This window comes from Canis lupus, chromosome 15 (assembly GCF_003254725.2).
Source record: "Canis lupus dingo isolate Sandy chromosome 15, ASM325472v2, whole genome shotgun sequence".
In the NCBI taxonomy this organism is placed as follows: domain Eukaryota; kingdom Metazoa; phylum Chordata; class Mammalia; order Carnivora; family Canidae; genus Canis; species Canis lupus.
This window is the reverse complement of record NC_064257.1, coordinates 43,283,720-43,355,808: the sequence shown is the minus strand read 5'-3', so window position 1 is coordinate 43,355,808 and position 72,089 is coordinate 43,283,720. Positions and strand designations below refer to the sequence as shown.

Genomic DNA, 72,089 nt, shown 5'->3' with positions numbered 1-72,089 from the left:
TTCAATTGTCCCTCCAACCCCACCTGACCACTACAAGCTTTGCTGATTTCATATTCTCCCAGTGAAGTGCCTCTGTGCAGGCCACGCCCAGTCATCAGCCGATGTCTTCATAGGCAAATTCTCCATAAAAAATGGGCAGTGAGAGGCTGCTGAACTGTTTAATACTCCTTGATTCCTTAACTTCTCTCTCTCTCTCTCTCTCTCTCTCTCTATATATATATATATATATATTACAATGTAACCAGTTTTTAAAAGTTATTATAGTAGAAATAGTTGTCCTTGTTACCTACTCTTTTCCTACTTAGAATTAGAAGACTAAATAAATAAATTTGAAAGAATGAATGCATTTCTCAAAAGGTTGTTATGAGAATGCAATGCTATAATATATGTAAAATTACGCAGCATGCTCACCCTTATTGATAAATTTATATTAGTTATTGTTATAATTGGCTCATGGTCTTCAGCTTTCCAGCCTATTGTCCTAATTTTCATTTTAAGTACATTTTTCTCCTTAGGCCTAAAAAAATATCCCACTCTGCTTATATCTCATGTTTTTGTGGGTCAAAGTAAGTCTGTATACTTGCTTAACATTTGCACAATTTGCACATGTTTTGCTTCCTTGACTGTTCTTTTTTCCTTTCTCTTTGCATCTTGCTATAGAGTTAAGATCATATCTGCCATGATATGGTCTCCACATAATGCAATGCCAGAGAAATGTTAGAAATATGAGAGTTGTGCATCATAGTTGTACTTGGATCTTAAATCTGACTACTGCACTTTCAGGCAAATGCAATCTGGAGTTTTTCCTTAAAATATGATTTTGAGAGTTCATTGATTTTTTTTTAAATGTACATTGAGCTTCTTCTGAATTTTAACATTATCATAAATAGGTCACAGTAGCCCAACCAGGAAGGAGAACAGAGGGCCCTCACAATTTCAAGTTCAGTGATGAGTATAGAACCCCTCCAACTCAAATGCCAGTTTTGATTTGCCCAAGCAAAAGCCTGTTGTTTTGGCCAGCCTTTCAAGCAAAACCCAGAAACCCATTTACTCATTAACAAATGTGCCAAGCCCAGTGCTGGGTCCTAGAGAAACAATTCTTAAGTAAAGGATGGTTATAAACAAATAAAATAATGTTCAAAGTGTTTTAAACAATTCATGTTGTGTAAGCACATAAGCTACTTGGCCTGTAATCAGTGGTTTCCTTACTTGTTGCGTGTGCCATGCCCGTTCTGGCCTCAATGCGGCAAAGAATCCTGTGATTAACTGGCTACAGGAAAGGCAGCAACAGCAACCAACCTAATTTTAAATCCTTTAAATGGCAGCTTGACATTGAAACACAGCGAATACAACTGATCAGAGGGTTTTTTTTTATTAACCACTCTTGATGGAAGGAAATGGTAACTCTTAAGAAAGAATAGAAACCTCTTTGGCCTAAAGCAGTTATTCTGCTGTAGATCCCAAGGCCGGGAGGGATGGCCACACAAGAGGAGGACAGGCAATTCAAAATGTGACTCTCTGTGGAAGTGAATCATGCTCAGAGTAACAAGCATTTTTTTTCTGCTTTATTGTGTGGGTGCTCTCCAGCCAAATAGCAGAGGGGAATGAGTGAGCAGAGAGGGGGGTAGGAGTCAAGGCAGTTTTCCAAGATGGTGCCAATGAGAGTGACTTGGGGGAGTTTTAGAAAGGGTAATATTATGGCTGGTTTTTCTGACTAACTGCCTCAACTCAATTTTACTAAAAGACATCACTGGCAATTCTGTGTTTGCATCCAAAAGAATGTGAAAAACAACTACAAAATAAGCCAGTTGCCCCATTTCCTCTCCTTTTCTGAGTAATAATAGCTTTCTATCTTTTGATGTGCTGATTTTTAAAAAAACCTTTTTATAACTCATGTTTTGCTGCTAGCAGCAATTGATTGCAAGAAAGACCAGATGCATTCAAACATACACACAGAGGCTCAAACACAGCAGTTTTGAAACATGAGGTCATTTTAATGTTAATTTTCAAATTATGAAGACTTTTACCTGCTTTTTAATGAAATTGGACTGGTTTCTCAACTGGATTCTTTTCTGTTTGAAATAATCTGTAAGAAAATACGGTGGGTAGGTAGAGACAATCCATATTTCTTTCTCTCTTATGCTATTTAAGCATAAGATCTCTCTTATGCCCTGTCCTGAGACAATACCAGCCCAGAAGTCTGCACTAAACATCCAATTGCCTGAAAGTTTCCTCATTCCTTTCAGAAACCTAGAAAGAAAGAAGACAATTTGGACAAATAGCAATGGCCTTTATGTTGTTAGTCTGCTGGAGTTGGCCAATGCTCTTAGTCTTAAGGAAGAGCTGTTTGACACTGTCTTCCTCCTATTTGGTCTTCTTCTCCAGGAGTCTCATGGGAAATTTCTACCCTGTAGAGCCAACTAGCTATAATGCATTGGTTCATCTCCTTCCCTTCTTCTTTGCCTTATTAAGATCATGGTAGTAAGGATCCAGCACTCATCACTTTGCATTTGACTTTTCTGAAGTGGTAACACTATATAGCTAACCCCTTTCTCAGACCATCAGGCACCTTGGAAAAGGATCCCTGACATTTGCCTAAAAACTACAGTGGGTTATCAGAGCCATGTTTGGACTTTCTCTCTGATAGATGGTGTGACATTCATACATCAGAACACATTGTGGATGTTAAACTTTTACTGTATAGTTATATCTATTTACATAATAGAGGTCTGTGATATATTAAGTGGAAAAGACAGATTGTAAAACAGTGCATGAATAGTTTGATTTCACTTTATAATTGTATATGCATATTAGAAAGCCTGGACTTATATATAAGACTGTATCAGTAAAATATCTTTGAGGAACAAATTTTGTATTCCCTTTTCTCTTATCACTATTTAAAAAATGTTTTAAAATATACATATACAATACATACATATATAAGAATGTCATATAATAATGTTTTTATTATTTCAAAGTATGTTGTAGTGATAGACAAGTTTTAGTAGCAAAGAAGGAGAGAAATTTGTCAAGAAAGTGACAAATGTCAAAAAGTGCATTGTTCAGTGGCCAAGAAGAAAATGTAGCGTCAGTGTAACACTTCCCAGATGAATAATAATAATAATAATAATAATAATAATAATACAGCCTTATGTCAGCTACTCTATTAATATTATCACTAATCTTCACAATAGTTCTGCAAAAGGAATATTATTCTTATTATTCTTTCCATTTTACAATAAACTGAAGCTCACAGAGTCTATGTGACTTGTTCAAGTTACAGCTAAGGAGTTGTGAAGCTGAATTTAATTTGCTAGTTCATGGAAATGCCTGATTGTACTTAAGATGAGGAGATGGTAACTGACACTTATTTCACAAATAGGTCTATTGTCATTGCTGAGAAGGATTGCAGTGAATGGCTAGTAAGGTTTATTATTGATTGCTCTCTTACAGCCAATCCATTGTATTATAGTTTTGTCCCTGCAAGAAATTTCCTAGATGAGGTGTGGATACATATAAATGTGGGTACACATAAAATATAAAGCAGACAGAAGTACATTTTTTCATTTACTTGTAATTCCCCCAAATACTTTATAGATACTGACTATGTGCATGAAAATGAAAAGGACTTGACATATGTTTCTATTTGGATATCTAATTTGCTGCTAGTTTTAGGGGAAAGGCTCAGAGACTAGGAGAGTTTAGTTGGAGAATAATTTATAGAACGGGGAAAGGTGGGTATTATGACAGTTTAGAAAAAATGGAAAATAAAAGGGAAAGACAAGATTCATGGAAAGCAAAAATGAGTCAGTTTGTTTCTAGACAAATCTTTGAACTCAATTAATTTATGAAACAGAACCTTTAACCTTTAAGTTATTTTAGTGATTAAAAGAAGACTCAGAAGTGTTTGTGGAAGAGGAGATTGCAGACATACAGGAATTAAACAGCTTGATGTGAGGAAAATCATAAAACAGTGGTATTCTGCTAAATGTTTAACAACTGGCTCTCACGGGAAAGCAAACCCTCAATTGTTCCCTTACCCATTTGTATGGTGAAAATACTCCTACCAATGCTGATTTCAAATGGCCAATGTTGATGAAAATGGAATTGAAAAGATAATGCACGACATTGACTCTTGAGAGTCCGAGGTAAGTGGCTTAAGTACACCACTGAATTATGCTGTTGAAGAATGAAGTCAGAATAAGACTGCTCATTTCATACTGTAGGTTTAGAACTTATTATCTCTAGAGACAGGTGATAGGCTTAACATATCCTTTAGCACATGCTTTCTTCATAGAAAGTATATGACAATAATTTAAACAAGATTGTTGAGGGGAAAATATATTGGGATTTGGCAAAGGACTTGGATTAATTGTTGGAGAGTATGTTCACACTGGCTTATTGTGGCATATAATAAATGCTCAATAAATGATGGTGCCTCTCATTTCTATTCCTTCAATACATGCACACACATACACAAACACACACACATCTGCTTCTTCCCACTAGACTCATATCTTCTTCAAACAGCTCTGTTGTTATGGCCCAGACTAGACATACTTATGCCTGCTCTGGCAGCAGCTGCTATTGCCCTCCTTCTAAGAACATATTCATTCTAACAACATGTGAATTTATATAAGTTCTATAAATAAAATAGAATAATAGCTCATTACTTTTGTATAGAGGTTTACAGTATTCCAGCTCTTTTGTGTATCTTATCTCATCCTCTGACGGTGAACTGGTAAGGCATATATTTAATACAGGAATGATTTATCTCCATTTTACAAATGAGAAAAAAATGAGACTGACAAAGATAATGTGATTTATTCAAGTGGTCACATGTGGAATGACCAAAATCTGGGTCTTCAAATTTCTAACTCTAATGCTTTTTCCACCACACCTTTATTTTTATGATAAAATTGAAAAGCAGAACATTTGTGGCTCCACAGGCAACTGACTGTCTGCAAAAGAGTAGCTGGAAGTGGTGTGTTCCAGAAATGTGGCAGAGATGAGTTTTCCTTCTTTTTTTTTTTTTTATGATGGCTTAAGTTTGCCTCAGTCTTTTATATGTTGAAATAAGGATGGAATAAGAATAAATAGGTTTTTTGAAGGCCTTACTATTGGTCTTTCACCATATTGGGGGTGCATGTGGGTTATACTTTCATTACATTTATTTTGTTTGTTCTAATATTTCTTAAGATCCCATTATGTGCCATGCCCTGGGCTGGGAGCTGGGATGCAAGTTTGTATAGGAGGATCATAGTTCTTGCCTTTATGGAACAAACTATAGTTAGAACATTAGTTCATGGAAGTGATAAATGCACTATGGGAGGTACCTGAGAAGATTCCTGGGCAAAGTGGTCACATGCTAGGAGGTGATCATTTTTAGATTTCTTAATAAGTTTTTTTTTTTTAATTTATTTATGATAGTCACAGAGAGAGAGAGAGAGAGACAGAGACACAGGCAGAGGGAGAAGCAGGCTCCATGCACCGGGAGCCCGACGTGGGATTCGATCCCGGGTCTCCAGGATCGCGCCCTGGGCCAAAGGCAGGCGCCAAACCGCTGCGCCACCCAGGGATCCCTCTTAATAAGTTTTGATTAGTAAGTGGAGGGGGAGGCAAGCATTAACTGGATGCCTACTAAGTGCTACTGCCCCACTCGCTTCCTACAAAGACCCCATCAACTCTATATTAAAGAAGAGGAAATTTGTTGCTAAGAGAAACAACTTGACTTGCTCAAGTGTGCACCTCTATTATATGGTAAAAGTGAAACCTGAGTATGCTTGCCTTTCCCACTACACTGTGCTGCCTCCTTTGACCAAGTCTTAGTCTTTGGGATTTTAATTCTCTCTTATTTCATTAACATGGGCATTTAGAATTCTCTAGCCAGATAGATTTCAGCATGTGCATTACTTGCCCTACCCACCCCTACTGCACACACACATAATGGATTAATGGGTGGGATACACAAACGTAAAATAATCCTCCTGTTAGGAGCTTCCACTAGAAGTTTGCCCATTCTTTCTATTTTAATCATCAAGACAGGTGGCAACTGAACCAACCCCTTACACTGTTATGAACACCAACTTCTCCTTTGTATATACTGTGTTACTTAAGTGTTTCTGGCTTGAGTTGAGGTCAATGGCAAGATACACTTTATCAGAAACAAGACAGAAGGATTGATTTCAGAATAAACTAAACATTTACAAGAAATAAAACCTCTTTACTCGTGTACTAGCTTGTAGAATTAAAACTATCTTTCTCCTCCCTACCTCCCAAGGTTTGGAGACTTTAGGAAATTATAGCTCTGACCTCTCTAGGATGCTGTTGCATGCGCAGTCCCTATCGTATTTCCCCTGGATATGGTCCACTCATAGCATTACCACCCTGTCACAAGGGGAAGTGGTTCCCAGCAATACTGCCCTGTATCCTATAAATACTCTACTGACCCCACCTGAATATGTACACAAAGGTTATACATGAATGTTAAGTGTAGGGAATGCTTCTGTAATTGGTGATATTTAAATATATGTTTTGGACACTTAATGGGTGTTCTCTCTCCCTCTCTGTCAAGTATACACACACACACACACACACACACACACGCCCTTCTTAAATTCACAAGACTTCTTTCAAAACAGAAACAGAAAAGACTATCTGTTCTGGGAAAAACTGTACATTTTTTCTTAAAGCATCTTTCACAAATTCTTGATAAGGTTTTAATCAGTATATTCAAATTTCTAAGGCAACTCAGTTGTAAGCTAAGACTAGAATAATTTTTTGTAATTTACAGGTGTAATTAAAATATACTTTAATTTGAAAAAATGTTTTTGAGTTGGCTTTGAATGTGCTATTTGAAGAGTTGAATTTTGGGTTGTTTGGAAAAGACCTTTTTTTTTTTTTACAGATTTTTGTTTGTTTCTTTTTCACATAGAGAAGAACTATTGAAAAAAGTAATTTGACTTATTATTATATAAGAATTCTTCAAGAGAAATGTATGAAACTTGTCTATAAACAGATTACATGAAAAGTTTAAGTGGTTGATGTTTCTAGCTAACTAGATTTAATGGTCCAAAGGTTAATTTTAAATGAAAACGTATTCCCAAAACAAAGTATAGCTACATAGGTGAGATATGTGGCCTAAAAATGTATCTGAAACCAGTCATTTCATTATAGAATGGAAAATGTCATCATCTAGACTGAGTTAAGGTGTGCCAGGTCGAGATCATCTCAAATTCTACAAAATTGCCAGCACTGCAATTGTTAAGTCCCATGGGGAAAAAGTATGTGTGGGCTCAAACTTTGGACTTAAAAACATACTTAAGTGTCTGATAAAAATGGTTTACTAGAATAATTTGTTAATTAAAATTATTTTATTATTTACCTAAGATAGCTTTGGACAATTGCATAAAGTAGAGTTTATGTTCATTCTTTTCTTTTCAAAATAAGAGAATGTTTTGCTTTGTGTACTTTGTGCTTCAGCATCAGGATATTGAGGTTGTATAAATTAATTGTATCTTTGCAGCCTGACATGAATAGACTCTTTAGGAATTACATGTTGAAGTAAGGATGGCTTTTTTCTTTTACCACCCACATTATGTTATGAGTAGCACAGGGCATTTAAATGCTTTGGCACAGAACATGAATAAAGAGCTGATATTGAAAATACCATTATCATTATTTATTTTGAAATTGACACTTTGCTCTATTTTAAGGCTTACACCCAGTTTTATCTGCGTAGTTCAGATAATCCAACACATACATAAAACCAGACCCAAGTGTCTTTCTTTCTTCACCCCATCCATGGGTCTTTCCATTTAATTTTTTGAGGAAAAAATAAAAGGTGAAGAAAACATGGGTCCAGAAAAAGACATCAACTGAGGAATTTTGTTTATTATAATTGGACAGCTGCTGTTGGCCTAGTAAGGATCATTTTATGTTTTATTTTGATTGAAGAGATATCACTTTGCCAACCATAATTTTTACAATTCAGCTTTTGAGTGGAAATGAGATGACCTTTAGATTTTCTTTTTCTTTTTTTTCCCCAGCAGATGGTTGTTCCCTAAAAGTGTCATTGTCTGGCAGATGATTATGCCAGTACCTTAAAAGTGACTGATTTGATGTTATATTTAAGAGATTCTTCTTTTAATCTTCCCTTGGCTGAAATCCATGTATTGGCTACATATGTTTACTCTAGTAGTATGAAAATGTCCAGTGAGGATTCTAAGGGAAGGAATTTGGCCCTCAGTCTTGGAGAGGATGCTCCTGATGTCTTTATCTGACAAAAACTTTACTTTTGAATTAAGGAGGTACTTCAAAAATATACTCTACAAAGTGATGAACATGAAGCAGGTCTATTGAACTCCTCCAACTTTGGTTTGGGGATTGTGGGGGCAGAGCGTGTGTCTGCTATTTCTGTGTTCCCATTGTCTAGCGCATAATAAGAATTTAAATAAGACTGCTTATGCTTTTCATCTGCATCTATGACCATTGGCTTTTTGGAGAGTCCCATTATTTGGATACTGTGAAATGGGTTTGCTATGGACTATTAGTGTCCCCCACAAACTGACATATTGAAATCCTCACTCCCAAGTTGGTGGTGTTAGGATATGGAATTTTTAGGGGGTGATTAAGTCATGAGGGTGGTGCCCTCATGAATGGGATCAGTGCCTTTATGAAAGGGATGCCTTGCCCCATCTGCCATGTGAAGACACAGGGGGAAGATGGCCACCGATGAAGCCAGAAGCAGGCACTCAGCAGACACCAAATCTGCTGGTGCCCTGGACTTTCCAGAGAAAAGAACTGGGAAAAATAAATTTCTGTTACTTATAAGCCACTGAATGTGTGGTATTTTGTTATAGCAGCTCAAACAGACTGAGACAGTGTTAACATATGGAACTTTTATTTTTTTATTTTTTATTTTTTTCATATAGAACTTTTAAAAGTACTGGGTTGTACAGCTGAATTTTATATTGATATACCTAACAGAGCTTAGAACAAAAGCTGACACTGAGAAAGAACTAAATGCATTGGATGGATGTCTTTTCTGGGTAACTTAGTCTGGAGTCATAGGGATTCCATTTTTATTGACCATATGCTCTTAATTCCTGAAGTGCTAAAGGACACATGTGGCATCTTATGCAGGACTATTTTGGGACGAGGTCTGGTATAAGGATAATAAATAGAAATAGCACAAGTGAATTTTGCCAATGACATGCCAATGTCTTTGCAAAATGAGTATTTGTGTCTAGAATAGTTAGAAGAAAAAGAAAATGGGCATTCCATTTATTGGCATGATTTCTAAGAAGGGAAGGACAAAGTTTTAAAGGTCAGTTGGTCAGTCTTCCAGGACCCCATATGTTATGGGTTAAAGGTAAAGATCTTGCTCATCGTAGAGCTTCATCTCATCAATGAAGTGCTGCAGTATTTTCTCTCAGGATCACAAAGTGTTTCTTATAGAAGTAAGGCATTAAATAGTATCATAGTCTCCTGAAACTAAGTAAATTCCAGAATACCCAGGTTTAGTACATTTGGAAGATTAGTTTATAGACTTCTAATTTGGGTGGATTAAGGAAATTTTTCATGTATTCATATATATGCTAATATGGAGTTCCAACTACCCAGCTCCCACCCCTTCTGTGCACATTTCCATAGTATTTATTACCTTAACCCTGATACTTGTGGTTTTTCTCTATTCATCCCTACGTTTATGCTCCCAAAGCATTACATTCTAATTATTTTTTAGAAGATTTGTTTATTTGGCACAGAGAGAGAGAGAGAGAGGGAGTGCATGCATGAATGGGGTGGGGGAGGGCCAGAGGGAGAGCATGAAAGAGAATCCCAAACAGAGTGCAAAGCCTGATCCCGAGGTGATGACCTGAGCTAAAATCAAGTCAGCAGTTCAACCAACTGAGCCATCCATGTGCCCTGCATTTTAATTATTTTTTTATATTTCTGTTTCCCCTACTAGGATGCATTCTTTCTTTATTACTTTTTTTTTCTGGGCAAAAAGATTTTTTCCAGTTTTGTTGAGAAAAGTTGACATATATTACTGTATAAGTAAGGTATACAGCATAATAGTTTGGTTTACATATACTCTGAAATGAGTGCCACAATGCATTTAGCTGGCATCCATCATCTCCTATAGATACAATTTAAAAAATTCCCCTTTTTAGCCTAGTTTAACCCCTAGTCAGGGTTCAAATCTCAGCTTCTTCAGTGACAAAAGTCTGTGTGAGCTTGGTTGAGTTACTTCATCTCTGTGACTCAATGCTCAATTCTGTAAAATTTAAAAGTCAATATACCCGACTCATAGGATTTTTATAAAGATTAAATGAGTAAATTTATGAAATTCAAACATTGCTCAGGACCTAGTAAGTGCTAAATAAACATTAAATGTTCCTGATACATAGCACTGATTAAACAAATGTTGATTCAGGGGATGAAAAATTATTAGAAATATTTGAATGAGCATCTCTTACTGTTGAGGCGATTCCAACTTTTTTTTTTTTTATAAAAATCTTATTTGTTTATTTATTTAAGAAATATAGAGATAAATAGAGAGCACAGGTTGGGGAGGAGCAGAGGGAGAGGAACAAGCAGACTCCTTGATGAACATGGAGCCTGACACAGGGCTCGATCCAAGGACCCTGAGATTATGACCTGAGCCAAAGTCAAGAGCCAGCCACTTAACTGAGCCACCCAGGCAACCCAAATATGGTCATTTTCTTATTTGCTAGTGTGAGTCACTGTCTTTATATACCAAGTAAAAATATTCTTACGCAGTTCTTCTGCGTATTCTTCCAATATTCTTCTTGGTTCTTCTTTTGTCATCCTCCATAAAGATACTAGATCTTGTTTGGGATCTATGGTATCAGCATTTTGATTAGACAGCCACACCGTAATGCTGTGCCAAGCATATCCATTGAATTTATAATTTCATCCTCTGCTACACCATTGTTAACACCTCTAGTCATGCCACGTGTTCATTTTGGGCCTGGATTTCAGACCTTTCAGATTCTTTATATATTGCAGTGGTATTCATGGCAGAAAACACTATTCTTAGATTTGACTCAACACAAAGGGGTTGATCTCACAGATAATGGAGGATGTGTATTGGGGATTAAAACAAAGAACAATAAGCACATATATTAGCTTGGATCATGTTTATACTTTGTTGTCAACTGTCATCATTTGTTTGAAACAAGATCTCCTGCATTTATTTGACTAATAGAGCCTGGCAGAGAGTGATACAGTGTTTAAATTTCTTCAATTATGTTTAAATTTTGGTTTCCTTATATTTCACAGTGGGAATCTACTTTACAGTCAGGGTTTTAGAAAATGATTCTTACAATCATCGTTGGGTCTTAAATGATTAATCTTTGCAACTGAACCATAAACTTCAGTGAATGTAAGGTCTTCATTTTTTGTCTGAACTTCTGATACTTGGAGAAATTCTATATGCTTTGAGAGTGAGTGAGGTCCCATCTAGAACTAAATTAATATTTGCTACAATGTATTTTTCAACCTTTAAAAAAATCTTTAAAGGCAACAGGTGCTTGCTAAATTGAACTAAATCTTAAAAAGGGTTGTAAAGGGAAAGAAAGGAAGAGACCTTCCTCATCTTAATTTCACTTTTCAGGAATTATTACTAGTAATGTTTGCCTTCCTTTTCTGCGCTCATAGGGATACACACACGTATACACAGAAACAGCATGGTTTTTTTTCTTAAACAAATGAGATCAGATCAGATCAGATCTTCTAAAAAATCAGATCAGTCTCATATCATCCTATAGTTTGCCTTTTCACTTCACAACGTTCATAGGATCTTTCCAAGTCAGCCTGTAAAGACATACACATCGTTTTTAATGTTTACATAGAATTCCATTGTATCTATTTACTGTGATTTATTTAACCATCTCCCCTCTTGGTAGACATTTAAATTATCTCTAATTTTTCACTATTACAAGCACTGGTGCAATAATCATGTCTGTCTCTACCTCTTTACACATATCTATGATTATATTTTTTGTAGGGTAGCAGTGGATTGCTATAGCTCTGCAGGAGAGTAGTAGATTGCTAGGTTATAAATTTGATATTTTGGAAATATTGCCAGTGTTTTTTCTCTTTCCCTCCTGTCCCTGCCGTATTCAAGCAGCTAGGGTCTTCTATATTCATTGTCACTGAGAAACTATGTTCCAGTTATGAAATCAAAAGGGGGAAAATGTCTTCAGGACTTTGGTTTCCAAAAGCCCAAATCCTTAGGGGAGTGAAGAAAACTGGCAAAGACAAAATGTGTGGGAGACACATCATAAAAGACCGCAGAACTTCTGTTTTAGGTTAGAGAAAGTTTTTCTGGCATGGTGCAGAGGGAGGAGGGATGGAGGGAAAGTGAGGACAGCAGAGGCATTTGCAGGTCTAGAGCCAGGCCAGGCCCTATGTTTCCCAGGTTGTAATCTCAGTGAGGAAGCTGGCCCCAGGGAATGAAGGAAGTGGGACCCCAGAGAAGAAATGCTGTGTGTTACATAGAGGCAAATATGCCCACAAACAACCTTGCCAAGATTCCAAATCTCCAGCTTAGCAGAGGAGCCACAGAATTATTCCCAGGCCCTCGAGCTTGGCATGAAAGGATCAGAGAAAGTTGCTGGACGTAAAATGATCATGTCACCAGGAACAAGGGACATTGCATCAGTGACCTGTCTGGGGTGATAGCTGAAGACTGGGTGAGCCAATAACTTCCTAGAGGATTTCATGTGGACTAATGACTTAGAAGATCATGTGTGTCTCATGAACATCTTGACATTACATCAGGACTTAGCATTGTTGGTAGGGATGGAGAGGAATCCTGAAATGGTTACAATTGAGTTTCTATGATTCTGTAATTGGTTACTGAGATTCTTATCTATTCTGTAGGATTTGTGCATTTATTTTTTTTATTTTTAAATATTTATTTATTTATTTATTTATTTATTTATTTATTTTGGATTTGTGCATTTAAAAATCAGGGGCGCCTGGATGGCACAGTCAGTTAAGCGTCCGACTCTTGATTTCAGCTTGGGTCATGACTTCAGGGTTGTGAGATTGAGCCCTGCGTGGGGCTCTGCACTGGGTGTGGAGCCTGCTCAAGATTCTCTCTCTTCCTCTCCTTCTGCCCCTATGCCTCTCTCTCTCTCTTAAAAAAAAAAAAAATATTTTAAAATGTTTTAAGCCATTACATTTTTTTCCTTCTCCTTGGAAATGGTTATTCCACTTTATGCCCTACCAATAATATAAAAGAAGACCCATTTATTTTTCTCACCAACACTAAATGTTATTACTCTTTTCATTTTTGGTTTTGTTAATTTAATAGGAGAAAAAAATGTTATCTTATTGTTGTTTTATTTTGTGTCTCCCTGGCCATTGGTGAGATCTTTTCATGTTAATTGATTATTTATATTTGTTTTTTTTTTGTAAAGTGCTAATGTAATTCATTTTATTCTTTTATATTGTTAGATGATAAATTATCTTCTACTTAAAGACTAACTACTGACACTTAAGACTAATTAATGACACTTAAGTGATGTTTAGTTTTTAGACACTACCTTTCAATCCAAAGGAGAATAGATCATGCTCTCCAAAGATAGCTATTGCTCTGTCATAGAATTGGTCTTTTTAGGTAAGCACTTCTCACCTAATTAGTTTTGTTTTAATGTTTTAATGAAAGACATTATGATTCTCACATAGAAAGAAATTCAGGTTGGGAGGGGATGGTAGGGACACTAAAAAATGTTTTCAGTTATCTTCCAATGTTTTTTGTATTGCTAATGAAAAATAATATTTAGAAAACACATCATTGATTTCTTAAGTCAGAAGAGCAAGATTATAAGGATTATGACTGGCTATTTGCTAAATTATATCTCTTTAAGCTTCTTTCCAGTGGATTTAAATCTGATTTGAAAACCCATTTACTTGTTTTATTTTGTTTAAATTCTTCTCCTGGGGTATTCTTTTCCCCTGTATTCTGACAAATCTCTATTGGTGATATTTTGGTGATTCTTTTAATATTTTAATATGCATCATTGGCCAAATCATGATTCCCTCCAACTGTGTACTGCAATGGTGTAACCCTGAGATATAGTTTATTTTAAAGGTAAGAAAACTGATATTTGGGTGATGCCAGCACCCAGCAGAAGCACCCCCAGGCCAGCTCCCTGCTTCTCCCTTCCCTTCTGTCCAGTATTCAACGTCCTCTCTTTCTTAGCTGTCTTTCTGTTTAATAGGCTCTGGGAATTAGACAGTTGGAAGAACTGCTAGCTGTTCAAATAGAGGCCAGGTTGTTAGTCTTTACCATGTGAAAGCGGCTTTGATGGTCTCTGTAAAATGACCTCGTTGACACCCACCGCACCGTTGGCACCCCCGTGGCGGCTCAGTAGAGATCAAAGCCGCTGGTTGCGTGGTGGCAGCTCCCTGAGGACAGTGTGGAAGCTTCCTGGCAGGCTCCCTTTGCTGGATTCACAGTGCTGTTATCTGCGCCCTGCTTGCTGGAGAGCCACTACCTGTCGGCCGGCCACGGATTAAAGAGGGCTTTCAGTGTTCAAACCCATTCTCTGGCAGCTGGAATTCCAAGTGTACTTAGAAACTATAACCAACTCTATTAATTTTAAAATGAAGCAAGAATACCACTGCTTTTCTTTCTCCAACACTGTCCTTTTGTCCCTTCTGGGCTGAGCTGTGCTTTTGGCTGTCATCTACCGCAGCTGAAATGATTTATTATTTTTTATTTTTTAAAGATTTTATTTATTTATTCATGAGAGATACAGAGAGAGAGAGAGAGAGGCAGAGACACAGGCAGAAGGAGACGCAGGCTCCATGCAGGGAGCCCGATGTGGGACTCCATCCCCGGACTCCAGGATCCCGCCCCGGCTGAAGGCGGCGCTAAACCGCTGAGCCACCAGGGCTGCCCAGCTGAGATGATTTAAAATGTTATGCAGTAGGGTACCAGGGTGGGCGGCCAGGAATAAGGTTCTCTCTGGTTATCAGAATCGAAGCCAGCCAAACTCTCTGTCTAATGCTTACCACCAGAAGGTTGAGGACATACATTTATTGTCCTAAAACCACTTTTATTCCTCTTGCCAGCAGGATCCCATATTCTTGGCTAATCTGGTAAATACCTGGCATTTGGCAAAAAAGAGCCTGTTTTATGGAAGTGATTGTTCTGCCTATGAGTAGAGACTGGATCCCAAGCACTTTATAAAGGTGCCTTCAGTATTTTTCAAAATATCCAATATAAAGTAAGAATTATTAGAATGTCCTTATCATTCTTAACTCAGAGGCCAGGGGGCCTGGAAGGTTCCAAACCAGGCAGATGCTCCCTTGGTAACTTGGTTTGTCATTTTCCAACAGGAGTAAAAGATTCTTTTTCAGCAAGCAGACGATGGTATCCTCCTTTCCAGCTACCTGAGGAAACTCATCTCTCTCATGTAAGTCCAAGCTGTTTTCTGCAGGCTTGAGAACCAAGAAGCATGTGACTCAAAAACTAATAGTCTAGGCTCCACAGCTTGGGCAGCTAAGTCTTCAGACATAATAAACTCTGTATGAGACTTTCATTTTTTTATCAATGCAGGGACAGGAACTAGATAAGCAGCAGGAAATTTAAAGATGAAGAAAGTCTCCCAAGTAGAGGGATTTTTGTCTAGAGTGACTACTCAAAGTATATTGCAGATTTGTGAAGTAGGACCTCTCCTTCATGCGGCCATTGTGACATTCTGGTGGAAAAATGAAAACAGAGTGCACTGTGTATACCATGGCATATTTAACATCGACAAGGAAGGGCTTCAAAGTGCAGTGGAATTGTCTGAGGCGCTACACCCTGCAGGTGGGTAGTTAGCAGCAGGCTCACTGGGTTACTAGAAATGAATGTAAGAAAACACAGAGCTGGCTTTTTGACTCTTTGCACATCTGCTAGTGCTGAATTCATGGATGGAAACGGAGAAGTGAGCTTCATTGTGAAACTGGTGAGCTGAATTCCTTGCTAGTGCAGAAGAGAAGCTGAAGCAGGTAAAGGGTGGATAGATTAGGAGAGTGCCTCAGCCTGTTGGATTGGCCTGTGATTTGCTGTTTGCATCCTCTGCTGATTCCTGCTTACTCCCTTTGCTTGATACACTTAATTTTTCCAAGCCTTTTTGCTTTTATTATTTCATCTGATGCCTGTAATAATAGTGTGAGACATACAGGGTAGCCGCGGTGCCCTTATTGAAAAGGTGGGAAAACTAAGACCCAGGAAAGTAAAGGGATCACTGATTCACACTGAGTGAAGCTGTGCAAGCAGGCCAAGCTAGGTTTTCAGGCCTGAAGCCAAGTCCAAAATTCCTTCTATGATCTATCTCCCCTCCACATGCAGGCTAGCCCTACCAGTCTACTGAAATTTAAACATCAATTGACTTCATTGACTTGAGAAACAAATCCCCCCACCCAAGAAAACCCCACAAACTGCGAATATTTTTTATTACTAGGCAAGTAATGTGTAATTACATTTTTAAAACAAGTTGGAAAATGCAGATAAAGAAAAAAAGGAGAAAATAAATGTCACCCATAATCCCACCACATAATAACTATCTATATTTTAGGGACTACCCTGCTGTTTGACTGTATAAATGCATACATTTAGGCAGGTTTATAGCTCCCTCCCCCCCCCCCCCCAAATGAGATCATTTGGTATAGAATGGGACTATATTTTTTATTTGCCTGTGTATTGAGAAAGTCTGTCAAAGTCAATATTACAGACACTTTTGCAATACGTAGTTTCAGGGCTACTTTTCCATTCTATAGGTATATTTCATTTTACTCTTATGTGTTTTCAAATTTGCTTTACCATAAACCATGCTGCAATGACTGTGTTAGTGATTAAATGTTTGCACACATCCTTAGTATTTCCTTAGGATTAATTTCTAGAATTGAAATTGCCAGATTGATGAGTACCTGTATTTTTACAGTTTCCACCAGGAAGCAATGTATGAGAGGGCCTATTTCTTTGGCAGGACCAAGTTTAAAAATAAGACTCCAGGGCAGACCGGGTGACTCAGCGGTTTAGCACCACCTTCAGCCCAGGGCCTGATCCTGGAGACCTGGGATGGAGTCGCACGTTGGGCTCCCTGCATGGAGCCTGCTTCTCCCTCTGCCTGTATCTTTGCCTCTCTCTCTCTCACTCTCTGTGTCTCTCATGAATAAATAAATAAATAAAATCTTTTAAAAACAAAATAAAAGAAATAAAAATAAGACTCCAGAGACTTTATATAGTTGCAGAGGAGCAGGCCCCAGAATGTTATGAAGGAAACCTTAAGTCCTTACAAAGGTAGCCCATTTATGAGCAAAATAAGCACAATGCATTCTTTTGCCACTTTCCTAATTCCAGAAGATCAGCTACTGTATCAAAACAAGATCGATGACACAGAACATTAAGGAAGATTGTACTCAATCTATACTTCAAAGGCTCTAAGAAAACACAACAATGGGAAGTCTAATCCATCAGTGGCCCATGGCCATATACCTTCTTCTATAATCCCTTCATTTTTTACAAGTTAAGTAGGGTTAAGCCAGGTCAGCACTATGGATAAAGGTCCTCTAAAGAAATCCTAAGTACCACATAAAGTGTTGTTCATGATTGTGTAAATGTCAATCCTGTGCAAAAAGCATGTGTAGAATTTTCCAAAGTATCTATCTCATAGCGGGATGTATTCCGTCTCCTGAAATGATGCTGATGAAGACAAAGACAAATCAATTGAGAATGAGCTCTGTTTGGTTTGTGAGATTTCTTGGAAAGCTTGTGTGATGCAATTGGTATGGCTGTACCTCATGGCTTAGGGGCATGAATTTCCACCAGAGTTCTTGGTCTAGAGAGAAAACCACCCATTTTCACTGTCTTGAGACAGTTCAAGAAAGTACCAGAGCCTTCCAGCTGGGATGATCACATTGCACTTTCAGACTGTCAACACAAGCAAAATGAAGAGCTGATGCAATTATCTAAGTACTTCAAGAAAAAAGAAAAAAAAACTGGAAAAAAAGGCATTTTTACTGGGGAATTGAAATCCTCAGTGAGCTCTCTCCCAATTCATAAACTCCACCAATTAATACCCAGACTTTCCTGCACCCCTCATAAGGAAAAATGCCGTGAAAGTGGGATGGGAAAACACTGCAAGGAAACAAACTTTTGAAGATCTAAAGGGCAATTGGGATGCAATAAGAGAGCTGTTTAGAGCTCTAAGGTGCTTATGTAGATTCTTTGTATTTTAAATGTGCTGGTGGGTTTTATAGCTCTGTTAAATTATACAAATTTAATTTTCAATCCCAATGTTGTCCATAAGAACTGCGATCCCCAATGCCTAAAGTACATTAAAAAATCCACTTCAGGGCACTCCTAGTGGCTCAGCGGTTTAGCGCTGCCTTCAGCCCAGGGCCTGATCCTGGAGACCAGGAATCGAGTCCCACGTCAGGCTCCCTGTAGGGAGCCTGCTTCTCCCTCTGCCTGTGTCTCTGCCCCTCTCTCTCTCTGTGTCTCTCATGAATAAATACATAAAATCTTTTTAAAAATCCACTCCAGGGGTTGGGTTATATCATAAGTTAAGAAGATATTCTCCTATTAGCTTTCCATCTGTAGGTAGAAAACTTTCAGGTGCTCTTAACAAGAGTTGATAAGAATGCCCGGGTGACTCAATTGGTTGGGCGTCTGCTTTAGGTTCAGGTCATGATCTCAGGGTCCTGGGATTGAGCCCTACATCAGGCTCCCCACTCAATGAAGAGCCTGTTTCTCCCTCTTCCTCCTGCTCACGCTCTCTCTCATTCTTTCTCAAATAAATAGATAAAAGCTTTAAAAAAATGCAAGAGTAGATGAATCATAGCAGTATGTTGATAATAGATGAGTTCAAAAATATATAAAGGATTTATATAGAGATTTTTTAGTTTTAAAGGCTGATATTATTCCTTTAGTGATTCTATTGATTTTATACCCACTAAAACTTCTAGGATGAATAGTCAAAGCAAGTAAAGTTGACTCCATAATTTTCCAAACATGTTTTTAAAATCCATACGTGTATTTATTTACTGTGGGCAAGTATTTTATAGCACTTAATCTAGATGATGGTACAAAATATTGTTTAATAGGTTTATATTGAATTAATTAAAGGATGCCTGGATGACTCAGCGGTTGAGCATCTGCCTTTGGCTCAGGGCATGATCCCAGGGTCCTGGGATTGAGTCCTACATCAGGCTCCCCACAGGGAGCCTGCTTCTCTCTCCACCTATGTCTCTGCCTCTCTCTCTCTCTGTGTCTCTCATGAATAAATAAATAAAACATTTTTAAAAAGAATTAATTAAATAATAAAGGAAAGCCAGGTTCAAAAGAAACTCCTAACTGTAGCAACATGTAGTTAATAATGAAATACTCATAATGCATACTTAGTTTCCATCGACGAAACATTTTATTTTTATTTTTTATTTTTTTTAAAGATTTATTTATTTATTTATGATATACAGAGAGAGAAAGAGAGAGAGAGAGAGAGGCAGAGACACAGGAGGAGGGAGAAACAGGCTCCATGCAGGGAGCCCAACGTGCGACTCCATCCCGGGTCTCCAGGCAGGCACTAAACCTGCGGAGCCACCCAGGGATCCCCTCGACAAAACATTTTAAAGAATGGAGGCTTTGGGAAAACTGCCACTAAATGCATTCATTTGTTTATTCAGCATTTCTTGAATATCTACAGTTGCTTCATACTGTGCTAGGATGCAGGAAATTTCACCAAGTTGAATGGACAGTTGTCCCTGTCCTCAAGGAGTTTGCTCACTGTCCTCAAGAAACTTTATAACTGTGGTGCATTCCCCACACAGAATTTCTCCAATGTCTGAGGAATTTTCCATTTTCTAGTTTAATCTGACTGTTGGATTCAATGAGTCCCAGAAAATTAAAGAATCTGCTTCTAAAGTTTGAAAGACTGAGATTGAATACCTTCAGTGGGTTAATGGCCTTCCGATCCTCCAATTCTTCTCCAGTGGCTTTAGGAAGAGGAGAGAAATGGATGGTCACCAGCATTGAATAGCTTTTTGGAGACAGCTTTTGAGGTGCACAAAGCAACCTCAAGCTAGTGTTATTTGGATCCCATCTAAAATAACTTGGCAACACTATTCTAATCAAACAATCAGGTAGTGTCCCTTAGATGTCCCTTCGTGTCCCTTGTTTCCCAGCAAAATTCCAAAATTGCTCTGCTGGCCCCCTCAACTCCTCTTAGGTGGATTAGCAGGAAAAAGACTCATTTTCTTTACTTCCTGTCCTCAACAGCTGGGGGGAGTTGAATGGGCTTTTAAGGCATATTAGAAATACCGAGTATATGACTTATACAGAATTTCAAAGTCTGCAACATTTTCTGGAGTAGAAAGCTATTAAATAAATGGGATCTATTTTATGACACTGTGATTTATCTTGCTTAACGTCACTGTTTCTATTCCCTAGAAGGAAAAGAGTGTTGTGGAGAAAGAAACTTCTAACAATAAGGGAAAGACTATTAGCCTAATGTAAATTGCCATTTCTCAAGTTCTCAACGGATAAGGTGTCCCGAAATAAGTAATTGGATACCTGTGAGTGGGCCTGGCATGCCCAGGGCAGCGGCACAGTATATTCAGGTGTGGGTGGCTCTGCAGACTGGTGACTTCAGAGCCCATGTCCCTATGGAGGGTCCCACTAATGCTATTACACTTGTGGTGTCTTACTGGAATGGTGGGTTAGACATGTGAAACTTTGGCCTGTTTTCTTTCTGAAAAATATATTTGTTTAATGCTGAAAATATCAAATTTATTTTCACAAGCAAAATCCTAGGGGAGATGAGGAAATGGGCCATAAATTCCTTTTTAAAGTATCCACTAGTGCCTCTGTTCTGTTTATTTTAGGTTTTAGCTTGCAGCAGGTCCTACAGCCTCTTGCTGTCTCCCAATTAGGGTGTCGTTCTGCATTTTACAAAACACACATGCCGGTTCTTTGGAAATAAGGTTGAATGTTCAGCTGTCCCAGCTTGAAAGACAACAAATATAAGATAACAGGAAGAAGCTAGTCAGATGGTGAAACAAATCAGGTTCATTTCAGTTGACAGAGAAAAAAGTTTTGTGCATCAATGAGTACCTAAATGGCTTTATTAGGCCAGTGATTTTTAAAAAATTCTTTTTAATTCTGTAAATGCCCTTCTCTCCTTGTTCTTTCTGATGGCTTACAATTCGATTTATTTATCTGTGGGATGCAATTAACTTATGGATCATAAATTGTTATTTTCCAAGACATGGAGTGTCATGTTGTTTTCATTTTTACTCTTTTCAACCTTTAAAAGAACTTTATTTTTAGGTTCATTCTCTTTCTTGAAACATGTAATCAGTGCTTATCTTCTGTATTTTTCCTCCCTCATTCTCTCCCTACTCAAGAACATTATCAATGCCTTAGAAAGAACAGTTTAAGAGTTGGTAGTGGAAACTTTGTGGAAGGCATTTATTCTTATAATGATAGCACATTTGTCATTTAAGTCACCGTGGAACAAGCAGAGTCCATTTTATATAGAAACCTCATTCTGCTGACACTGAGTAGCATTTCCTTAAGAAGAATTCTCTTATGACTATCTGAGATTACTCTTTACTGTTTTGGGTGTTTTTTTTTTTTTTTTTTTGACTAGAGCTCCTGGGGCATTTGATTATCAACCCCCCTCCAAATGTTTCCAATGTTTCCCAATATTTTTTCCCCCACTGGTCCACGTGCTTCCTTCACACTACTCATGATGAGCAAGAATGGACCTTGTGCTTCCTTTGAACAGAGCTCCGTACTTTATGTAATGTCCCATGGGTGTTCAAACTCAGTTTTCCTTCCCAGTGTACCACACCTTTTAGACCAGATGAACAATATTCTGTCTATGCTTTCATTCCACTGTTACCTGGAACTTACTGCAGGGTTCACTTTGTATTTCAATTACTTATGCCCTCTCTACCCTGGCATGAGAACATCTGAGGTTGTCTCTCTCCAAGAAGGGAAACATCAAGGACTTTAAGTACTTTGCTTTCATTACTTGTAAACAGATACCTTTTAAATTTAAACCAAATATTTGTTTGAAGAACAACTAATAACTGTTTTACTTAATTTTCGCAATGTTCCTCAAGGCCACATGAAAGAACCCTGAGGCTGAATCAGATGACCTGGTTAAACCCAGTTTTGAGATGCCAGCCAGGAGCGGAATGATGCTACCCTCAGGGTGAGATATTGTTCACACTATTTGGAGTTAACAGTGATGCCCTCATCCCAGTTAAGAGACTGCAGAAGCCGTCTCCAAGAGTGAAGGGTTCATCATCTTCGAGGTGGCAGCAGCCTTCATTGAGAAATTCTCCCTAGTTGAGGGATATGACCTCACTTTGGTAATAGAAGAGTTGTTCATTTTTCCAGCACTTTCTGTTGTAGCTATCAAGAAGGAGAGACAGTGGGGGGTCAGGGCTGGTGGGGAGAAGGCTGAGCTTACCCACTGAACTAGCAAAAGGCTTCACTGTTTGGGACTGCCACGTATATCTTCAGCCATAGACCTTGGAGGATCTTGCAAGCATGGAGTACGATGTAGGAAATGTACCACAGCGGAGCAATGGGTGAGATGCACCTACAGGGTAAAAAAAATCATCAGGAAAATGGAAATGAGAATCACTGGATAAGGAGGGAAGGAAGCAAGGAGAGACAGAATGTGCACTGGGAAATAAAGCTTAAAATGCACATACATATTCTTGAGGCAAAGCACCGTATATTTAATTCTAAGCTTTTTAGAACTAATGTAAAAAGGAAACTTGCCAAGTATCCAGATGTCTCAAATGAATTAAAAGTATGATATACACCCTTATTCTTCTCTCAAGTCTAACAGGAGTTGATTTTTTTTTTTTTTAAACAGAAGTGGGCAGAGGAAAAGACGGTTTTGATGGGCACCTGGGTGAGAAGAGGGTGTTACAGAGATAGTAACTAGGACATGACCACATATAGCTTAACCGGCCCTTGTTTTGGTAACTGGGAATCAGAACAAGTACATGAAGCAGTGCTTTATGTGAGGTGGTTTGTAAGGATTGAAATGGACATGGTGTAATTCTATAGTTGGATACATGATATGACATCATAGCCAGGGTCGAATTCTCCAGCGGGTGTGGTAGTCTGGTGAAGGGCCAGTGAGAGCCTGGCAAGGATGGCTGATGTCCTATCGCCATGGTTACCGCCCTATGGACAAGTAGATTTCTGATACACCCTGGCTGGAGGCAAAATATCCAGAGACTATGTGTTCCTTTTTCCATATGCCCAAGACATACCTATGGGGCCTCTTGAGAATATTTGAAAGTAGGAGAATATTATGGGAGAGTGATCCTTGAAGGCATAAATGCAGAGGCTATAGTGACAGTAAGAATTATGCATTCCCTCCAAACTCTATTAGTCCTTAGAGGCTGTTAGATTAGAAGATATTTGAGTTACATACTGTTTACAATGTTTGTGAGGTAAAACATAACAGATGCTCAGGAGACAGTAATTCATGGCTTATAGACCACACAGGAGTTTCTGCCTCAGGTCATTTGAAAGAGATACTGCCCCTAAATATGGCAGATATTTATTGGCTGACTTTTTGGCATCATTTACAAAAATCCTTTTCTAATAGTACTGATTTCTGTTTGGAGGTCTGTGTGATTCTGAGAAAAATGATTTCACCTCTGGGTCTAAGGTGGAACACATGAGCTTGCTAGGCTTATTTAATCAGTGAGTCCTATTCACAAATTATAATAACTAGTTAAGGTTGGGGCATACATTTTAAGCCATCTGTATAGATTAAATCTCATATCTTTTCCTGGAAATATTGGAACATCAGTGCTGTTGTTGAAGAAATTAATGAGAAAGTGTGTTACTTTGGGCAGTTGCATCCATTTGGGGACCGTAAGGTAAGCCAGTCTTAGGATGAATGCTACTTAGAAAGAAGTGAAAAAGAAAAAAAAAAAAAAAAAGATGTTGGATTCATAACTGAGTGGCTTGATCAAAGTTTACCTATAACTTACTCTCTCTCTGGTATTTTTAATTACATGAGCCAGTGAGCCTTCCCTTACGGTTTAAACACATCCAGTGAAGTTTTCTGCTAGTTATTACTGAAAGTATTCTTACTAGTAAAGGAGTAAAGTACCTTTCTATCGATACTCCCAATAGCATGGCAAAAAAGTGTTCTGCCTCCTCAGACAAAGAAAATTCTCATGACATTATGAAGTTAGACAAGATTGATAAAGGTGACTGGGTTTTCCCTCTAGAGGACACCAAAGTGGAAGGAAACCCATAAAGCTATATTTATTTGTATTTCAGGCTACTCCATTCCAGATACTAACCAGCTAGGGAGTAGGGAATAGACAACATGCCCACGTACTTTGCTCTAAGTCATACTGAACACAGCATTAATTGTAAAAAGAAAAAAAAAGTTAATGATGTTGGTAACATTTAATTAATATTTAATTTTTTTTTTTTTGGTAACAGAATAAGGTAACCAGTAATTAATTAACACACTACCAATTTTCTAAGAAAACAAAATAAGGAAAAGAAGTTATTTAATGAAGGAAGCTCTTGGAATTAATGGCGGGATCAGACAGTTCAGTAGCATTCAATAAATGTTTTCTGAAGCCAGCTATGTGCTGGATACTGAGGTACGTTCCAGAGCCACACAGTGAATGACTATGGTCCCTGTGCTCCTAGTATGTACAGCTTATCCCTGAGAAGACAAATGAGTTTTGTTGTTTCAAGTGCTAACTTTGATAAATTGGTCATGGTTACCTGTGAATTCGTGTTGAGAAAAAGACTCAGCTTGTGTTAATCAATCAGAAGGGGCTATTGGATCGAGGTTTACCTGAGCCCCTACTTCTGTGACCATCAATACTAGCTGCTGTGGTCACAAGAATGGCAGGCTTGTTGAACCAGCTCTTATAATTGCTATCCTTGGCCAAAGAGATAGAATTTAGGTGTCAACCCCAGTGCCATATGCCTTCTACTAAGTCACTCTGGTAGTACAGGTTCAGAGCTCATGTGCTAATGGTACTATACTCAAAAACAAAATACTTTAGTGATGAAAATATATTTGTCTCTGAGCCCTAGAGATTCCAGGAAGGATTTTTTGAAGAAAATCACGAAATAAACTGTAAGAATACAAGAAAAATTTCTGAAAACAAAACAAAACAACAGCATCCGTGGTCTTTCTTTTAGCTTCATTTGATTGGGAAACTTGGAATTTATGAGTAAGATACTTGTTTGTGTTCTCCAACAACCTCCAAAAATGATGGGCCTAGGAAGATATGATAAATGTGGGCAAAGCAAACACAGATTTTGTTGGCGCTGATGATTTTGTACACTATGTTTTTTGTAAGGCAGTTTGCTGAATCCAAATTTCTTGATGAAGATCACATTTTCTCTAGTGGGACATAGCCCAAGAAAGCAGTTCAAAATGGTTGGTGTGGATCAAGAAAAGAAAGGGTATTTTAGTATGCTCATGTCTCTAATTTAATTCTAAAATGTGAGTCCTGTACCCCCAGCACAGTTAAATGCTTTTTGTAGCATGATGAAGGGGAGTAGGAGGGAATTCAACCTGCCAGAGCCACGCAGATTTATACCTTATAATAGCTACCAATGCGATGCAGTAAAATTTTACGTTTCAGCTAAATTACTAATGACTTTCAGGCCCGTGCCAGAAATTTTAGAGTAGGCTTATAAAGGGAGATGAGAGAATGTACAGTCAAGCCTTCTTAGGAGTGGTGTGTGTGTGTGTCCGTGTGTGTGCATATGCGTGTGTTTTTCATTTGGGATTATGGGACACGTGCTCATCATTTTTCGCCATCTTGATTAAATATAATTAGGTTCTGGCAAGCTACCCTTCCCTTCTCTTGGATGCTGGCGCTTTTTTGTATTTTCACATGGGTTATCCGCAGGAGGTTAGAGCAGGAGGTTATTTTGTTGCCTTATGCCTTTACTCCAGGGGTGGCCACATTTTTTTGACGTATTGGGCTTCACAGTGATTTACAGATTAAGGCTCTGGCCTGTACCCAGGCCAGCAGGGCTGCTGTTCTCTCTCGCTGACACATCTTGCTGCTTGGAACCAGTGGCTCCTTGCTTACCCTCTCATTATAGTTCTTAGCCCACATTTCCTTTTGGCACAGAACACTTGGTTATTTTGACGATGTGCTGGATTTGCCTCCTGCCTCTACCCCCTGCTGACTTGTGAAAATGACCACAGACAGGGAAGCAGGTGATGGGAGGGAGCTGCTCTGCTGCTGCCCCCACCCCTACTGGGGGCCCCAGAAAATTACTCCTTAAGAAAGAGAGTTGCTTTACCAGAAGCTTCAGAGTGTCAGGTTTGCTTTGCTAACGTTGATCTGGTCCACCCCGGGTCCACCCTCTCTCTCTCTCCTTAACTGCAGGGTCTTGAGAGAACACAAATACTTCACGCACCAGTAAGTAGCTCTCAGCTTTCTGGAGGGGGAAGGGGCCCTCCCTGGAGTGCTCTGCTGCTAAGGACACTGACCACTTCTTTCATGATCTCAGGACCCTTTGAAAATGTAGGTCCCTTTCACTGTGACAATGCTTCTGTTTAAGTGATGTTTATAAATATGCAAAAAGAGAAAATTGAAATATAGATCATATAAAATGATCTATCCTAAGATAGAAAGCAAAGGCCATTAAGCCTTCTGCATAATAATAAAAAGCCACAAAGCCCAGTGTTTTCCTATATGACTTCATTTCTTGATCTTTATACTTTAGTTTTTACTCACAATTATCAACACATAATGTTATTTTGATTTTATTCTTTCCTATTTATTTTACACCTAAAATTTTCTTATTGGCCTAATAAGAATCTTTCTCTTTCTTTTTTCTTTGTCTTTGGGACTCCCAATCTTTGTGCTGTTATGTATTCATTTTGTTGAGTCATTTTCACTTATTTCATGGTGTCTTTATACTTTTAAAATTAAGGAAGTCCTACCTTAAGGTGCTACCATGCAAAACTTTGCCACAGGAATGAACACATGTCTAGTGTATATAAGAGACCCAGTGATATACATAAGTTCTGCAGGATTGATTTCTATGGGAGTCTTTAATTATTGGCTTATGATGGATTTGAAAGTTGTTAAAACCTGACAACTTACTAATGTATTTAAATAATCATTGTTCTTTTGATATTTTGGGTTTTCTCCCAATATGCTTTTAATAACGGCCCCATATTCACTTTAACTGCGTTCTTTAACAAAAGAGGAAACTCAGACTTAGGTCAATGTGACTTTTAACTGGCTCGTTCAGATGGGTAGGTCTAGGGTTAGTATCCAACCCTAGGTAAGTTCAGTATTCTTTCTATTATGGATGAGAGTCTGCACTGTGTGAATGTGGGTCTCTGTCCTTGGATTCCCCATGAGATTTATGTGAGAATCCTGGAAATAAAGACAACCAGAAAGAAAGTAGCATGGACAAAACAGGATCTATTTGTTTGTTTGTTTGTTTGTTTGTTTGTTTATTTATTTATTCATTCATTCATTCATTCATTCATTCATTCATGAGAGACACACACAGGGAGGCAGAGACATAGGCAAAGGAAGAAGCAGGCTCCCTCCAAGGAGCCTGATGCAACACTTGATTACCAGGACCCCAGTACCCCAGGATCACAACCATATCCAAAGGCAGACACGTTCAACCACTGAGCCACCCAAGTGCTCCCAAAGAAGTTTGTCAAGGTGGGAGAGTGGGCAGGTTCTGGAAGGTGGAACTGGCCTAGGTTCTTTTGGGATTGATTACTATTGGGTCTTTCTGGGCTGGGAGGAGCTGGCAGTGCAGTGGGAGGTGGGTGGTCTCTAATAGAGGCTCCTTCCACTCATTTAGGAAACTCCTCCCAAAGGCTGAGAAGGGGAGTTTGTGAAGCTACAAGGTTTGTAATCAGAACTGCTTTGGTAGCTTTTCTCCATTGGGTGGGGCTGTAGGTGCAATGCAAATGAATTAATTATAATGAGTCTAAGGGGTTACCCAGGGGCAGAGGTGAAAGAGGAGAGTACCTGTGTGTCACAGTGGCTCTTGATCTGTCAGCCCCAGGGTCTTAGAAGCCACAAACTCAGGATTTGTGCCCCCCCTCCCCCGCCCCTGCTTTTAATATATAGCTTATTTATCGTGGCTTACCTCCAGCTCCTGTCTCTATTCCCCTTCAAGGACTTGGGGTTCTGCCTCCAGGCATTCCTTCGACTGCTTCTGTCTATAGCTTCTACCTAACATTTCCATTCGACCATTGGCCATCACAAAATCATGCAGCTAACCTGATGGGTTGGGTAAGTCATGAATGCAAAGAAGATATTTCCATTTTAAAATAATTTAACTTTGATAGGAAGGAAGAAGGAGAAGGAGGAGGAGGAAAAGAAGCAAGAAGGGAAGAAGAATCCATTCCTTCCTAATACATTTTCAGGCTAATGTTACCTTTTCAAAATCTGGGTCCATCCCAGACTATGTTCTCCTTTCCTAACTCTTTTAGAGGCAGTCTGAGAATTGTAGTATCTCCCACCAAACTGTTAGATAAGCTTTGTGTTTAATCCATTTCGATGGGGCTGGATTTACTCTGCCAAGGCTGACTTCTCGGTGGGGCTAACTTACTGAGCTGTGGGTCTGGCCACCAAGTTTACTCAGCTGCTTTCGCTTTGGCAGGCAGCCTCCAAGACCTTCATGAAAACCAGTGCCTCGGCTGTTCTGGCTTTCTTTTGAAACATCCATAGGCTTGGCCCAGAAGATTAGACTGAGTGGTACCGGAGTGTTCAGATGTCTCCCAAAGACTCCCAGAGAATACCACTTTATAGAGCTGATAGCCAGAAATGTTGTTTAATTCTGAGTTCTGGCACTTATGATGAGTCCATCACCTCTCTGAATATTAAATCTTGGAAAAGGTAACCAAGCATGACTTGTATTTTTCACATCAGTTTTCTGTGAAGAAGAAAAGAATGGTGGATTTGTAACTCTTGTAAACTCATCAGAGTGACTTGGCAGCATTGGAGATTATGAGCTATGCAGAGTTCACTCAGTCCCACGACCCAGCAATTGCATTGCTGGGGATTTACCCCAAAGATACAGATGCAATGAAACGCCAGGACACCTGCACCCCGATGTTTCTAGCAGCAATGTCCACAATAGCCAAACTGTGGAAGGAGCCTCGGTGTCCATCGAAAGATGAATGGAAAAGAAGATGTGGTTTATGTATACAATGGAATATTACTCAGCCATTAGAAACGACGAATACCCACCATTTGCTTCAACGTGGATGGAACTGGAGGGTATTATGCTGAGTGAAGTAAGTCAATTGGAGAAGGACAAACATTATATGGTCTCATTCATTTGGGGAATATAAATAATAGTGAAAGGGAATAGAGGGGAAGGGAGAAGAAATGGGTAAGAAATATCAGAAAGGGAGACAGAACATGAGAGACTCCTAACTCTGGGAAAAGAACTAGGGGTGGTGGAAGGGGAGGAGGGCGGGGGGGTGGGGGTGACTGGGTGGCGGGCACTGAGGGGGGCACTTGACGAGATGAGCATTGGGTGTTATTCTGTATGTTGGCAAATTGAACACCGATAAAAAATAAATTTATTATTACAAAAAAACCCACAAACATGTAAACAAAAGAAGAAATTAGCAAATTGGAAGCAAAGGCGTCCACTCCATCATTGAAGTGGCAAGAATCACCTGTGCGGCTAGAAGTGGTAGGACTAGAACAGTGGCACAGAGCCTTCATACCAACCCGAGACAGAAGACATGTTAGAGATCCAGGCCCACTGGAGTTATTTTTAAAATAAAATTTTCCAGATTATAAAAAAAACAAAAAACAAAAAACAAACAACTCTGTCCCATTTGGAGTGAGGGTTCCTGTTCAGAATTCAGGTTGCAGTGATGTCTATGGGACAAGAATACATATGAATCTTCTTTTTTTTCTTCTGTCTCTTCTCTAATAATGTGAGCTTCTTTTCATGGGGCACTATTACCTATAGCTGATTTTCACAACTACTGTTTTACTATACCATTTTTGCCATTTACCTCAATAGTATGAGTATATAAGGATGAGGATGTGAGGGAAATAGGGCAAGGGAGAGGCAAGGACAGAGCACCATGCTTGAGTGCATATGACTTAGAAGATTTCTGCTCCCCACTCCTCACTAACAAGACTATTCACTTCTGGAATTTTCTTGCATATTCTGCTCCAGTGCAGAAGCCACTTAACAGAACTCTAGGCCAGAAGCCAATTGTACTTGTCCTAATGTTCCAAAAGAAAGAGCTTTCTCCCCTATAGCTCTGGTCAATTGACACAGGGGAACGATAAAGATAATAAAGGCTCTTCCAGCTGGAGACTGCTAGGAAGTAAGACAGAGTCTGTTCTTATAGATAACGCACAATGATATGAACTTTAGTAAAATCAGAGGATAGAGTCAACATTTTTAGGGATAATCTCAACATCAGTGTTTGTATGGGTGTCTTCTTCTTATACCTTCACTACTCATCTCCTCAAATCTTCCCAAAGGAAAAAATTGCCTATTTTTTCTCTCAGCTCCTCATTTGTTTCTTTTATGACACTTACCACCACTTGTAATAGCTTCTTTTCTTGTTTTGGCTTTGTTCTTCTATGAGGCTGTGAGCTCCATAATGACAGGGCCTGGGTCTATTGTGTTTATCACTGAATCCCCCAGGGCCTTTGTAAACATCTGGTTCATAGCACCTTATGAATCAATATTTGTGGACTCATAAATGAGTGAGCAAGTGAATAAGTGGCCAGCCTACTGGTGTGCTGAGATAAAGACAAGAAAATATCCTAGGCTGAAGTTGAGACAACAGCATACTTTGCAAAATAAGTTGGTGAATTCAGTTATCTGGGAAGAGCATAGTGACAAAAATTTTTCATCAATTTCTTCCTTCTTACTACCACCAGTATCCCTGCTACAATTTCCCATAAATAATAGTATAATATTAAAATTAAAAGACTCTTGGAGAGTTTTAAATTTAAGAGAAATACCAGAAGCACAATAAATAAAACCAAAAGTAATTAATGGGTTATGAGTTAAAGCTACTGAAAATATTATATATATTCACTGGAGTCAAATTTCCTGTTAGGAATGATAATAGGAGAAAGAACCGACTTTGATGTCTTGCCAAAACCCACCAGTATGGTGATCCCAGTTACTGTGATGTGGGCACCTGGCCTACAGATTTCAGAATTCTGTGTGGTTTCCCTCAACCAAGTTTCTGAAGGAGCCAGCAAAAGGGGTAAGGGTGGGAAATGTGTTATCTATAAAAGTAAACCACAAAAATAATTTCCAAGTGCCACTAAAGGCCTCAATTTAGGCTGTAAAAGCCAAGACATTAAGAATAAACTATTGTAACTTCTCACAAGTGTGGTAACACACATGGCCAACAGCATGCTGGATGCAGGGGGAGTGTGGAATATGTCAACATGGGTGGGGAAGAGGGAGAGGCCATGGGGGTGGAGAAGCTGGCTTCCTGGGTTTGAAGATTTGCTCTGCCCTTTTGGGAATTTTGCTTCTGACTCTTAACATTAATCTCATTCAGTAATTTGACATTTATTGTCAAAATACCATGGTATTATTGAAAAATATCTGTGAGTGAAAGGATGCATATACCGCTGAGTAGAATGCTTAGAAACTTTGATAAACTATGCCAAAATCTAATCTCCCTTCTGAATACAAGTAAAACCATTTACTTACCAACAGTTAGGAGGATTCAGTCTATTTTTTTATGATAGTTCTTCTAAATTAAGAATTAGTTGTAAAAACTGTACCCAGAGATGTGTTTATCCCAGATTCAAAACGTATGTATCAGAAGGGATAGATTAATAAATATGTTGCTTATTCCATTAGGACAAGATCAGCATTTCTTTTCTTTTTCTTTTTTCTTTTTTTTTCTTTTTTGATAGATGAAGCCAAGAAATATTTCCTGTAAGCCATTACCTATACAGGGTATATCAGGTTGCTTCTGATCTGAAGGGGATGGGACAGGGAAAGAAACAACTAGAAGCAGATTTGCTTTTAGAGAAATTTCATTACCTTACATACCAAATTCCCAGGTAGGTGGCTTGAAAGTTGATTTTTTTTTTTTTTTGTCAACATTTCACTAGACCTATCTCCTTAGTCTGTGGGTTACAGGATGTCTACAGTGATTCCAGGCATTATGTCTTTACGAGCGATGTCCAAAGGTGGCAGGGGAGAAGAAGACATGTTTTTTTCCTTGGATTCTCTTTTAAGAATAAGTAAATTGTTTTCATGCATCCCACAGCTAATTTACCCTTATGATTTATTGGCCAGATTTACAACTTTTGCCAAATCCCAAACCAATCACTGGCAAGGGGAATGGAATTACCTCAACTGGATTCACTGAAACTTACCTCCCTGAGGAGGAGGACAGCCTGAGGCTCCCCTGAAACACATGGCTGCCTGATACGCAATCCTGATTGCCAGAGAATATCTGCTGGGGAGATATTCCAACAGTGTTTGCCACACAAGGGAAACTATTTAGAAAAGGCTTTAATCAGAATTTCCTTTGTGTCAGGGTCAGATTTGGCTACAGTTTCCTTCTTGCACTTTCTTTATGTCCTCATCCTAAATGATCTAAAATGAAATCACATTCTGCAACTAAGGCCAACCATGTCTCTAGACCCAGGGGTCTCCAGACCAGAACTTTGCTCTACAATATTTTAAACTTTGCAAGCCACATCCAGTCTCTGCCACTGGGGCTGTGCTGCCTTCCCCCCTTCCTCTTCTTCTCCTCCTCCTGTCCCTCCTCTCGCCCTCTCTTCTCCTCGTTGGCCTCCATCCTCTCTTCTCCTTCTTCCCACAGCCTTTTGAAGCGATATAAAAAAATTCTTAGCTTATGACCTGTACAAAAAAATGCTGGTACCATATGGCCTGAGCACTTTACTTGGCCAACCTCTGCCCTAGACAGAATGTGCAGAACCAGGGAAATTTCATCCAATGTGCTCATTAAGAGCTAGCATTTTGACATACTTGAATGAAATCTGTGGGGTCTCCTAGAACCTGATTTCCATGAACTTGGAAAGAGGAAAGAGTGGAAGAAGGTGTCACACATAGGTAGTTTGGTTCGATTTGGTGTGAGCAGAGAATCTTGATGGCATGTAGACAGCAGTGGAAGAGAAAGGCAGATGCCATATTAAGGCCAAGGGATGTCTGGCTGAGGTGGCTGTGTAATCCATTGGTCTTCCTAGGTTAGGGGAGCTGGGGAAATCTGGGGGATCCATTAGCTTTAGAAATCTGAGATTTCTGTCCAAGTTCCAAAGAGTAAGTATAATAGATAAGAACTCAAGTTCTCCATTATTAATGGAAGCATGTCATATTCATGCCTGTACTTCCAATTTTACCTTAAGCTTTCAGCTACTTCCTAATAAGAGTTAACCACTTAGCTAATGTTTTTTCAATTTTGTTTTGATGTTTTTCTTGGAAAGGAAACAAATGCAAAAAGCTGTCTTAACCATGTACAAGACTACAAAAATATAATGATCTAAATCTAGCCGTTAAGAGTAACATACTTCAATAAAACACTTTATAATGCTCAAAAAATTAATGACTACCTCTTGTATCAATAAGAAATATCTTTAAACCTTGAATGCTCTTTCTTCACTTACGTGTAGCCTTCCTGTTATAATTAAAACGAATACTAGAAGCCTGGGACATTAAGTCTACTTAGCACTGGCGATCTATTGTCAGTTTTAATTTGACCTAATTTCCTCTCCTATTTGATACTATGTGAGACAACTAGGGGGCAAAATCAGTCTTAAAAAGGACCTGGGTATGTTTAGTATATTGTGACTAAAGATCTGAAATGTATTATGCAATGTGGCTTCAGGGAATGACACGGCTACCGGAAAGAAGCAGTATCATCATTTGGCAGGCCGGAGAACAGGATGGAGAAAACTCGAGTTCTTACAGGTACCCCCAGGTCAGTGGGGAAACTGCCCCAGGGAACCTGGAAAACCCTTTAAGCACTGCACTTCCTTAGTAGTGATGGGGGAAGAAATATGAAAAATCCCCTCAAGCCATCCATGTTTGGATGGGAAAAATTATATCTAAAGAGTTGTATGCAATACATTCCAGATATTGAGAAATGAACTTGAAAATTATGTCCTCTAAAGTGAGGAAAAGTTGTTGCAGGGCTTCTACTAACCGCTGAAGTTTTTATAGGGAGCTTGACTGTGACAATTATTTTTATTTTTTGTATGGCCCTGATTGGTGCTACTTGTAACTTGCTGTCGACCTGGAGGTGGGAGTGCGAGGGCTGAAGATTTTTCTTACTAATTTGTTTGAGGTTATATGAAATTTAGTTTTAGGAGAAGAATCCTCATAGATTCTAGTATTTACAAATTCCATGTTGTTTTTTACTCTTGGAGTCATGATATTTGCAAATCAAATTGTATTTGGAAAATTACTGAGCTTAGAACTGTTAGTAATGAGTTGATTACATTGAAGAATAAGAGCAATATCCTTTCTGAAAAGACAAAAAAAAAATCAATGAAATTTGGAGATCAAAGATAAATCTCTGTAATATGCTGAAGTCTGCATTTAACAGATCACATGGTGACAGATCCCGGATGCTTCAGGTTACCCCTTCCACTTCTCCAGGTCCTGGCTGGATTCAAATGATAGATGGATAATGAACTGGACTGAGGTACTGTTTACATGTGAAGACTCCTTTGTGGTTTCAGGCTGTTGACTGTATTTGCGTCACTGTTGGTGGTGTTTTGGCTTTGCTTTTATTTTCTCTCCTTGCTCCTCCCCTCCCTCACACCATCTGATTGATGGGCCCTTTGCCATATTTCTTTGGTCCACAGTTACCTAACGTTCAGGGCCAGCAAGAAGGGCTGGTTTTACTATTTCTCCAGCTTGCCCACCTTAGAAAGCTCCTCTCACCTTTGGAGTTTCTCCCCAGCCCCTCCTTGCTAGGAGAGGTTCCAGGGCATATTGGAGCTGTGTGTTGTCATGTACTCAGCAGGCTGAGGACCCCACTTTGCTGGTGCCCAGAAAGAGTGGGAAGGAACCACACCTCCTGCTGTTGTGCCAATTCGGTCTCCGGGGAAGAGGAGCACAGCAGACTATTTAGATATATTTAGATTAGTTACATTCTATCCTAAATTGTCAAGGCAATTTCCTAAAGAAGTTACAATAAAGGAAGAATGAGATTAAAGCCATAGTTCCCTTTGGCTTTCTCTTTGATTTCAAAAATGACAAATTCTTAAAGATTGAGACCCCCGAAGAAGGGATCCTGTGGCTAATGTCACCCATTTCTAACTTGGATTCTGGCACATTCCCCACACCTCCATCATTTTCTTTGTTTTCTCCATTCCCAAATCCCTAGTGTTTTCTGTGTAAAACACCACCACCCCTTCCATAGGAAAAACTCCTGGGCTGGAGTCTCAAGTAGCATCTAGACTTTAGTAGTGGTAGATGGGGGACAGTATTGCTCATTGTCACTCGATCTTGCTGGCTACGGTGGTGAGGATCAGTTTCTGTACCAGGGTGATGATGGGCGAGGGCCGTACAGTTTCTTTCCTCTTTTATGGCTCTGAGTGAGCTGTTAAACTGCTGGGTCTCTGTCTAAGGAATGTTTCCATTGGCAGGTGCAGAAATTAAACCCAGAGAGGTTTAGTAACTCTACTAAATTCATGTGGCCACTAAAGATTAGCTCTAGAGCCCACAGCCTCCCCCTCGACTTTTACTGGCTGCTTTCTCTTTACCGTAGTGACACTGATTCATGCCAATTTACCTTAGGAATAATAGATTTATGATAGCATTTTCTTCCTTGTTTTATCAAAACAGAGGAAAGAATTGAAGGCAGAATAATAGCAACAAATTAGTGTCATCTTGCATTAACATAGGAAACTGCAACAAAGGATATACTAAAATTGTCAAAATAATGTAGTAGTAGTAAAAAAAAAAGCAGCTTAGCTCTTGTGTTTCTTGATTTTTTTTTTTTACTCTATTTGGATTTTTTTTCAGAAAAGGTAAATATTCTGCATGATCTTGGACTTATGTATCAAAGATAAATATTTATAAAACAATTGTGAATGAATGCTGGCATTCTTCAGGATCCTTAGGTTATCTATACCCCAACCTAAATTCCTATGGCAAGAAGTTCCAACACACTCAGAAGAATATTCACAGGAAAAACGGCATTTTTCAAGGTGGAATGAGGGCCCTTTGACTTTGGTACAATTTATAGCAATAGATTCTCCCAGCAGTCAGGAGGTGCTGAGTGCCAGCAGGCCTGTATAGAGCGATATGGTAAGCTGTCACTCACTGTTTTCTCAAAGGTATGTTTCCTGGACTAAAGTCTATGGGTCTTATTGATGAGGTAAATTATTGGCCTTCCCATAATTACCACGTACTTCTAGCTCTATACAAATTTTCAATATTTTATTCCTTTTGCATGTCTTCTGGCTTGAGCATGTGTGTATCTATGTGTGTGAGAGAAAGAGAGTATGTATGTGAATGTGTGTGTGAATATGTGATGAACATGTGGGTGTATGTGCATGCATGTGAGTGTATGTATGTGTGCACATGTGTGTGTATGTGTTTCAGCCAGAATCAATAAGATATAGTCATACTTAAACCACTGTCTCAAGGCCCTAAAGTAAGATAGGTGTGAGAGAGACTGAAATATTGTTCATAAAAGTTCAAGTCTTTATTAGTGTCTTTTTATAAGTTGAGGAAATAAAACTCTACCAGAAAAACATCATTTCATTTCTCCACTGGCTGCGAGAACAGAATTGCACAGCTTCTCCCATATGCTGCCAACTGTCCCATTATGGTAGAGCTCAAGAAACCAGGTATTTAATACCTATTGTGTGCCAGGCAATGTGTATGTAAAGATGATAAGACATGGTTCCTGCCTGTGAGGCCTGAAGTCTACTGGGCCTACAGATACACGAATAAATAACTATAATGTAATGTGATAAGTGAAATGACATCAGTGTAATCAAGGGGTTATGAGATCATAGAGAAACCATTCTTAACCCAGCCTAAGAGTGAAGGCTATGTCTCTGGAACCTCCTAAAGAAGCTTCATGCAAGAACTGTGTTTTAATGGACATGTGGTAAATTTCTATGGACATTTATTCCTCATTAGAGCCTTTCTTTTAATAACATAATTTGTAAGAATGCTCGTTACTAAGATTCTTTTTCAACTGTGGTGTGCTGATGGGTTTTTCCCACTTTTTTTTTCCTGTGTTCCAATCTTGCCATGTTTGGATGACACAACCTATATATGTGATAGCATGATGCTACTTTTTTTTTTTTTTAAATCAGCTTTACAAATGGAAAGCTGTAGTAAGTGCAAATAAGGTCATTGTCATAAGACAAATCAAGATTCTTACTGTATGATTGAGATTGAGAATGTCGCTAAATGACTTGTCCAAGGCCACACAGTAAGTGGGTGGTCAAACCAGCTTTGGAAATGAGAAATTCTTAATTCCTGGTGGGGTATATTACCAGGCCACAAATGAATGGAAGAGCTAAGTGATATTTATGGCTGGTGAGGATGAAAACCTCAAGAGGGTTGGATGATCATTCAAAAGAGTGGATATTTCTCTGTACTTATTTATACCTTGTGGGGTTGAAAACTGGGATGGCCATTCCACAATAACCATCTGCTGGCTTCATTTTTGCGAAAAGCGTTTTTTTTCCAGTGTCACTAAACGTCTCTGTGAAAGCCATCTTAGAAAGCACTGATGTATGTGACATTTTCAAAACTTTGGGAAATGTTTAGGTTATTTCCAGCTTGTGATTATAGCCGGGAGCCTGTTTGGGGAGATCTGAAACAGCAACGCAAAAAGAGCCTGGGGCTCTGAGGAGACAGCCGGGTTTGTGTTCTGGCTCAGATACTCAGTAACTGTGCAGGTCACAGGCTCCTCCAGAGAGCTTCAGTTTCTTATTCTGTTATGTAAGGATTAGACTATGAAGTGCCTGATTTCACTGTTACAAATTCTGTTTTCTTTTATTGGATCCCTACTGATCAATTCTAGACCAACTGAAGCTCTTCGTAGGCTGGACATAAGTAATAAAACTTGCTTGTGTCAATATTATAATGCTAATTTACAGAGACATTCGCTGCTCCTTCCTGATGAGAGGAACTTAGGTTTGCATGACTAGTTTTCCTATTAGGAGATGGTTCCTTAAACCGTAGGCATGCACTGCACTGTAACTAGCATGCTTAGAGTTCATTCTCTTTTAGATGACTTTTATGTCATGCCTTGACCAGTGTGCACTGATTCATGGTGTACAGGATAAGTAGAAATTAAGATAGAGTCATTGTGACTTTTCCAGAGAAGTACTTGTCAACTGGAGTTTTAAAAAAAAAAATCTATAAGACTCAGGCCAACATCAGACAATGTTGTAGAATCCAGTAGAAAACTTCTAAATTCATTCTACAGAATACTAAAGCCAGAAACTGTCGAAGAGCGGTGCTTGGTGAGATAAATGTGCTCTGTATCATAGGTACAATAAAAAGTGGTAGAGCCCACTGATTTGGTGATGTTCTTATTTTAAGGGAATGGGTGAAGAAGGAGCCAGGATGAGGCAGACGCTGCTGATCAGCCTCCTTGTTATCCTATTTAAACCTCACAACAATGAGAGGCATGTATCATTATATCTGTTCAACCCAGAGAAAGCTGAGACCCAGGGAGGCTTAGGGATTCACCCAGGATCCTCCAGTTAGTAGGTAACGAAGAAAGGGGTCAACCTTTGTTCTTCTGACTTTAAGCTCTAGCTCCTTCTGTGAGCTTCCTGGCCTCACTCCATATCCCCTGCTTATCAACTGTAGAAGGCTGTGCTCAATTCAAGTTAAAGTCCAGATTAGATTATTGAAGTGCATTTTCTCCTCTTATTTAGAAGCGAGGCTTTTCTGTTTCTTCTTCTGTCAAGGCTCAGTGTCCCTCACATTGTTAGGCTGTGAAAGGACCACCCCTGATATGTTGACAAGAAATCAGCTTCTAATCTGCAACACTTCTTTATATGGCTTGTCAGCTCAGAGTTCCTACCAAAGAAGTATTTCACAACTGGCCTGGCCACCTTATCACATTCCAAGCAGAGTGCAGGCCTTCGTGGGCTGCAATACTTGGAAACCCTTACAGTGATAAGTTATTTACTTTTTATTTTAACGCCACCAGTACTTATTCCCTTCCCTCCCCCCCACTCCCCACCCCCTTCAAAGAAGCCAGATTATTTTCTGTCATATACCAGAGGTCATTTTGCATTGGGTTACAATATCAAATAAATCACAGCATCCAGCACCTTATTGTTCCAGCTCACCCTTAGGCACACACAGAAAACAGGAAGAGCACGCTTGGTCATTTTAGGTGGCACACCAGTGGGCCAACTATGAAAGGAATTTTTCATTTGATTTACATCCCAAGACTGTTTTGTGAAATTTGGATGAATTTTATCTCTGAGCTTAAATGAAAGGCCCCTGGTTTTGTTCTTTCCTTCTCTCCTGCAGAAGACTCTGCTTCTCCTGTAAGCTATCCAGTGTGTGCCTGAAAAAGATTAAGATGGTCTGCAGGGCGGGAGACTTTTCATCAGAATTTATTACTGTTCAAAGCTGCTATAAAGGCTTTCATTTAACCCTGGCCTTTGTATTTCCATCCATGAAAATTGTTCATACCATGACCAATCTGATGCATTGTCAGTGTTCTTCATGGAATATTCCAAACAAGACCACAGTGAACCAACTCCTCGGTGGGAGGAAAAGGGGAAGATACTGGGGCAGTCAAAAAAACTAAAGTTTGCTTTAATACTTTGTGGTATTTTCTATCCAGGTCATAGCTCCCTTAGGCAAGGACTGATGGAAACTCTGTTTTGACAGTTCAAAGAATACCTTGGATAGATACTCCCCCACCCTGTGGATTCATACAATGAAACAAAATTTCAATTAGACACAAGGAAAAGAATGGCTCTAAAATGTAGTCTTTTGTCTCCATTGAAAACCCAACACCTGCCAATTACAAGAGCCAATCTAATTTGTTGTATTTGTATTTTTCTTTCATTAAGTAAAAAATCTTTTTTAGCATCCATCAGAGCTGTGTTCTAAGAAAAAAGAATTGAATACACCCATACCCTCTTTATAATTCCTTGATTTAAAACATTTCTATATGCATTAAACACACACATTTACAGTACATGGTATTCAAATAATCTCCAAATACAGGAAGAAAGAAGGCAGGAAGGAAAAAAAAGTTCTTGAAAACAGATAACAAATCTAAAGAGGAACTGGTTCTACATTCGTCTTAAGACGTAATTTCTTTAATACTATAGATCAGAAAAGGATTAAAGATGAGAATCTATAACTGAGTCCTGCGTACACAGACACTTGGAATTTGTAGTCAATTTCTGTAACTATACTGAGGCCACAATTCTAATGACTTAAATGCTAACAATAAAACCTTGAAAAAAATCTGCATTTTAAAAGCATGCACTGTAAATCACACAGGGAAGGGAGTAATGCGAACAGGAATTGGAATGTGGGCCCAGGGAGAGCCAGAGGCATTATTTGCTTCAGGTTGTGTAGATACCAGTCTTACTGGGAGGGTCTGGAGAATGTACCCTTTTAGTTTGCAGCTTGGGCCCTGACCTCATGCTTATTAGATCCTTTGGGGATCACTTTTGATCTAGCTCCCAGCACCCTAAAAGAAATTTGTTGCTGTTACTTCAGTTGCTCTAGGAGATGGTTAGTGATTTAAGTTACGTTCCTGCTGATAAAGGGCCGTGGCAGCTTTTAGTAATTATTAACTTTATAAAAATCTTCCCTGACCCTCACCACCTCCAATCAACTTACTTACTCTGACTCATTAAAATAAAAAAAAGAAAAATATCAGTCTGAGTTACCATAGTAGTCCCCTTCTCTTCATAACAGCATGTGTGCTCCTGCATCCAGTGAGTCTATGTGGTCCGCTGGACCTGGGATGGGTCATTTTTGATAGTTTTTAATTCAGTGCCTAGCAGAGTATCTGGCACCAAACAGCTTGAAATGAACGTAAACATTTCCAGCTTTTGCTATGAACTGCCGAACTGCTTTCTGACAAGATAATCAAGTGGCAACAGAACTTCATATTACTTGAAACAGAAACAAAAAGAAAAACCAACCAACCCGCCAAACAAAAAAACACTGAAAACTTGCTCATGTAATGGAGGTAGAGAAAAAATCTCATTATTTCCATATACTAGGGTTGCTTTTTTTTTTTTTTTTAAACACATTTATTGGCAACTTAGTCTTCTATTTTGTGTGAATTCCATGTCCTTATCTGTAGTCCCCTTCTCCATTGGGTTGTCCATCTTTTCCTTTTTGAGTCATAAGAGGTCTTACTTACTATCTTAAGAATTTTAAACTACTTACAGCACAAAATATTGCAGATATGTTTTCCCATTTTGTCTATAGTTTTTTTTTTTTTTTTTTTTTTTGCTACGTGTCTCTCAGATACTTGTTCATTTGAGATGGATTGAATTATGACTTGTACCATGCCTCTTGCTTCATGAAAAACAGTCAGTGTGGCTCCCCCTCAGCCTCAGTGAGTTGGGTGAACCTTTCCTACTGGTACCTATAAGTCAGGAATTACAGAATCATATAACTCAAAGTTTCAAAGTGAACGTTTGTATTATTTTCCTATTCTTTGTATGTTCTACAATATATCTTCCATTTACAAAAATACTTTTGTTAAGTGGAACTCCGTGGAGGAAACACTAAAAAAATTATGGCTTATTGTCCTTTTCTCCCCCTGGCATTATTATCACCAGTGTACAAAAACAAACATAACTTGCTTTTAGGAAGCAAATTGCTCCATATTCAACCTTTTAGGTCCTTTCTTATTTAGTTAATATCAGAAATTATGTGACATCTATAACGAAAATGTATTTCTTCTGGTCCAGCATCCTGACTCAGCTGCCATGTCAAATATCTTCGGTGTCTAGAACAATCCAACATCCTTCTGAATGTTATTTACTTTGACCGACTTATGTTAGTAGTCTTGAAAGTCAAACATTGTTAACGAATCAGCCAGAGCCTCCTTCACAGAATTCTAGGCAGAGAAAGATATTTTCCTCTGGGTTATTTCTGAAACAGAAAGGGAAACGTCTATACCTACAATTTGTTACTATAATCTATAATTTTTAGCATCAGTGTATAGATTAACTCTATGGGCCATTTCACTATTGATACTGATCATGAATTCAGCATTATTCTTGTCTAATGAGATTTTTCACCTTCAACTTTGGTACAATAATTTTTGACAAATTTTAGATCTTCAACATTGTTGTCTATGAATCTTAATATATATATGTATATAACTAATATATTAAAATTAGATGGATAAAAAGGTGTGGTGCTGGCTTCCTCTCAATTGCTGACATTTTATGAGATATAAAGTATTTCTAGTGCTCTCCTTAAGTTCTATTTAGTACAATTAGCTCTATTATATTTGTAGAAGAAAGAACACATTTCTTATTTTTCTAAGTCAGATTGAATCTGGAGTGGTATCCTTTCAAGGATCAGAAGAAAATCCACTCGCAGACATTTGACTGGGTCCTTCTGAGGTATCCTGGCCAGAAAACTAATATGTCACATTATCTAGACGAATTGGAAAGGTTCTTGTCAATGTGCTTGAACTGACTGTTTCAGGCTCCTTGCAGGTGGCTCGCATGGCCCAGCAAAATCATGTGACCCCTTGCTTAAAGTCAAGCTTAGGCCTTAAGATTCATAAGGTGAACATTTAGTGATGAGTTCTGCTCATTACAGCAAAGCCTAGGGATGCGATGTCCTTTCACGAGAGGCAGTACGACATGGAAGTGATGGGTTGAGGGAACAAGGGAAATTGTATATGGGATAAAGAAGTGAAAGTCAAAATGCCATTATCCTTCTTGTGAAACACAGGGTGGGGTTGAGTGGTTGGCAAGGCCATGGAAAACAGTTTGGATTTTATTCTAAATGGGAAGACATTAGAAGGTATGAAGCAAATAAATATGATCTAATTTGTGTTTTAAAAGACCTCTTCTAGGTCATATCTTACAGAATTAAAAATATGAATCTGTAAATATATTTGCACAAGGATGTTCACTGTGACATGGTTTGTAATAGCAAAAAAGAAAGAAAAAAGAAAAAGAAAGAAAGAAAGAAAGAAAGGCAAAGAAAAAAGAAAACAATCTAATAGTTTATCAATAATGGTTAATGAATTAGAACATATTCATATTATAGAATACCATGTAGTTACTAAAAATAACCAAGTAAGACTCTGTACCTCATCTGGAAATGTTTTAATTATGTATTACAGACAAAAGAAAAGCAAGTTGCATCCTAGTATGTATAGCATAATTTTATTTTGTTGCAGACATGTATGTCTGAGTCATTGAATAAATTTAGAAAAATGGGGGGAAATGCACACTGAGCTATCATGGTTATTTCTGGCTAATGCGTACTTCTAAATAATGACACAAAAGTTGGCTGAAAGAGAAATTTCACTCAAATTTAAGATACTTTGTGATCTTCCCAAATATTTTAATTCCTGAATTCTTATTTGAAATCGTCTAAAGTGAAAAAAAAGAAAGAGAAATGCTTAAAAAGTCTCTTACTACAAATAGAACTTATCTTGAACAATATAATTCTCGTCCAAATTACCTAATTACTCACGTAATACCTCAGGGTAGATTCAAGATATGTTAGAACACACCCTCCTGAAGCATTAGTTAGCAGTTATATATTCAAGTCAGTGTCTCCAAAACTAGTATCTTACCTGAGGAGGGAGCAGGTTTCTGGTGTGATTATTGCTTTTCTTTGTTTTATTTCCCTTGAAAAATATTTGAGAAAGACAGGATTTTCTCTTGCATTCATATTTACCGAGGGCCCAATGCAGCGATTTCCGTATACCTTCCAGCTTACGGATTGTGATGGGCATGTGGGTTTGGGCTGCTTGGCATCTAATCCTACCTGGTTAGGAAGATCCTTCATCTTGTGAGATCTTAGGGGCGCGTAAAACTCCTTAACTCCCTGTGCTGAGAAACAGACTCCAGGGCCATCCTGCTTGATAAGGCATGTCAGCAACTCTGCAAAACAGCTGGGCAACCACGGGAGGTAGTGAAGTTCTTTCTCAGTTTCCTCCTCCCTAACCTGGAGGTAAAGCCGGCTCCTTCCTTACAGAGTTGCTGTGAGGCTTACCTGAGTCAATAATGACCAGTGTGACACAGGTAAGTGCTAAGGAAGTGCTACACTCCTATATCAACGCAGCACAGGGCCTTGTGAAGTCTGTGTGGTGCACCAGCGTCAGGGTGCACCGAGGTGCAGGTCGGTGCTCCCACTGCGTTCCCACAGAAGCCCCAGGCAGCACACCTGGTTGGAGTGATGGTTTTATTAGCTGGCATTCAGACTTAAAAATTGACTTTAATTTTTATTAAATCTATACACGCACATGGTTTGAATAATCCTGTTGTTCTACATTTTGTAATAATAAAAAATATAAAAAACAAAATAATAATTACAAACCCCACAGTGTTCTGCCCACATTGGCTCCTCATTTTCCACCCCTTAATGGCAACCCCTTTCAAGTCTTTTGTTAAATAACATGCTTAGATTGCTAGTCCTTGACGTTTCAATGCGAAGTGTTGCCACTATGGAAAATGAGGATTTAGCGCTTTTTTTTTTCTTCTTTTTTTAAAGCCAATCCTTCTCCTCACCACAACTCCCACATCTTCTAGGCCTTCAAATTTAGCTATGCTTTGGTTTCGAGCAATGTTATGTGTTTGCATTATTATGACCATGTAAATATTTTTCAGAGCTGAGCAAGGGTATATTCTGTGACTCCTTCCTCTTCTCCTCTCCTTCTTTTCCTTGAAAACCTTATCCTGGAGCTAATAAATGTCATGGTTTTTTATTTGCTTGGTTTTCTATAGTCTTCTTATTAATTCATCCTCACATTCTTCCCCATGTGCTAAACCTTCTCTCCCTGTGTTCCAAAATTACAGTTCTATCAGCTTCCTTTTGTGACCTTCTCTAGTCAGGGTATGTGAGCCTATTCCTGGACAGCTCTCATTCAGGGCAATCCTTCGTGCCATTCTAGGTATAAACTTTCACCTTTTCTTAGTCTGATCCCGTTTCCTGGATTTCTGATCTTCTTACTTCTTCATGCTATCTGCAAAGCTTCTTCACCCAGTAGCTTCCTGAGAAAAGGTGCATGGAAACAAGTCTGAAATACTGTATATCTGAACATTTCTTTCTTGTACCTGACAATTAAAACCTACAGTTTGGCGGTAGAGAGAATAGCTTCTTGCATACTTTTGAAAGGTTGCTCCTTTGACTTTTTGTTTCCTGTCTTGCTTTGATAAATGTGGACTCTGTCTGATTTCTGATACTTTTGTGTGTGACTTGTCACATTTCCCCCTGCCCTAACCCTCAGCAAGGAGACTTTTAAGATATTCCCTTTCTGCCTGGTATTCTAAAAGTATTTTGATATAAGTCTATTTTTATCCATTGACTGAGTATACAGTGGTCTCTTTGAGTTGGGAATCTAATGTCTTTCAGTTCTGAGAAATTTTCTTGAATTATTTCTTTGGTGATTCACGCTTCTTGATTTTCTCTACTCTTTCTGAAACTCAGGTCGTTCAGTTCTTGAGCCTCTCGACCCATTTCTTAAATTTGTTATCTCTTCTCTCCTCTAATCCAGTAACCTACTTCAAGTTATGCTTGTATATTTTCAAGTAGAGTTTACATACAATAAAATTCATCCTTTTAAAGTATATAGATTTAGGATTTTGACAAATGTATTACAGTCAGGTAACTACCACCTAACAGAAGATAGAATTGTTTTGTGCTTGCCTTTTTCCTCTTAACAGAACACACACATCAGGAGTTTATTCTTTTTTATTGCTAAGTAGTGCCATTCCATTGTATAGCTGCACCACATTTTATCAGCTGATAGATATTTCAGTTATTCCCATTTTTAGTTACTTGGCATGCAGGCTTTTCAATGAAGACATATTTTCATTAAATTCCAAAGAGTAGAAATGGGAGGTCATATGGTTAGGATAGATTCATCTTTCAAACCAATTTCCAAAATGAATGTACCATTTTGCATTCCCAGTAGCATGAGAAATCTAGTTTCGCCTCATCCTCACAACTCTTGCATTGTGATTCTTTTAAAATTTAACCATTCTAGGGGGTATATTTGAAATCTCATTTTTTTAAAAAAATTGTTTTCCTGACGACATTATTGAGCATATTTTCATCATAATTTTTATGTTTCTTTTTGTGAGCTGTCTTCAAATATTTTGCTGCCCCCTTTTTTGGATTATTTGTCTTGTTATTGAATTGTATGAGCTCTTTATATATTTAGATACAAGTCTTATGTCAGATAGGAGTTTTACAAATATTTTCCCTCAGATTGTGTCTTGTTTTGTAATTTTCTTAACAGTACCCTTTAAAAAGTTTTAAATTTTTATAAAGTTCAATTTATAATTTTTAAAATATTTTGTGTTTTTCTTTGATATCTAATTTAAGAAAAATTTTACCAATCCCAAATTCATAAAGATTTTCTCCTAAGTTTTGTCCTAGAATTTTCCTAGTTTTAGCCATTATGTCTGGTTTATGATCATGTCAAGTTAATTTTTGTATGCAACATGAGGTGATAGTTGAGGTTCATTTGTTTTGGCATACAAATATTCAAGTGTTCCAGAACTATTTGTTGAAAAGATTTTCTTCTCTTCACTGAATTACCTTGATAGTATTGTTAAATATCATATGCCATATATACATAAGTCTGTTTTTTTTTTTTTTTTACCTTTATGCCTATTCTTATTCCAATACCACATCATCTTGATTGAGGTAGATTTATAGAAAATCTTGAAATCAGGTAATGTGAGTGCTCCAAATTTTTCCTACGTTTTCAAATTTGTTTTGGGTCTTCCAAACATTTGCATTTTCATATAAATTTCAGATTCAATTTATTGATAGGATTTTGATTGGAATTATATAAAGTCTGTGGGTTAATATGGATAAATTATATTAATATTCAGCCTTCTGATATATCTTTTTATCTATTTAGGTCTTTAAAAAATTCTCTCAGCAATGTTTTAGTGTATAGGTCTTCATATATTTTGTTAAATGAATAACTAAGTAATTAATGCTTTTGTAATTTTTAAATTTTCAGTTTTCAACTGTGCATTTCTATGAACATTCACATATCAGTTATATAGCAATACATATGGAAATGTTTTTTCCTCTTGGGATATATCTAAGGGGAGATTGTTGAAACAGTTGGCAGATGCATGTTTAACCTTTTAAGATTTTTATGTGTTGACTTTTTTTATCCTACTGTCATGCCAAACTCTTCTATAAATTCTAGAAGTATCTTTTCTAAATTTCATAAGATTTTCTACACATACAGTCATGTCATTGGCAATTAATGATAGTTTTTCTTCTTCCTAATTTGTATGCCTTTTCTTTCTCTTTTACTGTATGATGTTAAATAGAAGTGGTAAGAATGAAAATCCTGTTTCTGTGTCTACTTACCAATCCAGGAGGAAGGCATCCAATTTTTAAAACAAATTCAATTTCTTTAATACATACACTGGTAGTCTATTTTTTCTTGAGTGAGCTTGATAGTGTGCAATTTTCAAAAAAAATTTATCGTTCATTTACATTGTTAAAATTATTATCAATAAAACATATATAATATTCTTTTTAAACTTCTGTAGGATCTGTAGAGATGTTACACCTCTCATTCTTGATTTGATAAATTATGTCTTCTCTGTGCTTTTCCTGATCAGTCTGGCTGAAAGTTTATTGATTTTATTGAATTTTTCAGAGTCTGTTTTGTTTATTCTATTGATTTTTTTCTATTATTTGTCCCTTTTCTATTTCATCTTATCTCTATTATTTCTATCTATTTACTTTGTTTTAAGTTGGCTCTTTTTTTTTCTAGTTTCTTGAGATGGAAACTTATGATTTTAGGCCTTTCAAATCTTCTGATATAGACGTTAAAATTATACATTTCCCTCCAGTGTAATGGCTGTATCTTTTGCCTTCCACATATTTTGATACAGTCTGCTTTTATTTACATCCAGTTCAAAATGCAATCTGATTTCTTTTTTTGTTTCTTCTTCAATCAAAAGCTATTTTGAAGCTTAACTTCTGAATATTTGGGGAATTTTCAGATTTAAAAAAACTTAGTTGAAGTACAGTTGACATCTTATATTAGTTGCAGGTGTACAACTAGTGATCTGAGAGTTATGTACATTATGAGATGCTCACTGCAATAGCTATAGTTATCATCTGTCATCATACAAAGTTATTATAATATTGTTGACTATACCTATGCTGTACTTTTCATCCCTGTGACTTATTTATTCTATAACTGGATTTGTACCTCTTAATCTCTTTCAACCTATTTCATTTATTCTTCTCAGATTTTAAAAATTATTGATTGCTAATTTAATCCCATTACATGAGAGAACATACTTTGTATAATTTTATTTAAAAGTTTTTTAATGATTTGTTTCATTGCACAAAATATGGTCTATCTTCATGAATAGGCCATTTGCATTAGAAAAAATATGTGTTCTATATGGACTTTGGTTGGAGTGTTTTATAATTATTAGATCAAATTGCTTAATAGTGTTGTTAAAATCTTTTATATCCTTATTCATATTTTTGTCTACTTGTTTTATCAACTACTAAGAAAAAAGTATTAAAAAGCCCAAATGTAATTGTGTATTTATTTAGTTTTTGAGTTCTACCACATTTTTTTCTTCATGCATTTTTTTTAAAAAAGATTTTATTTATTTATTAGAGAGTGAGAGAGAAAGTGATTGAGGGGAGGGGCAGGAGGGAGAAGCAGACTCCCTGCTGAGCAGTGAGCCCAACTCAGGGTTAGATCCTGGGGCTCAGTCTCAGGACCTTGAAATCATGACCTGAGCTGAAGGTAGACACTTAACCAACTAAGCCACCTGGGGGCCCCTCTTCATGCATTTTAAAGTCCTGTTATTAGGCACATACATATTTAGGATTATGTCTTCTTAATAAACTGATCTGAATATGCCTTTTTCATGGTAGTAGTGTCTTGTAGGAATCATTTATCTGATATTAATAAAGCAAATAAACTTTCTTTTGAATAGTCTTTGTAGTCTTAGTCTTCTGATCGTCTTTCCCTATTCTTTTCTTTTTAACCTTTGTTTCTATATTTAAAGGAGGTTTTGTTAGACAGTATATAGTTAGACATCTGACTTTCAACTAGACTGGTCTTAAAGACCAATGTTATCTTGGTTATCTTTTTGCTGCCCTCAGCATGTAGTGCAGTGTTTTTCAATGTTGAATGTGAATTGAGGAATGGAATAGCAGGAAGTAGATAATCACAGTGGACAGTGCTGAGCCATGTAGCATAATAGAATGTGTGTATGAGTTGGTTCAATTTTCCCTTTCCATGAAAATGTATTTGTTAGGCATTCAATTATGGCCAGAGCATATTTAGGAATAATTAATGGAGAGAGTGTATTTGGCTTTGAACATTGATAACTTTATTCCTATTCAGTTAACATGGCTTCCATTACTTTTTTTTTTCTTAATTGTTTAAAACAATTAAAACATTTTTCAGTTTCAGCCCTCAGGGATTGTCAGAAATAAATTTAATTTATTTCTGGACCTTGAAGAAAATGTCTTTTATTATTGGGTAATGGGTAATGGGGAGGAATTACGCTTTAATATCTTTAAAAAATAAAAGAAGGGAAAACATAAAATGTAATAAAGTAAAACATTTGGAATTATTTCATACACTCTATTCTATTTTCTCAATTACATTAAATTAAATACTTTTTTGGGCTATGAAGACTCTAAGAAATGTGTTCTATATAATCTCCATAGTCCTTTTTAGTAGATCACTTATAAATTATCTAAGTTTCTTAAAAGGCAGAAATAATTTCAGAAGTCATCTAATAATTCTAAATTTAAACAGTGGACATAATTAATGGCATATCCTTTAAATAAGACAAGTGCAAACATAATTTGCTAAATATTCACATGATTGAAAATTAATTTTTAAAAACTCAGGTAGATGATGTGCAATGTCAACTAAAGCATTGTGAGCCTGGGCATGTGCCAGAGCATATAGATGTTAACTACACATTTGTGTGCAGCCAACAGCCATGTTGAGCTGTTATTACTAGAGAAAATTATCTATAGTCAGGCTGTGTCCCAAGAAGCTACAGAAGGTAGCATTTATGACATTAGGAAGTTGTATCAAAGTTCAGCATCTAGCTCTGAGACTGACAAGCTTTGAAAGTTGATTTTATGTATACTCTGAGAACTGATCCTTCTCTTTAGAGAAGATTCATGACACTTGTTTCAAACCCAAGAGGCTATTTAATGAATTGGCAATGACAGGAATAGTCATAGGAATCACAGCACTCCTAGTCCATTTTCTTCCTGTGGTCAGATTTTATTAGAAACCAAATTATAACCTTAAAGCACTTTACATTGAGAAATTACTCTTACAAGGACCAGAAATACTGTAAATCAGACCAGAATTTCTGGTAATATGGCAGATGAAGCTGACATGAACACCCCTTCTTATTCCATTTATTTGATAATATGAAACAGAATAACAACAGAAGTCCTACAAAACCAAGCACAAGAGAAAGAGAAACCCCCAGATGCCAGAAATAAATAAGGAATGCAATGCCAGAAACTATAAGACCTAAGGCATACTGCTAAATATTTATGTAAAAACTGGTCTAGGACCAGTGGGGTTCCAGCAGATGCAAAGACAAAACCACTCCTTAAAAATGTTTTCACAACCCTTGGTGCACAGGACTCATGCCTGACAAGAAAAGCAACGACCTTTACTGAAGATAATGCACTCACCATAAAAAGTCACCAAGTACTTGAGGAAACAAACCAAGTATTTTTAAGAATATTAATCATATTGGGAACGCTCCTACTCTGCTGTAGAGAATTTACAACTGTATAGCTCCCTGTTTCTTGCAACATCAAAGGGATGTGGCCAGTTCAAGGGAGGGGTCATAGTGGGCAACAGAGATCAGGAAGAATGGGGGCTCCTTGATGAACTCAGATTTACTTGAGTAACCCCCTCAAATATTTTCCCACCAACACATCAGGACATGTTAGTTCATTGCCAACATGCCTCTGGGTATGGCTTTATCAGGGACTTTAAACGGTTTGATTGGAAAAATAAGAAACCATGATATAGAGAAGGAAGATTCTGGGCAATCATGTAGAGAATGTGAAAAATGGGTAGACAGAAAAGTAAGAATGGATGATGAGAGTAGGTAGTGTATCTCAGCAAACTAAAAGTATGTGGGACATGCTCTTATCCTCTGCCAACCTTTTTGTGAATCATAAAGTTACCTTATTGGGATGCTTGGGTGGCTCCGTGGTTGAGCGTCTGCCTTGGGCTCAGGGCGTGACCCCGGGATCCGGAATCAAGTCCCACATTGGGGCTCCTTGCATGGAGCCTGCTTCTCCCTTTGCCTCTGTCTCTGCCTCTCTCCCTCCCTCCCTCTGCCCTTTTTTGTGTTTGTTTGCATTTTGGATTTTATAATTCTCCCCTCCCCAACTCTGAAAAAGCATTATGCTAACTTATATGGGCCCTACGTGGTTATTTGTGTGTGTGTGTGTGTGTGTGTGTGTGTGTGTTTGTCCCGAGTTGCAAAAGACTATTTATAACAAAATACTCTTTTGTGACCTCATCTGTTTAGTTTTCTTGCCAAATGTTGCTCTTCAGAGTAGATATTTCTATAGAAAATGTTCAAAGTAAGAGACAGTGTATTAAAATTGAATTATGGCCTCGTAGATATTAAAAACATTGAAGGCCAACATGGATGGAATATGGTACCAAATTGTATTAAACTCAGAGAAGGAATAGTAGTTGATTTGAAGTCACATTAAATAGGACGGAGCAAAGAGAACCCTTTGTAAGCCTAGTGCATGAATTCGATTCAACACATGCCACCATCTTCAAATAACACTTATTAAGTACACAAGTGTTTGAGGTCTGTACTCTGTTTATTAACAGAAAAAAAGACATATGTTTTAAAGAAGATGTGAGGTGTTCCTGTGCTTTTGTCATTTAAGTGATACGCCTGTGAGGTGTAAATGAAATTTTATTGATAAAACACTTCTTCATTCATTTACTTCATATGAGATTTCATACCCATCTGATCCCTCTCCTCCACAAGTCAGACTACAGCAAGACTGGAATCATAGGCGTGCATAAAATCCCCGCCGGCTGGGTCTGTGCTGTGTTCCCAGGCACACTGAACAAGCTGTTTACAATGAGTAGCCATTTGGAAAGCAGAGCAGAGCCTCTCACTATATCTCACAGAATGGCCCCAGTTGCCCCAAGCCATGCCTGTGTTGCTCACACAGTACACTCTTTATAAGTCCAGAGACGGAATTTCAATGAGGAGTACTGAGGTATGTTTTTCCAAAAGTGGCATCTGGCTCAAGGATTGGTTACGTGAATGGCCTAGCAGCTGGTTATACCTGTGGTTTCTGCTAATTAGCCTGAGGTGGTGTTGGCTGCCTCCTTGGGCTTTCAGAATACATCCAACCTTTCGTCATCATTACAACTCTAAAGATGGCCTAAATGTGTGTGTGGTAAAGTCCGGGGGCCTTTGAACTTGGTGTGGATACCTGTCTTATTGTGGACAGTGTGGATATTTATTCCCTGGCCTACACTTATCCACTAATGATGGGTCAAGTCATTTGGATTTCAAATACAGTAATAATTAATCCTGAGGAAGTTTAGCCTAAGTACAGGTTTCCTTTCCTTTAGAACCTTAGGAACAACTGTTTCTCCCCAAAGCGGGCAAATGTTTTCTTAAAAAATTAAAAATACTTCTATATCCATCTGTCTCTGTCATGCTTCTTTATTCTGTATTTATCTCTGTGGATACAGAACTGCTCTGGACATTTGAGGGATGTATATGTTTGTGTGTGGGTGCATGTATATTTATAAACAGGGTTTTTACTATAAGGGGAAAAGAAGATTCCTGGTAGAACTGTGGCCGGAAGGGCCCACTTCCAGCAGTAAAGGCCTTTGGACCACACAGACAACAGCCTCGTCCAGTCCTCCTCCCCATTTCTCTCTTCTATTCAGGAGAGGACCAATGTACAGGACCAATGTCTCTCAAACTAGAGTATAACCACACCCCTTCTCTCTCTTTCTGGGGCCTCTGTGCGTCTGAGAGCTGGCAGCCTAGCCAGATAAATGCTGTCTTAAAACATAGAGCATAGAAGCAGAAGTCTGAAGACTTGGTTCTATTTCCAGATCTATCCTTGAACAAAAGAGATGCTTAGGTACAAATCCCGTCAATCCCTCTACTCTGTTCCCAGTTGATTCAAAATGGTGATAAATAAATCGTATTTGCATGCATCTTGATTCACAGGGTCCATATGACTTTACCATGAAACTTTCTCAGGTAACAATCTGAGAAAAAGATTCAGAAAATGAAAAGAATTAATGAAGTTCTAGCTAGGAGAGAGTCTTAAATATTTAAAATTGAGGGCCTAATGTGATTAGAAGGCTGTATCAGACTGTACCAAAATTGGATCCATGTTTTGCATCAAGAGAACATAGAGATCTTGGATAATGATGTCATAACATTGTGGCTTAGCCACGTAGTCCCGAAACCTAATGCAATTCATGTATTTTACATTACCCTTCCTCTGCCTTTTCTCTACCATTAACTATGGCCAGCCATGTGAGTTGAAACTCCCTAGCAATAAAAAACCAAAACAAACAAAAAAAAACCCCTCTGTTTCTTCTTTCTTAGAAACCTTCTGTCCACCTGACTTCTACTTTTTGCTCTCTGAAATTACTTTTGACATGCAAGTTTGTTACCCCCAGAGTCAACCTAAATTTTATTTCTGCACCAATCCTGAAGCAGGCCTCCACATTTTTAAATTCATACTCACCCACCCTACCCCTACTGCCACACAAAATTCATCCCAAAGCACTAGGGAGCAATGTAGAGCTTACCAAAGATTTCACAGATGAAATAGAAAGGATGCTTATGTAGCCTCCCCACCCCAAATACGTACAATAAGTAAGCTAGTAAGCTACAGTTACACGATTTTCCCCCCAGTCAAATGTGTAAACAATTTTTTTTTCCCCAACAGGATGTATAACATCTGACTCAGGCCCTTACCCCTCTGCACTCAAATTTCTATCCTTGATCTCCTACCATAATTCTTCTCTTTCAAGAAGTTTGGATACCAGCCTGAGGGTCTCTTTAGGCACGCATAGCTTATCAACTCTCTTTTTCAAGAATTCAATTTAGGGGATGCCTGGGTGGCTCAGTGGTTGAGCCTCTGCCTTTGGCTCAGGGGTGATCCCGGGGTCCTGGGATTGAGTCCCACATCGGGCTCCGTGCATGGAGCCTGCTTCTCTCTCTATGTCTCTGCCTCTCTCTCTGTGTGTGTCTCTCATGAATAAATTAAAAAAAGAAACTCAATTCAGGTATGCACCACAGTCAAGCAGGAGCCTGTGTGCTTGCATGTCTTCCCATGGTGTTCAGCGACGCCATGTTGTTAGATTGAAATTAGCTGTGATGGGAAACCAAGGAAATTGGCAAATGCCACACATCAAGGGAGCCTCTACCTTCCCCCCATTTTTTTCCCCAGAGAACCAGTTGTTAAACATCCACCAACACACAACTGGGTGATATGCAGAGCTTTTAGTGACAGGTGCAGCATGGGAACCAATCAAAACCAGCACGGTCATTTTTGCCCCATAAGTGCATGCAGCTAGTAGCAGCCCAGTTGTTTTCAATAAAGCAGGTGTCTCCTTGCAAAACAATGTTTCTTCCAACTTCTGAGTAGTTAAATGTTTCTTTTTTTTTTTTTTTAATTTATTTATGATAGTCACAGAGAGAGAGACAGAGGCAGAGACACAGGCAGAGGGAGAAGCAGGCTCCATGCACCGGGAGCCCGACGTGGGATTCGATCCCGGGTCTCCAGGATCGCGCCCTGGGCCAAAGGCAGGCGCCAAACCGCTGCGCCACCCAGGGATCCCTAAATGTTTCTATAGATCATCCAGAATTGCTTTTATTAGAATGCCAGGGACGATATTTTGTAATATACGTCCTTCCAAAAATTTGAAGGGATTATTTAAAATCTAAATAAAGAAAAAACATTAACATCTTTAAAAATCTCAATTTAAAGATTTCTTTTGTAGGGGAGAGATCCGTTTTTGAGAAAACAGTCATTCATTAAATGATGCTTTGTATTTTACAAGTTTTATATTGAATATAATCTATTGTCTTTATTTGAAAGGACTTCTGCATTGCGATTAGGGTAACGGGTGAAAGGTAATTAGGAAATTTTGGCAAATTCAATTAGAACCCCAGTCTTAGAGGGGCGCCTGGCTGGCTCAGTGGGTAGAGTGTGTGACTCTTGATCTTGCGGTTGTGAGTTCGAGCCCCATGTTAGGTATATAGGTTACTTAAAATATTTTTTTAAAATTCCAGTTTTAGAAGTACAAAAATGTAAAAAGTAATGTGTTTCTTAGAATTCAGGAAATGCAGCGAAGGGGGTTGAAGCAGGAAACAGAGAGTGATGAGCATGTCAAGACAGATCCTTAAACTGGAAAAAGCAGCTGAGGAATCCATAGTGCTGCCATGGAGATGGTCAGCTCCTCGTGGATTTCTTTGTACTTCCAGGAAAGACTTAGGCAAAAGTAATCTTTTACCTTATTAGGTGAGAAAGCGTGTATAGAAAACATTTTTCAATAAGAGAGTTAGCATTTCTAATTACAGAAGAAAAGATTTGATGTAAGGAGCAGCTCTGGGGTTCCTGAGATAAGGCTGTTGAGGAGGCCAATTTAGCTTAAAATTAGGAGACAAGGGTGATGCAAAGTAGCACTTTAAAATAAAATCAACGAAGGAATTGAAAATTGTATCAGACAGTTGGGATGGAAGCGTACCAAATTGAATTAATGTCTACTGAACACAACTCATCATTAAAACATAGAAGTTTTAGTGTTATTTCACTGGATTTTTTTGAAGAGTTTTTTTTTTTTTTTAATTAAAAAGATGAAAAAAAAAATCCAATGCTTCTCTCCTAGTGTGCTATTGTGGCTGTGTGTCTGTCTGAGTCCATTATGGCCACTATAACAAAATATCAGACTGGGTAGCTTATGAACAGCAGAAATTTAGTTCTCACAGTTCTGGAGGCTGGGAAGTTCAAGATCTAGACACTAGTGTGATCCTGTTCTCTGGTGAGGGCCTTCTTGCTGGGTCCTTTCATGGAGGAGGAAGCCAGGATCTCTCTGCAGCCTCTTTAGTGAAGGTACTAATCCCCTTCACTAGTGCTCCACCCTTATCACTTTAAGTACCTCCCAAAGGCCCCACCTCTTAATTCCATCATCCTTGAGGGTTAGAATTTCATTGTATGAATTTTTGGGGGACACAAGCATTCAGATGATAGCAGTGTCAGATCACATCTTTTAGATTTATCAAGTAAGTGCCTGCTTCACAATTAGAACATAAATGCTGCAAATATTACTTCTGTTTGTTTTCTATTTTCTTAATTATTAGTATCAATATTTAGGCCATTTGCTTAGATTTTTTCTTTTAAAAAGTTAATGTGTAAGTTTTGACAAGCAGTGATTTATTATGTATTTGAATCTGTACATACTCTCTGTATTCTTTCATTGATTTTTATGCCGTGAAAGACCTCCATCCAGAGAGCACATAAAACTAACCTATATTTCCTTTTTTTATAGTTTTATATATGCAGTTAACTCTTTAACACACTTGAAAAGAATTTTAGTGAATGGTTTGTGATAAAGCTCTAATTTTATTATCAATTTTTGCCTTTTTTATTATCAATTTTTGATTAATAGATTGTATTCGAACTTTGCCTTTTCTTTTTTATTTCATTTATAATGTGGCCTTTATAATATAACATTATTACACATAACAGGATCTGTCTTTGACTTTCCTTTCTTGTACCATTTATTTGACTGTAGAATCTTTATATTATTAATTATTACACCTCCTATAAGGATTTTAACAATGAGAACTGACTGAATGCACCTCTCCATTGATTTTCATTTTCAACTGATCTAGTTATCCATTTATTAATCAACACAAATCTCACCAAAATTTTGACTAAATATATATTAGACCACCAAAAGTTTTATTTAAGAAAAATTTCTATTGTCACAACATTTATTTAGAGACATGGTACTTTTTTCCCTTTTAAGAAGACAATGTTTCTACTTTACTGCTATATGCTAAGTGTGGGGTTGCTCCCCAACAAATATTTATGGAAGAATGCAATTTTAAGCAGTAAACACAGTCTGAGGAGATTTGTGAGAAGTACCTATTCTTCACTATAAAATAGCAGAAAATTGAGGAAAGGTAGAAGAACAATGGGCTTTGAATCAACCCTTACACCACTGGTATTTTTTTCTCTGTTAGGTCTTGTGTTCTATGTCTTTCTGTATCAGGTTTAAATTTTTCTGCCTAGATTTGAAGACTCTGAGTAACCAGATTATTTCCTCTATATTCCTTGACTTCCACTTTAACTAGACCCCATCCTTCACCCCACCCTTCCAACCACACCATCTGCTCTTTGTCTTTGCTCCTTTGTCTCCTTCACAGGGCAGGTATCTGTCTGCAACTCTAATAATCACCAGCCACCAACGTCTACCCACTTCCATTCTCATGCTATTAATCTTCTAAATAATCTCTTTAACAACTTAATAATTTTTAAAATAATTACTTTTTACATATATTTTTTAACATTCACACCCTCTTGCTGTAATTCTTTTATTAGTTTTAATTGCTTGCCAGTTCCTTATATTGGCTATTTAAAAAGGCAGAATCACAATCATGAGAAATTAAGATTAATTTTCACTCCCCTTTTCATTTGTGAGGTATCTTATTTATGTTTAATATCTCAATGTATTGGCTAAAACTTCAAGATAATCCTAAATGGTGGGGCAGTAATGGACCTTCTTACCTTGTTTCTGATATTAGTGGAAATAGAAATGTGTCAGATGTCTTGAAGTAAATATTACTTGCTATGGACAGAATTTCTCTTTTTAGTCTGTAGCTGAAATTTTAATGAATAATTGGAATATTAGTCGCTAGCCCCTTGTATTTCAAATTAATAATATTGTTTTGTGGCACTTCACCTCAGGAGCCCATCTGAGGGGGACTGGTTAAATCAGATTCGGGAGTACTCCCATCCTTCAGATCCAGGCATGGTTCATCATATTCTGACATCTCTTTCTGGCAGGTTGGAACCTTCAGTTATTATAGGTAGAAAATGAGAACTGATCCTAAATTGCAAGCTGACACCCTCAAAATCACAGGGTCAGAGAGAGCAGGGCTGGGATGGGACCTTGGTCTCCTTCTTATTCATTTGCTGCTTTTGCATTTTGAGGAGGGCAGGTTATCTCTAGGAGCCCCAGGTCTTTACATGCCCTCAGTGCTTCGACAATGTGATTTGTTCTGTCAGTGGGAAGGTGTCACAGGAGTGATCCAGTCGCTCTGGAGTTCCCTAGAGTGAAAGAAAGTGACCCACAGCCTCTCTGGATCCATTGAATTTACTCAAGTGGTACATGTTCAACCCAAACTTGGAGCAAATGAAGGAGATGTTTCTCTCAGTCAGCTGTAAATAGCAGCAAAGATGAGCCTGATTGAGGGGACACATGGAAAACATGGGAAACCACGATAACAGAGTATCTCTGGTCTTGTCTTTTCATGTTTCTTTTCTTCCTTTCTAGCCCCTCCTCACTTCTTTCTGGATCTACCACAGGTCCTTCAAGGAAAATAGAGAGCTGCATACTAAGAATGTGCAGGGATAGATTTCAGGAGGTTTAAAAAGAGCTGCATGATCAGTACAAGGAGGACATGACAGTCTGTCTTGGTGACCAGTGGGAGTCCATGACACTATGTTTTCTGCATGGTTGAATTTCACAAAACTGTATAATAGCAAAGAATGAATAAGCAAACTAATGTGAGAGTGAAAGAAAGATGAAGAAGGAAAGGAGAGAGGAAAGAAGGGAGGAAGGGAAGGGAATAACATGATTTTCATCTTTGTATTTCACAAAGTAAGGATATAAGGGAAAACTTGCCATAGGTTCATTGCCATCATTTTTTTAGAAGAAAGAACACCAAAAAGTGGAAAGGTTCTTAGAAATACATAAAGTTAGCCTACAGATAACCTTTTAAAAAAATTATTTATATAAGAGAGAGAGAGCATGCACGGGGAGGGGCAGTGGGAGAGGGAGACAGACTCCCTACTGAGCCTGGAGCCAGACATGGGGCTCAATCCCAGCGCCCTGAGGTCACTATCTGAGCAGAAAACAAGAGTCAGACTCTTAACTGACTGAGCCACCTGACGCCCCTAGATAGCTTCTATAGAGTCTACCTTAAGTTTAGGGAAAAAAAAAAAAAAACCAAATCACTACCTTGCCCTCTGTTTCCTTTCTGTGTTTTGCCACAGACTAGCAAAATACTTCAACACAGTATTTTGGTCACTGCACTGGCCTTTAGAAGCATCAGACATTGTGGAATGTCAGAAGTAACTTCCTTGACTCTGAAGGATGGTGACTTTTGGGACTAGAAGAACCAAAGGTATGTTTGTTCTTAGGGTGCTGGATCCAAAGGGTCTTTAAGGGCTAGAAGTAAATATGAAGGGAAATTGACTCCAATATGATGTAAGGCAATGTGCCGCTGCCCATGGGCAGAATGCTGAAGCCATTGGCAGAGTCATTACACTTGCAGTAAATGCACAGACAGACCTGTGGCCCTGTCACTGGTAACTACCTCAGCTAGTGTGGGGATCAGTATGAAGGTAACTGGTGTTGTGAAGGGGGTATAATGAGGAGTCAAGACTGAAGCTCCAGCCTCTTTCTAGGGAGACGTGTATTTCAAGGTCCTGTGACATGTGTACAGTATCTCTATCCCTATATTCTGACATGCATTTTCTAAGATAATTATTTTCATTGAATATGCTGACCTTTTTTAACAGTCACTTGCCTGGGAATATCTGAAATATGGATGGTAATAATGCTTACAGTGACTTTAATACACTGAGTAGTATAAAATGGCATTATTTCTGGGAATTGGTTCTACAAATCAAGCTAATTCTATTTTTCCTGTCAGCTAACTTTCTCAACTTATGAGCATTTACTTAAAATGCTTGATTATCTGCCATCTTTCTCCTTTGGATAGTGGATGATTTCATGCTTATACCTGTGCAGGTCATTCCGCCTACTCATTAGAATATTTTGCCACTGAAATGGATGCTGATTGTCCCACTTTCATGGGACATCCCATTTGGTGCATGGATTATCTTCCTTGAGCCCAACTCAAGTTTTGCTGTCAGCAATCATAACTGATTCTTCATTTTTATTTTTATGTTTTAAAGATTTTATTTATTTATTTATGAGAGACACAAAGAGAGAGGCAGAGACACAGGCAGAGGGAGAAGCAGGCTCCATGCAGGCAGCCTGATGTGGGACTTGATTTCAGGACTCTGGGATCACGCCCTGAGCCAAAGGCAGACACTCAACCACTGAGCCACCCAGGTGTCCCTAATTGATTCTTCTGAGTGAACAGAAGTTACCACTATATCACATGCCTGACCTATTTAGTATACCTTCGTATTTTATATCTACAATGTTATTTCAGTTATTCTCAATATTTTTAAGTTGTTTTCTATTGCCCAGTTTTAAATAATGCTTGCCTAGTCCAAACCAAAAATACTGCACTAATATGAGCTCAGATAACCACTGGGTACATCAGAGCCTTCCGTATAATTGGTACGCGGATTCCTGTTTCTGATTTCCAGGTAAGTGTTACACAGAAGGAAACTTTTGGAAGTGAAGCATTTAAGGACAATGACATTTGGCCTTATTATTTTTAAATCATATTTCCTTAGTCAACAGACCCAGAATACTAGCCAATAATCTTGGATTTCATTAAAGACTGGAGGCAGAAGAATCAGATTGTAGGTATTCTCTACTGAAAATTGCTATTTCATATTCATTTTCTTCAAAATCATAATTAGTTTCTGTGATGGTAAGAGCTGAATAGGCAGACCAACTTGTCTGTGGCGTCCAGCCAGCAAGTGTGTGTACCTCATGGCACCGTGTCACGAAGAGTCATGCCATCTTACTGCTACCTACTTTATTGTGGAAGCTGAGGGAACTCACCAAAACTTCCATTTACAGGTATCCATTCTCAAGGGTGTTTCCTACCTTGTACTTGTATCCAATCCACTTCCTTGCCTAGAAGTGGTGAATTTACATGGAGATTCAAAAGTTGCAAAATATCAACAGTCCCAATACATTTCTTAAAAAGCTCAGTGACTCAGGCTGATGAAAGGGCATGAGACCACCAACCTAAGCCAGATGGGCCCTGGGGAGGCAGAGACACTTCAGTCATGTCAGCCTATGACCGTTAACAACTAGACAACTGATGCATTCTGTACCAACAGCTGGAGCTTCTGGGAGGTCTTTAACCATAGCCCTAAGCAAAGGGCATTGAGGTAATCCAGGATGGAGGTCACCAACGGATGGAAAACTGTGGTGGGATTCTCACTGGTTAGGAGAGAGAAGAGGTTACAGCCTTTTTGCCAAATCCTCTGTGGCTGGATTCAGTGCCCAAATGATGATTTCCATTGCGAATGCAGTCTAACATTGGTGGTATCTGTCTTTGGGAGAAAAACAAGTCCCGATACTGAGTACCACTCTTTCGGCAAGAAACACTGCCCGAATGTGTTCTCTGGGTCTGATTTCACATAGTTGTGATAGGGAATTTTCTTATCTGGAATAATTATTTCAGGGACAAAATGCCTTTAGGAAAATAAATGAATGGTGAAGCTATTGAAATCATCCTGGAGCTAGAAGGTCCTGTATTGTTCTTTTTTTTTCAAAATTTCCAGGTTGAAAGAGAAGATGGGCAGTTTCTTAATCTAATTAAGACAAATATACTATAAAAGAGAAGCAACTTTTTTTCCCCCCACCCCTCCAACCTACACATTTTTCTTTGAGATTTTAGTACTGGATTATTAGTTGGTAACTTAACTCACACAAAGCCTTGTTCAGAATACACTTCAGAACTCCACTCTAAGCAATAAAGCAACAAAAAGACATGTCCATATACTTTGGCATTGTGCTGGCAGTAACTGAAATGCATAGCATCATACTCTTCGGGGGCTGCTTCCCCAGACAAGCAGGGAGGACAGATGTGTGAAAGAACAAACACTCCAGCTATGCCTAATATTGTACAAATGCACAGAATTGAAGTATTTATAGCTTCTATAGGCAGAGATATAAATGAGTTTTGTTTTGTGGTTTGGAAATATCTGTGGCTCTGCCTGTGATGAAGGGAGACATGTGAGTCACATATTAAGCAAGGATTTCTTCTGCTCATGTCTGATGTGCATGCAACATGGCCTTTGCCATCAACAGCCAAGAATAGAACATTCATATTTAAGCAATAGGCAAATGCATACAAGACTTGACAACGCAAACAGGGCTGTCCTGGGGTTGGGCTCAAGAGCAGTATGCTCTGTGAGCACCAGAAGAGGGGGATTCATTTTGAGAAGGCTCACTTCCCATGTCAGATGCAGATCACTTGAAACTCCAGCAGAAGTTTCAGCCATGTCCTCCTTTCCCTCTCCCTGTTAAGATGATGTCAGTGCAGTGAGGATCTTCTTGTCTGTTCAGATTATTGTTTTTTAAGTCCATATGAATGCTTTTTGGTTTTGCTGGATTCCAGATATTGGACAGGAATTCCCAAGTTGCCAGATGTGTGCTTGCACACACACACACACACACACACACACAGTTATATTGCACTAGAATTAATGGTTTAAAACATAGCAAGTAGTGAAACACTTTACATGTCTTTTGATTACAAAAATAGGTAGAATTATGGAAGGAGTAATTCCTGGGAATAAAAGGTATCGTCAATGATAGTGTAACAGCATTGCACAGATGATACAGAGGGTAACAGATGGCAGCTACATTCGTGGGGAGCATGGCATAACATAGAAGTTGAATCATACGTTACACACCTGAAACAAATGTAACATTGTGTGTCAACTATACTACAAAAGGGATGGAGTCACCATGATGTATCTCTTACAGTGGCCGAATGCCCTAGCAGATTTTCAGAATAAATGAATTGTGTGCAATGAACCATGTATAAGCTTTTTTCAGTCCTTCACACTGAGTCTATCCTCAAATCCTAGCAATTTTTCTGAAGTGATAGTGTCATGATAGCTGTAGGACAAACCTAGAAATAGACTTGTAAGTTAACCTCATTCAAGTCTTCTCTCTCTTCAAGCAGTCTCACCAGAAACTCTGGTTCTTAGGAATCCTCATTTCCTGTGTTACCGCAGTGGTCTCCTGTCTAGCCCTCTGACTGCTTACAGGTCTGATTAAATTCAATAAACAAGTAGTAAGTACCTATTTTCCAGGCTCAGTGCCAGGCTCTATCCCTTTATTTAGAACCAAATTACAAAGTGTATGTATGTACGTATGTATGTTTCCTCTAGGGATGCCATCTAACCAATCAGAAAAAAAGCCTGCTCCCCAGGGCATGGGCCTGCGCATACACGTCTTGTGGCAAGCCTCGTGAGTAACACAGACACACACACACATACTTCTTGGTTGGTTTATTTACCCCGTCTTGCCAGATCAATCAATGCTGTACACTACATGTTGTCCAGCTCTCTAATCCTTCCCACCTCCCTGACTGTGCATAATTTAGAGCTGCGTCCCAGTAGAGCTGAAATGTATGAATCCCACTACCTACCTTTCTCTTGCACTAAGCATTTGATTATAAGCACCTTCAAGGCAGAAGCTGTATCCCCCCATCCTCTTTGTCACTCCCCACAGCTCCTTCTCTGCTACAGCAAAATGTACACATAGCACATTTTCATATACAGTAGACTTCTTTGCTATAGCAAACTTTCTGTAAGTTCTATTTTCCTTAAAACAGGAGGCTTATGGGGAATGAAGAGCCATGTACCTCCTCTCTCTCTCTCTCTCTCCCTCTCTCTCTCCCTCTCTTTAAAAAAGATTTTATTTATTTATTCATGAAAGACAGAGAGAGGCAGAGACACCGGCAGAGGGAGAAGCAGGCTCCATGTGGGGAACCTAATTTGGGACTTGATCCCAGGACCCCAGGATAACACCCTGAGCCAAAGAGCTCAACCACGGAGCCACCCAGGCGTGCCTCCTCTCTCCCTCTAGTCCAGCTGCTTCTGGTGGGGTGAGTGCTTGCTGCTCAACTCCCCTTTGCCCATCTGCCCAAGTTGGGGAGAAACCCGGGCCTTTTGTTCAGTCAAGCAGGAAAGAGACATTCAGATGAAATTGAATAGTATTTGGTCAGGTGCCTAAGTTAGTGTTTGGGGAAAAAGCATGGGAATATTTCGTCTTTACATTTGGCCTCCTTGTTATATACTATTCTAATTATGCAGGGCGATTCAAAGCTCAGTTCAATGGTTATTTTTCAGGTGCACCAATTAGGAGTAGAAATAGGAGCCTGGGGCACTTCCCATGACATTCAATATTCAACATTCAACACCCAGCATAGCAAGACTAGGCCGTCACTCACTGAAGGTGTTTGGCTCCAGTTATAGAGATTTGAAAGCTTGGAAACTTTAGAAAATGGGTCATACTCTATATACTTTTCCCCCATGCCAAATAAAATAATATGAAGCATCTAAAAAATGTTATCAATAGCATATTTTTTCTAACAAAAATATATGTTATGGAAAAATAGAAAAACAAGTATGTAATTATCTACAAAAATAGGATCATCGTGTATACAGTGACATTTTTCTTTTACATTTTTTTCATTTATGTTAATAAATGTTTTCCTAAACCAGTATACTGCAAAGTAAGTTCTGTCTTCCATGAGTTATTGATAAATATTACATATAAAAAAAGAAAAGAAAAGACTCTTGATTAGCTAAATCTTAGCAGTCTTGGGTTAAACAGGGTTTTTCTGCTATTGGACATTTGGAAGTCTTTAATGTATATTGTGATTCTTAAAATAAGGGATATAGTACAGAAGTTCTCTAAATTATTTACCAAGTATATTATTTATATATTACATATATTGTATATATTTGTGTAGTTTTTCTAAACATGTGTTCCCTTGGACACCTCTGGATATAGAAGTAGAAGTAGGATTGAGAACTATGATCAATCTTAGGACATAGCCTGAAAAATTAATCAACACATGTTGTAAACATTTCTGCATTGATCATGTTTCTTATGTGTATCTGTATATATGTGCTTCTTTATTAGCAAGAGAGTGAGGGATTTGACTACAGAACCATTAATTTGGCATTATCACCTGCTAACATTCGATACTACTAATGTTTTGTGTGACATAATTTAAGAAATGTGGCTCTGCAGTATTCCCTGATATTACAAATGATGCTTTGGGGCTACATGACCCTTATTCATCCCAAGAGTTGATGCTGGTTTTCTGTATCTAACTGTGTTCAGAATATGACATCACTGCTTGCTTTATTAAAGACACAATGATCTATATCAGTTAATTAATTTTTCCAATTCTAGTCTGGGGCTTCATAAAAATACACTGGCCAGAGAGGAAGCTGTTAGTTGATACTGTATAATTTCGGTTTAGAAATTCTTAGGATCTTTAAGCAGAAATGCTCCTTTGTGGGAGAAAAAAGAGCAACGGCCTGAGTTTTTAGCAGGAATTCACCTCCACTCACAATGGTCATTTTTTTTTCTCTGACTTTGTGCTCTGCCTAGGATTTTGTTTTACCCATCCAGCATCTTTGTTTGCCTTCTCCTAAGCATATTCATCTCCTGCTCCCACAGTTGTATATGTCCTGTGGTTTCCCATTTGCTCTGTGTTTAAATGAAAAATGTATATAGTTTCTCTCTCAAATTAAGTTGTACTTATCAGCATTTTATGCAAAACAGTTTAAAGACAAATCTGCAGCAAATGAGCTGCTTGGTGCTGCTGATACGGTTCTTTAAAAAGCAGAGGTTTCAGAAACAGCTTATCCATCAATAGCTCCGATGGCACTTTGTGGTTGCTTTGCACAAACATATCCCCTTTCTCTCCCAACCCTATCACCACAAAAGATAATTTACTTGCCATTTTGGCTGCTTTTCTTTTGATTTTAAGAATCTTTCCTTTCCTATTCTGTTTATCCTAGGTAGTGCTGGGAGACTTCTATAAATGTACAAGTCAACAATGGGCGATGCGTTTCACGTCAGGAGCATAAGAGGAAACAATGATTGGGACTTTGTTCTCCAGCAGAATGTAAAGATGGCTTATCCTTTAAACCTCAACTTCAGTCTCCTGGTGAAAATAGATTGCCGCCATGAATTTTTGATGCACAAGTCATAAATGTTTGAAAACTATAAACTGTGTGAAATACATGCCTAGAGGGTCGGTTATATCCTGCATCGTTTTAAAAAATTACTTCCTAGTGTTCTCACCTGCCTGATGTATCCATTTATTGGTGTACTACTTCTCATAGTGACCCATTTTCTTTTCTTCCCTCACCGTTTATTCATGGGGAAGTTATGACATGTTGGTTTCTTTGCTGTATGGATAGGGTAGGCTATGATGTGGATCTCCTCAGCAGTTCATTAAGCACACTCCAAAACATGTCATTATCAGTGCTATGCATTTATTTCTTAGTCACCACGTGCAAAGGGTTATTCTGGGCATTAAGGAAGGTGTAAAATTGGAGCCCTGCTTGCCAGCGGCTGGAAACAAACCAGAGGAACAGGGCCAAGCTGTAAGAAGGGAAGTACGCAAGTGTCACCTGAGTGGTCTGGTCAGGTATGAAGCAAGGGGGGCACATGACCTGAGTTTTGAAGAAAGGAGGGTAATATTTCAGTAAGTGAAGAAAAGCAACACATGTTTTAGTCAAATATAGCAACTTGAAATTGTTATCCTTGTAACTTTGGAAAGATCAATTTATCTGGAACAACTATGTTTACTTTGGTGCTACTCTTAATGTTTTCCAACTGTTTTCCCTTATTCCGGGAGCCATTAATCATTGGAGGACTCTCGATGAAACTTATGGACCCTTTCTTCAGATAGCCGCTCATGGGCACCGAATTTCCAAGGCTCCACTCACCCCTCAAAGGCTGTTGTTGTCACCACAATTCTGCACATTTCTGGGGTGCAAATTGCATTTTATATATGCACGTTATCTCTCTTAATTGTCAACAACATTCCCATGAAGCAACCACCTTTGCCACCCCTGGTTTCACAGGACGCTAAAGATTTGATTAAGTGGATCACCTGAAGCCACTCAGCTAGTCAGAGTCAGACCTGGGATTCCAATAGCTTGGTAAAGTGTCCCTTCCTTGTGTCTTTTCTCCTCCTCTCTGACCAGGAAGGTCCTTCCCTAACCAATCTCAGAGTCAACTTATTCTGGTCTCAATCTGGTGGCTGGCTACTGTGAGCTTTAAGTAATGGTAAACACTCCCTTCACTTCCTTGGAGATGCTTATTGACAGGACAGCTCCATCACCCTGTGTGTTTACAGAACTCATACATGTGTTTGTGTCGGCACCGGTGTGACAGTGTATAAAAACATAAGTACCTCTTCCAGGGATGTCATTAAATGGAACAAGATCATGCTTGTAATTTAAAGTGATAAAGAACACAAGACATGGCATTGGAAGGAGTCTTCAGCATATGTGTATGGGAGCTGAGGACTGAAGCTGGGCGGTCAGCTCCTGGCTCGGGTCCACTTGTCCAAAGCAGGGTACCAGGTATTAGGCTGGCATCAGTTATTAGTATATCAGGACGTGAACTCGTGGGAGAAGCTGCTGTAGGAAAAAAGGAAGTTGTAGAGAAAAAAATATTTTCCAAGTTCCCTAACATGTCACCCTAGGGCACCAGGGAGGAGTCTGTGAGAGGAGGCTTTCCACCCCTGTCAGCACCTTCGCGGGGCCTTTCCGCCTCATGTGCTTCCATTTCTCCTAGAGGCAGCTGATTTCGGGCTGAAATTACCATCATGTAAGTTCAGCCAAGTAGCAGTCACATCCAAGTCATGCCAGCCCCACCCTGACAGGACTGAGGGTGAGTCAGGCTTTCCCTGGGATTCAGGGAACCTTCTGTGAATCCAGAGAAAATCCCTCAGGAAGTCACGCCTAACCATAAAGGCTGCTGGGCCAGCGTGAATCTATCACAGGAGAGGAAAAACACTATCTGCCCCCTGATGAATAAGGGGTCTGTTCCCTCACCACAGTGTCTCTGAAGTGCCACCCAGAGCCATTCCTCAGTGGTGAAATGACCCACTTTCCCTGGGCTGCAGGCAAGCTGGGAGACTGCCTCTCCTCTGAAGGCTCAGGCAACCCACTCCAGCTTCTCTGTTTCCTTGACTGAAGTCACTTCCATTAGCTCCTGCACCTTGAAGGAATGGAAATCTCTTTGATGGGTCTACAGAGCACACATTCAGCATCCCTGCCATCCCTAACCACTTCTGTCTTTTGCAAACTAGAGGCACGTTTATAGTACAGAAATGCTCTGCTGATCTGGGGGACCAATGGGCATTTCAGGCAGAAATGATGAAAAAGCACTGGGAGTAGCCAAAGGAAGTATCATTCTTACCACACAGGGCAAGAAAACCATTATGGTGGTTTGCTAGTAATTACTAAGCACAAAATAACATAACATGAAAATCTGGAAAATACTGAGTTAAACAATATTGTATAGATTTCTTCACTGTACAGATTTTTTTCTCTTTTATATGTTCATATTTATTGCGAATCTTCATGAGGGGAGTAATTAGGCAATATTTCCCAAATGTTCTTGGTCAAGAAATACTTTTTAGGTGAAACATACCACAGTATTTATTTAAGTGCAAACATCCAGAGGGTACCATGGTATCACAATGTAACAAAACATTTGATGTTCACGACCAGAACTCTGAATATATAGAAAAGATTTTGTTTTGTTCATAAAATAAGTTCATGATGATGAACTAAAGTGTTAAAGATAAGTCAAAATGATTTTTTTGGAAGAAGAATAATATAAGACAGGACATTTAGATATATGGTTGGTGAATATGCCTGTTGGATATATAAACATACATTAAGCACTAATAACTAAATCTGTGTAGAACTGGCTAGGAATTATTTATAATAAATAACAGCAGAAAGCTAAATATAACCTATAATATATAAGCAGTTAATACCTGCTTTTAAAAAAGGGCATGTCAAATCCTTTGAAAATTAATGGATTATGAAAAAATATTATACTGCAGAAGATTGGTTATCTATTTGGAAACAAAAAACCAATTTAGATTCTTACTGCCTCCAGATGTTACAATAAATTCCAGATCAATAAGAATGGAAATATAAACAAACAGAACCATGGTAACTAAAAGAAAAGAGAAACACATATCTGTTTCATCTCTAAGTGGATGGGAGAAGAATTAAAAGCATTTAAAATATAAAAATTAAAATTCACATACTTGAATACCTAAAATATTTGAATATTTGAATCTCAAATATTAACATATTTGAATATCTTTGCGTATCTAAAAGTTTAAACAAATCAAATGATGATCAATAAGTTGGGAAGTGTTAGAAGCCAATTATGTAATATTACTATATGAACCATATAGTGGGAAACATACCCACACTCAAATAATTATACAGAGAATTAAGATAGACAATTATTTCACAATAGAAGAAATACCAATGCTATTTAATATAGGTAACTTAATATAGATTAACTTTGAGAATGCTCATATCTTGTGGTTTAGTATTAATTGCTTTACTATTTACAGTAGCAAAAATGTGTTAAAATCGAGGAGTTTAGTATTATTAAGTCAGTATATCAATTTTCTTTGTACTTTGATGCTGCTAGACAGTAGTAGCCCTTTATAAATCTATTTTTACCATAAGTTTATTTTTTGAAAATGTTATTTATTTATTTGAGAGTGAAAGCAGAGCAAGAGAGAGCATGAGGTGGGGAGGGGGCATAGAGAGAGGGAGGTGCAGACTCCCTGCTGAGCTGGATCCTACAAACCCCTGTGATCATAACCTGAGTTGAAGACAGACGTTAAACCAACTGAGCCACCCAGGTACTCCTATTTATACCATAAATTTAGCCAAGCAGAGGAATATTTTGGAAGAAAACAAATGAGATCCTGATGACTCCCTATTTTGGCTCAAAGACATAAGTCAATGTTGATAGAACCAGAGTGGTTCTATTGAGGTTGCTTTATTTTAAAAATGTCAAAAAAGCTACAAACGTTGAGATCCTCAGGGGTGATAAAGGAGAGTATGGATTGCTGATTACAATTCAAAAACTGTAACTAGTGATAAAAAAGGAAGCAATATTTCTACTAAAATTGTTACTATTCGATATTTGAAAGATTAATCTACTAATTTGCAAAATTTCTTTAGGTGGACAGATAATTCCCCAGCATGAAGAAGAAATGAAAGGTTATTATATTTCTACTCCCTTCAAAATCTAGTTTGCAAAAGCAAATTAACTTACATATTCACCATAGTAATTTTCCAGTTGACTTTAAATATAGAAATGGCATTTGTTGACACAACATAAATGCATTTATACAATCTCTAATAATTTGTAACAACTGAATATTTTGTTAAACTAAAAGTTTTTAAAATAGAAAGGACATACATGTATTGAAACTCTCTTGTAAACGGAAGCTCACATACTTGGAAGCTTTATGATGATTAAGAACATCTGCCACTGATTCAAGATAACTTTGGGTTTCTATACTAGTTCTATCTCTATAAGGCAGTCTCCCAGATTCAAATTTTGTTTTCTTATTTATAAAATGAGAATAATAATAGTATCTACTTAGAATGCTATTAATGAGATAATGCACATAAAGTGGCATAGTTCCTGTCACATTTTGAAGGTTCAATTAGTGTTGTAATTGAATTGTAATTATTTGCATGCAAACTATAATTATTTGCATGTAAAGTGTCATTGTACATGTGGGATGTGTGTATGTATGTGTATATGTATGTGTCTAGTTAAGAAGTAGATGAGTTATATAAAAGAGAATATTTACTAGACTTTCTTAGATAATATGTATCAATCTAATTTATTTTCAGAAACAAAGAAAGAACTGAAAACCAGAGTTATAAGTAAATAGCTATCCTAAGGGTTAAAAGGAGGCTGTCAGTCTAGGTAATATGAATTTATTTACCTGAAGCTTTGCAGCCCCACATCAGAACCTGGATTTCCCCAGATAAAAATCTGGATGCTCCAAGCCTGAACCCTCAGTGAAAAACTGGGCTATAAAAATCCTTCCTTTTGGCAGAAGGATATAACAAAGAAACTTGTTTGTTTCTGACTGTATTATTGCTAGGGCAAAGTGTCTCCCGAGAATTCATTCCTACACTTGGGTTTGATGTTCCAATGACAGTACTTGCATAATGGTACCCTTAAAACAAAAGAATTAACATGAAAATGAGTCTCAAGGTGGGTATTTCCCAGGGGTGTTTAGAAGAAACAATTGCAAAGTGACTCTAGAGGGACATGACCTTGATAATCCATAAAGAATTCTTCCAGGTAGAGTTCCATTGAAGATGAGCTCACAATCCAAAATTATAAAATACACAAAGAAAACTCCATTACTGTAAGCAACAATTGGAGGACACATCAAATTGTAGGATTAGATGTGCAAAAGCTTCAGAAAATATATTTAACTAATGTTTTCTAAAATAAGTATGTTTATAATAAAGTCATGCAAGTAGAAAGCAAAAACAAGAGGAAAGAGCAAAGCACTACAGAAAAAAAAGGAAAAGAAATCTATGGTAAAGAATCAAGAAGAGGTCACCTGACCTCAATGGTTGAGCATCTGCCTTTCACTCAGGTCGTGATCCTGGGGTCCTGGGATCGAGTCCCACATCAGGCTCCCTGAAGGGAGCCAGCTTCTCCATTTGCATTTGTCTCTGCCACATTCTGTGTATCTCTGATGAATAAATAAATAAAATCTTTTTTAAAAAATTC

At 38.2% G+C, this 72,089-nt stretch overlaps 1 long non-coding RNA gene across 1 annotated transcript; it reads left to right on the top strand.

Annotated features, from left to right (window-relative positions):
• Positions 1-37,049: 37,049 nt before the first annotated feature.
• On the top strand, positions 37,050-66,551 carry LOC112654815 (uncharacterized). Its single transcript, XR_003133390.3, has 3 exons — positions 37,050-37,154; positions 59,564-59,694; positions 66,281-66,551. It is a non-coding gene; the product is annotated as an uncharacterized LOC112654815 (long non-coding RNA).
• Positions 66,552-72,089: the final 5,538 nt, after the last annotated feature.